At 43.3% G+C, this 71,590-nt stretch overlaps 1 protein-coding gene across 5 annotated transcripts; it reads left to right on the forward strand.

Annotated features, from left to right (window-relative positions):
* Positions 1–24,183: 24,183 nt before the first annotated feature.
* Positions 24,184–54,364, forward strand: Herpud2 (HERPUD family member 2). 5 transcript variants are annotated; one of them, XM_090332644.1, is made up of 9 exons: positions 24,184–24,483; positions 24,632–25,052; positions 39,951–40,028; positions 42,748–42,861; positions 46,994–47,169; positions 49,577–49,699; positions 51,670–51,993; positions 52,603–52,717; positions 53,489–54,364. In XM_090332644.1, the coding sequence occupies exons 2-9, from the start codon at positions 24,867–24,869 to the stop codon at positions 53,648–53,650; spliced, it is 1,278 nt and encodes a 425-aa protein (XP_090188770.1). In that variant the 5' UTR covers positions 24,184–24,483; positions 24,632–24,866; the 3' UTR covers positions 53,651–54,364. The 5 variants fall into 5 exon arrangements, with proteins under 5 accessions (XP_090188770.1, XP_090188773.1, XP_090188771.1 ...); XM_090332645.1 differs by lacking the exon at positions 24,184–24,483 and having other exon boundaries at positions 24,567–25,052; positions 52,630–52,717; XM_090332646.1 differs by lacking the exon at positions 24,184–24,483 and having other exon boundaries at positions 24,569–25,013.
* Positions 54,365–71,590: the final 17,226 nt, after the last annotated feature.

The raw sequence follows: 71,590 nt of genomic DNA on the forward strand, positions 1-71,590 counted from the left end.
TAGTGGGGACAATTTTGAAGTAACAGAAGATTTGCAATCTGTAGGTCTGTTGAGACAGGCTTACCTGTTTTATGTGTGAATATTAATAATCTTAATTAAACTGACAAATTAGTTCATTTCATAAAGGAATTCCACTTATGAACTTGGCAATTTTTAGTCAAAGATGTTAATCTATGTTTCTTTTTAAACCTTGACACAGAAATGTACATGTACATGCACACACATTTTTAAAATTTTTATTGAGTGAAGAAAATATCAAAATGGTAGTTATTCATGCCAATATCAGTTTGTTCTTCACTAGAAAACAAAACTAGAATAGTTAGAAATAAGTTATTTCTGGAAAGTGAGTTCTCAATATAATTATCTAAAAATCTCAGTATTATTACTTAAATCTCCTTAAGACTTTCTAGATCTTATCTATCTATCTATCTATCTATCTATCTATCTATCTATCTATCTATCTATCTATCTGTCTATCTTATAAAAAAAGTTCATCTAGGCACCAATGGCTCATACTTGTAATTCTAGATATTCAGGAGACTGAGATCTGAAGATTCTGGTTCAAAGCCAACTTGAGAAGGAAAGTCTGAGACATTTATCTCCAGTTAAACACCAAAAAGCCCTGAAGTGGAGCTGTGGTTCAAGTGATAGAACGCTTGTCTTGAGCAAGAAAGCTCAGGAACAGTGCCCAGGCCCTAAGTTCAAGCACTAGGACTGGTGCATGCACGGGCACACACACACACACACACACACACACACACACACAAACACACACACACACACACACACACATACACAGAAAGAGAGAGGGGTGGGGAGGGAGGTTCCGTGGCTTTGCCTTGAGTATTCAGCACTAAAATTCAGTATACAATGATCCCTATTCTAAAAGGATCTAAAGACAATGCTAATAAAATTATGATCTGTAAGTGTAACCCTCTGTATACCACCTTTATAATAACAATAAAAAACCCACAAAGAAGTGTTTAAGTCAGGTAATAGAAGAGTGTTAACATAGAAAAAAATATGACTCTTTATTACCAGCAAAACACAGAATTAAAATTGACTTTGGCTTATGCTGACTTACATTTTCATTTGGTTATCTGATTGCTGACACAGCCATGTTGGCTTGTGCTGTGTCTCTTTATGTGGGCTTGGCCCATTCACAACCTCTCTTCTCCTTTCTCTCTCATATTCACCAGTCCCATCCTGAGTCTGCTGTGGTTCTGGCTGATCTGATCTGCCAGATCTGGCAGATCTGGCTTATGGCCAGCCTTCCTGGTCATTGGTGGTGCCTGGAAAAGCACAGTAGCATCTGCCATTTCTGCCATCTCCTTCTTAACAGACACCTCCACTCTTGTGGCATCTTCTGAGATCAGAGTTTTAGCTCTATCAGGTTCTAAATTTCCCATTCTCTGTGATTCTCTCTCCTGACAGCACTCAGCTTGTCTGTGGGTTCTGCCACGCACTCATGTAAGGATGAAGCCAAGCCTCTAGGGAATCTCTTGGCCCCATTCCATGGCCGTTGTCCTTCCTCTGACTTTCTGGACTTGGTGCTGACACTTAATCTTGCTGCAGTTCCCATCTTGGCTTCCTCCTCTGTACTCTTCCTTGGAAAATGCTTTCCTCTTTGTTGCCCAGAGGTGAGAGCACCTCAGCCCCTTCTCGCCATGGGATCTCATAATAATAATGAAAACTTTTGTGTGGTGTTTTCCTCCATCTTACTATGGCCTTGGAGCCAGGCCCTGCTCTCTCGGCCTCCAGCCTGGCCCAGATTTGCTTGGATGCATTTGTTACCACCTGCTTACCTCCAGTCTATCATGGCAGCAACGTCAGGATGGGTGGACAGAATTGCTTCAGCTAATGGATCAGAATTGATGAGACTAAGTATAAAAGTGAGACTGAGGCAGAGCCATGGGAAGGAGGTGGGAGGAGAGAATCCAAGTGGATTACCAGTAGAGGGAGATAAGAGCTGCAGAGGTGAAAAAGAGTTTGGGGCCCAGGTGCTGATGGCTCATACCTGTAATCCTAGCTACAGCTGAGATCTGAAGACAATGGTTCAAAACTAGCCCAGGCAGGAAAGTGTGTGAGAATCTTATCTCCTTAACCACCAGAAAACTAGAAGTGGAGCTGTACCTCAAAATGTTAGAGCACTAACCTTTGAGCAAAAGAGCTCAGAGACTGTGCCCAGGACCTGAGTCCAAGCCCCATGACCAAACAACAACAACAAAAACAAACAAACACACAAAAAACCCACACAGCAACAGCAAAAAGCATTTGGGGGAATAATGCACGAATGCAATGTGAGTATTAAGACACTGTATTTGGCCATGAATCTTGCCTATCAGAGACTTGACATTTGACAAGTAACACACCTTCCACATGTATCAGATAAGTTCAATGTTCAGTTCTATTTAATGAACAAATCCTCCAGAATAATTACTGAGAGTAAACTTAAGAAGAGAAACTTTTTCTTTTCTTTATTAAAGAATTTATTAACATTGATTTTTTACATCATATTTTAAATGACAAGTTTAACATACAAGTGTTCAAGGAGGGAATCTCTATTTACAATCACTGGGACTTAGTATTTAGAACTTAATCGAAATTAGGCTAAGGGTTTGTATGTCATAGAAACATATTAATTTATGAAATAAAACATTATATCTATAGACTCATAGGTTTTTATGTCTATATAGTTATGTTTATATTTCCATTACCATGTCAATAGCTTTGGGTATGCAGTTACTGAGTCCTCGCTCTTGTACTCTTTGGATTTAATAGCCACATATTAAGGATACCATGTGCCTTTTGATCCTTAGGTCTTGACTTGTCTCACTCAACATGATTTGCTCAAGATTCATCCACTTCCCTGCGAATGCCATTATTTTATCTTGTCTGTTGGCTATGTAGAATTCCATTGTGTATATATACCACATTTTCTGTATCCATTCATCTGCAGTAGGGCATCTGGATTGTTTCCATCACCTGGCTATTGTGAATAGTGCAGAGATGAACATAGTTGAGCAAGTGTCCTTATAATATATTGGGTCATGATGTTTAGGATAGATGCCAGAAGTGGTATGGTGGGATCGTAGGGAAGGTCTATTTTCAGTTCTTTAAGAAACCTCCACACTGCTTTCCAGAGCGGCTGAACTAATCTACATTCCCACCAGCAGTGTAGTAGGGTTCCTTTTTCTCCACAACCCCGCCAGCAACTGTCATTGTCTGAGTTCAAAATCTTGGCCATTCTTATTGGGGTAAGGTGGTATCTTAGGGTTGCTTTATTTGCATTTCCTTTATGACCATAGATGATGAACATTTTCTCATATGCTTTTCTGCCATTTTAATCTCTTCTTCTGATAAGTGTCTCTTTAGTTCCCTTGCCCATTTAGTGAATGGTTTACTGGGTTTGGGGGGATTAATTTGTTGAGTTCCCTGTAGATACTGGATATTAAGCATTTGTCAGATGTATTGTTGGTGAATATCTTTTCCCAGTTGGTTGGCTGTCTCTCTACTTTTGCAACTCTGTTTTTATCTGTACAGAAACTTTTTTTTTTTTGCCAGTCCTGGGCTTGAGCTCAGGGCCTGAGCACTGTCCTTGGACTTTCTCAAGGCTAGAGCTCTACCACTTGAGCCTCAGCACCACTTCCAGCTTTTTTGTATGTATGTGGTACCAAGGAATCGAACCCGGGTCTTTGTGCATGCTAGGCAAGCACTTTAACCACTAGGCCAAACTCCCAGCCCCAGAAACTTTTTATTTTTAGGTAGTCCCATTTAGCGAGTCTCTCTCCAATCTGTTGTGACCCTGGGATTCTGTTTAGGAATCTTTTGCCTGTGCCTATGAGTTCCAGTGTCTCTCCTACTTTATCATGTAGCAGTTTCACGGTTTCTGGTCTGACGTTGAGGTGTTTGATCCACTTTGAGTTAATGCTTGTGCATGGTGAAAGGCTAGGGTCAATTTTTAGTTTTCTGCATGTGGCTGCCCAGTTTTGCCAGCACCAATAATTGAATAGACTGTGTTTGTTCCACTGTATGTCTTTGGCTCCTTTGTCAAATACAAGTTGACTATAGGTATGTGGTTCTATTTCTGGGTCTTCTATTCTGTTCCACTGATCTTCTGGTCTGTTTTTGTGCCAATACCAAGCAGTTTTTGTTTTTATGGCTCTATAGTAGAGTTTGAAGTCTGGTATTGTAATACCACCAGCATTGCTCTTTTTGCCTAGAATTGTTTTGGCTATTCTAGGTCTTTTCTTGTTCCATATGAATCTTTGGATTATATCTTCTATTTCTGTAAAGAATGTCTTTGGGATTTTGATGGGGATTGCATTGAATTCGTTTATCAATTTTGGCAGTGTAGCCATTTTCACTATGTTGGTTCTCCCTAGCCATGAGCATGGGATGTCTTTCCATTTCCTAGTGTCCTCTTTAATTTCTTTCATTAGGCTTTTATAGTTTTCATTGAATAATTGCTTTACATCTTTGGTTAAGTATATTCCTAAGTATTTTATTCTTTTGGGGGCTATTATGAATGGGATCATTTTCTTGATTTGGCCTTCTGTTTGTGTATTGTTGGTGTACCTCTTTCTTTTCTTAAATATAATTAGCAAGTTCTATGGAGACAAGTCTGATTACACAGAACAGGGCTGGAACCTGTAACTTTAATGAGAGTTTTTAACCCTAATTTCATCATATTCCTCATCAGATGATGTAATTGATTTCTATGAGTCTAAAATCATCAGAAGCAATATGCTGCTAAAAGGTTCCCGACTAAGGATGGTTTTCTATAAAAGCAGTGCTTCTTTGTGAAATGAGACTAGGTAGGACAGCTCTCTAAGTAACAAAATTTGGGTTCGTCCTCCATGAAAAAAAAAAGAGGTAAACAGAAAGTTTGTCCAAAGGTCACAATAATAATCTTTTTGATGTTAGTTTGTATTTTTTGCACCTAGTATTGGTGAATGGTCTGAGCACTTGCTTGGTTTTTTCATTTATTTATGCTCTACCACTTGAACCACACCTCTACTTCAGACTTTTTGCTGACTAGCTGGATTCTCTTGGTTGTATCTGCCTTGGTCCTCAGAGCTGAGCCTCTTGAGTAAGTACATTACAGGTGTAAGCCACTGGTGCCAGCAATCAGAATGATTTCTTGCATCATTAGCATGTGTCTCTATCCTTGCTCATACTGTTGAATTTACTTTAAGGTTAATGAGGGTTTAAGAAGGATTTTTCTATAGTATCTTGACATTATGGACAGCAGTCAGGACTTTTGAGGATGGGGAAAGGAGTGGCATCTCTTGTATTACTCTAAAGCTTCCAATATTACAGGGAAAACTGGGGTTTTAATCATGCTCAACTATTTTTTAGACTGTTGGTAATTTACAGTGGTGATTAGAATGTCAGGACTCCTCTGAAAGAAGTCATCTGTGTTTTCTGAGAAGGGATTGAAGGAGGATTTCAAATTCAACTATTGGAAAGTCTGGATGGGTATGATAATGAACTGCAGGAGGAAGCCATGCTGAAATGTGTGTCATTTCCTACTTCCTGCAATGCTAGAAGGGGCTGCCATTTCCTACTTCCTCTCAAGATGAATGCCAACACCCAACCAGGGCCAAGGACTAAAGACTCAGATTATAGCCATGGGCCTACCTACTCACTTGAAGCATTAAATAACAGCCCATTGGAACAGCACACAAACCACTCCCCACTCACCTAGAAGACCCTGGAGAATCCCAGACTGCTCTACCCGACTCTGCTCCCTCTCTGCAGGAAGTAGCCTAGAGTTAGGGTCTGTTCCCTAAGGGCAGTTGAGGAGTTCCACAGGAAATCTCACAGGGAATGAGAGAGAAAAGTAAACGGCCGAGTAGATGGGGATAAAAGGTGGCAGATTCAACATGTAGCAGATTAAATGTGTCCCATCATGGCTCTTCTTTTTCCCATAGTGTGTCTTAGACTCCTGCATCAAACACTCTTACACCCTGGGTGTCCACCCAACCTTTTACTTTCAAATAAATTTACTCTTTACTTTTAAATAAATAGCTAAAAAAAAAAACAAACTCTGTCCTTGGGAATGAATATTCATATACTACCCACTCTTCACCAAATATTACTATAAAACATGTCTTCTACAAAGAAGATGAGATTTCATTAAAGCATATGACTGAAGAGACAATTTCAGCCTTTAAGTTGTTGATTTGTTTCACTGATCATTGCACACAAGGACAGAAGGCATCTGGTCCAAATGACTCATCTTCTAAGAGATGAGAGATGGAAAGATCAGTTTAGTTAAATAAATTAGCAAAGACCAGAATGCAGGAGTGCATGCACAAAGAATGTGCTCATTCTTTGCCACATAGAACAGAGCTTTGGTGGAATTATTTCAGTAGCTCGCATCATCTTTAAAACCTGTGTTAGAAAATGTAAAGCTACACCTTTCTCCTCCATCTGTTTCTTTATAGAAAACAGAGTAAAATCATGGCTTTCAAATAAAAAAAAATGTGAGTAATCTTTTTGTTCTCTATCTGAAAGGGTACATTTTTTTATGGGGCCAGACTGCTCAGTGAATAATCAAAAGCAGGGAAAACTGGACTGTAAATTAGAACAAATGGAAATGGATGATAATACTGTATAAGTTGAAAAATATAGCATTAAAGCAAATTGAAGAAGGCTGAATGGAGTATGGTGGTATTTTTGCAGAAGGTTAAAATAATGGTTGGAAAAGTAGCTCAGTAGCAAAGAGTGTGCTCAGAGAGGATGAGAACACCACCCAAAGTGAAAACATTTGTGTGTGTGTGTGTGTGTGTGTGTGTGTGTATTGCATGTGTGTGTGTATGTAGGTGTGAATTGTTTAGGGTTATGTAATATGTAGGGAAGGCTATTTAGGAGTGATGCTAATAGAGGAGAGACAGATTTCATCTGAATCTAACATATTTTTAAAGGTTCAAAAAGGTTTGGAAAACATTGACTTCATGTAGCTGGATGATGAACTCATGGAAATTCCCATATACATATATATATGCTTTTATATACATATACACTTATATATGTGTGTATATATACTTACATATATATTTATATACACTTTTTAGTATTCTGGGAGTAGCACTGTATGATGGTGAGGAGGAAGGAAAGAAAGAAGGATCAAATTTCGGGGCCGGGAGTTTGACCTAGTGGTTAAAGTGCTTGCCTAGCATGCATGAAGACCCAGGTTCGATTCCTCGGTACCACATACATAGAAAAAAGTCAGAAGTGGTGCTGAGGCTCAAGTGGCAGAGCTCTAGCCTTGAGAAAGTCCAAGGACAGTGCCCTGAGCTCAAGCCCAGGACTGGCAAAAAAAAAAAAAAAAAAGAAGGATCAAGTTTCAATAGGAGGAAACAACTGAAAATTTGCAAACATAGAATTAAGATACTTTATAATTATTTAAGTTACTTTCCCCATTTTGGGGGTGGGGAGATACGAGTGACAGCCTGAGCCTTGAACTCAAGGCCTGGGCACTGTGCCTGAATTATTATTATTTTGCTCAAAGCAATTGCTCTGTCATTTGAATCACAGCTCTATTTTTGTGGGGTTTTTGGTAGTTATTGGGCTGGCTTTGAGCCACATTTCTTAGACCTCAGCCTCCTGAGGCACTGCAATTACAGTTGTGAGCTATTCTCGTATTTATTCATTTATTTTAAAATAGTTGTACAAAGGAGTTTTATTTCAACAAGTGAGATTATACAGTGTATCTTGAACAATGTTGCCTCTCCTGCCATTCTTCTCCATCTTTCCCAATCCTATCCCTCAAGTTACATAGTTCCATGTTGTTTTGCATGTGTTTATTGAATATAATGAAGGTATTTGCCCACTCTTCCTCTCTATTCATCTGCTCCTCCTTACCTTGTCTGATATAATTCGGTTTATGGATGAAGAATATTATGTGATTTAACCTTACTCAAGACTTACATAACCCAGATGCAAGTGTTGGCCAATGGAGCTGCCATTATATAGAACCTCATTCATAAAAAGATGTCTAATCTGGAAGTTCATTCATAAAATCATGTCTGATCTCAGAAGCCTCAGAAGATAATGAAGCCTCTGAGGCTGAGATGGTTACTGTTATTTGTCTCCCACGCTCTGACCTGGGCTTGTTTTTGATAGGGGAGATGATAATATTGTGTTTATGACTGCCAGAAAAGGAATTTGATCTGCTGTTGGGGCAATATGACATGACTGCAACTTCAGGATTATGTCTAGATTTATCTTCTCTAGTTCGCTTATCAGATTCCTTCACTCTCTTCCCTTCTGAAGAGAGTTTTGTGAATTATAAAATATTAAATTATTCTAAAACAGTACCAGAGATTCAATATTAGCCTTTCCTTCTTTTCTATTTGAATGTATTTAAAACTCAATTTTCCAACTTGCAGATATATATGTCATGTCCAAATTCTCTACGTAGCTATGGTATTTATAGTTTGTAGAAGGAAAAAATATGTTCTCTAACTTCAAATTCATTTCATTGGATTCCACCATTCACTAGTTTCCCTGAGCTAATAACTAAGTCAGTTCCCCAGCCAACATTAAATTACACTGAATACTAGCTCCAAGTATTCAATTGTATTTATATTTAGGGGCTCTTCAAATTCTACACAATTGATATTAATTTCTGGAATTCCTTTTCTCTGATGGAATAGTTTGGGACTAAAGTAGGATTATTTTAAACAATGATTTTCATTCAAAAATCCCAACCTAGCAAATGAAAGAGGTCAACAAAGAAAAGATAAAAATAGGGGTGGAAGATGAGGGGAAATCCAAGAACATGGAAGAAAATGAAAGATTAAGAGTAGAAAGAAATCAAACCAGGCCGGGAGTTTGGCCTAGTGGTAGAGTGCTTGTCTAGCATGCACGAAGACCTGGGTTTGATTCCTCAGTACCACATACATAGAAAAAAGCCATAAGTGGTGCTGAGGCTCAAGTGGTAGAGCTCTAGCCTTGAGAAAGTCCAAGGACAGTGCTCAGACCCTGAGTTCAAGCCCCAGGACTGGCAAAAAAAAAAAATCAAACTAAAGTCAGGCACTGGTACCTCATGCCTTTTATTCTAACTACTCAGGCAGCTGAGATCTAAGGGTCATGGTTCAAAGCCAGCCCAGGCAGGAAAATCTGTGAGACTCGTCTGCAATTAAGCATCAAAAAGCCAGAAGTGGAGCTGTGGTTTAAGTAGTATAGAGCATCAATCTTTAGCAAGTAAGCTCAGACCCAGGACTGGCACACACACACACACACACACACACACACACACACACACACACACACACACACATCAAACTAAAAAAGTTAGGATGGATTTTATGAACAATTATTATTATTAGCAATTTAAGGGTATAAATTGGGTCCAAGTTTCTAAATTCTGGCAATGATGGTTGGTTCCAAGGTTTAGGCATATGGTCTCTGAGAGAGATAGCTCCCTTACCTACAGGCCAGCCCCACACCTATGTAGGTGATGCTTTTGCTTTCTATAACTGGCTTTTACCAGACACAGTGATGTTTCTTTCTGATTTCCTTTCCTTTTCTGCTTCCTTGCTTTAAAGATGGACATCATTATCAATATTTTGCTTTTAATTTTTATTATAAATACGATGCACAGAGGGCTTATGGTGACATAAGTCAGATAAAGAGTACATTTCTTTTTGCACAATGTCACCCCTTCCCTTACTGTCTCCCAGTTTTGTTCCATCCCCACCCATAAGTTAGTTTATTTTCAACCTAGTGTCCAGTGAGTTCTTTCTTCCTTTTTTTATATTTTAATTTTTATTAGCATACATTAATTGTACAAGAAGGGCTTCATTGTGACCTTTCCATAGATGCATAAATGTATCAGGGCGAAACTCATCACTTCCTCTTATCCCCTCCCTTCTTAAAACATGGTGAACAGGTTTCATTGTTCTATGTTCACACCTGTGAACAAACATCTGCGATGACATTTCTTTCCAGAAGCAATGTAGTTTTCTAGTTTTCCAAAAGGAGAACGTGCTATAGTTCTGCCTAGTAGAGACTGTACTTTTTTGTTGTTGTTATTGCTGTTGTTTTTATGTTATTAAAAGACTGAAAATGGTGGCTGCATGTCACAAGGGACCTAACTTCCCTCCAGGGAAAATCAAATGCCAGATATCACATAAACCAAGAGCATAACAAGTTCATAGGCCGAGCTGTTTCTGAGTAAACTATCTGGTGCGTAAATGGAGCCCTGGGTTCCGGGTTCCTCCTAAATTTATCGTTCTTCGAATAAAGCTTTGCTGCTGGCCTGCAAACTTTCCCATCACGGGTTTGTGATGTGGTGGAGCCGTCCAGTGGCCCCTATGGGGAACTGCAGCCTAGCGCGCCTGCCAAGGTGGGCTTCTGCTTCCTGTTTTGTCTCCTAGCTGCGGCTCCTCTCAGAAACAGGACACAGAATATCTCAACCTAGAAATTCTGTAATATAACAATAAGAACGCCATCCAGGATTTCAATATCACTTGCAAATTAAGTCTTACTCTAACAGATGGAAGAATTTAAATAGGCAACAGTTTCAAGATAAGAAAAAAAATCAGACCCTGTTTAATTTGTTTCAGAATTATTGCTTTAAAAAAAATGCATTGTCATATGTTCTATGACAATGATTAAGTTCTAAAAACTAAGTCCCAGTGATTGTATATAGAGATTCCCTTCTTGAACACTTGGTTGTTAAACATGTCTTTTGAAATATGATGTAAAAATCAATGATAATAAATTCTGTAATTAAAAAAATGCATTGTCCAAAAAGAAATATACTCTTTTCTTGGCTCAGGTAACTATAGCTCCTCTGTACATGACCTCTATAATAACAATTTAAAATTTTTTAAAAAGTAGAAGATAGCTTCCCTTTATACTTTTTTTTTAGGATTTAGAACAAAATTCTTTATAGAGAGTAACACTTGAAATTCACTATTAAAACCTGAAAATGGTCACTACCTTACTGAAATTGTCAGCAAATAATATGTTAATTTTTCAATATATGTGAGGTTGTAAGAAAATTGACTTGTGGATGTAGGTTTTATTTAAAAGTGAAGAGGGCTGGAGATGGTAGTTACTGGTATAGCTGGGTTTGCAGCAGGGTGGAAAGAGGATATGCGGGAAGAGAGGGGATGGTAGGAAACTGAGGAAGAGAAGGAGAGAGGAGAGGCTGAGAAACAATCTCAAGACTTGCTGTTAAGTGAAGAAATCAATAATCTTTATTTTTTAAAAAAAAATTTTTGCCAGTCCTGGGCCTTAAACTCAGGGCTTGGGCATTGTCCTTGGATTTTCTCAAGGCTAGAGCTCTACCACTTGAGCCACAGCACCATTTCTGGCTTTTTTCTATGTATGTGGTACTGAGGAATGGAACCTGGGTCTTTGTGCATACTAGGCAAGCACTAGGCCAAATTCCCAGCCTAAATACTTTTTTTATTTCTCTTGCCAAAACAGTAGAAATAAGTTCAGCTGTAAGAATCAAAAAACAATTTTTAAAAAGAAGTAAAATGCCAATTACTATTCTATTTCTCTTTTCTTTCTTTCTTCTTTTGGTTGGCCATGGAGCTTGAAATCAAGGCCTGGCACTATTCCTGAGTTTTTCTGGTGATTCATTAGAGATAAGAGCTCTCATGGACTTTCCTGCCTGGGCAGACTTTGAACAGAGATCCTTAGATCTCTGCCACCTGAGGAGCTAGGAATCCGTGGAACATTCCTCAATGAAATAAAGGCTGTGTATGAGAAACCTACTGCCAGTATTACACTTAATGGTGAAAATCTAAAGCCATTCCCTCTAAAATCAGGCACCTTGCTTTTCAATACTTTAATGTTTCTAGAAATTTTTCCTTTTTTAGAGTTGTTGGGATAATGTGCAGAAGGGTAACAGTTTCATTCGTCAGGTAGCAGGTGCATTACTTCTCATACATTGATATCTCTTCTCACATTTTTGTCCCGTTTCCCTCCTCTTACCCCCTCCAGTCATCCTGTTTTCCCTTCCCTATTTCAAATAAACAAATAAATGTGTATACAATATACCAGGTAAGGGCCGGGAGTTTGGCCTAGTGGTTAAAGTGCTTGCCTAGCATGCATGAAGACCCGGGTTCGATTCCTCGGTACCACATACATAGAAAAAAGCCGGAAGTGGTGCTGAGGCTCAAGTAGTAGAGCTCTAACCTTGAGAAAGTCCAAGGACAGTGCTCAGGCCCTGAGCTCAAGCCCAGGACTGGCAAAAAAAACCCCAAAAAACAATATACCAGGTAACAAAGTCAGATACAGTAACAACATGAAATTAACCATAAGGGCAAAAAAAGAGATGAGAAATAACATAGTACATTAAAGAACAACAAACACAAGATAATCCTTTCGTTTCAATATCCTAGAGTTCCTTTCATTTAGTCTCATCCTGTATGACCTTATGGACATAGGTGTTGAGCAATTGTAATCCTCTGCTAGGAGAGTCCTACTAGAAATTTTTCTTATGTACAAGTACTTTTTCAAGAAAGGCCTGCACTGAATGAATGCTTTGCTTTGGGCCATGTGTCCCCCGAAGACCCATGGAATTTGTGGCTTGGTCTCCAGCTTGGAGCTGTAGAAAGGTGGTGGAACATATAACAGGAAGGGTCTCTGAAGGGAAGTTTTAGATGTGAGAAAATGCAAGTGGAAAAATGACCTTCCATAAGATCTGACATAGTTACTCCACACGTCTTAGGTAAGGCATATTTTGAGGATAGTAGTGGCCAGTTTTCTTACAATGAAGAAGTTGCTCAAGGAAAAATCTCAGCCAGTCACCGTAACACAGAGGAAGTTGGAGAGAGAGAACCTGAATCCCAGGCCTTTGAAATTGTGGGGCTTAGCATCTCTTAGGATAAAATGAACTCGGAAGATTCTCAGATTGTGGATGACTATATATTTTAAGCTAACAGCTTGACTAAAGCTAGCTACAATAAACAATATCAGATTCTTATTTTCATTTCAAGCTCATTTTTGATTGCTTTAAAATGTAACAGTTAGAGCCAGGCACAATGGCTCATGCTGTAATCCCAGCTATTCAGCAAGCTGAGATCTGAGTATCAAGGTTCAAAGCCTAGGCACAAAAAGACCTGAGACTCTTATCTCCAATTAACCTCTAGAAAACTGGAAGTGGAGCTTGGCTCAAGGGTAGAGCAGTAGCCTTGAGCTGTAGAGCTCAGGGACAATGCCCAGGCCCAGAGGTAGAGCCGTAGCCTTGAGCTAAAGAGCTCTGGGACAGTGCCCTGGCTGAGTTCAAGCCCCATGACCACCCCCCTCTACACACAAAATGTAACAGTTACAGCTGAGTGCTGGTGGTTTCCTGCTTATACTCTAGCTTCTGAGGAGAGGCTGGGGAGTCACAGAGCAAAGCCCGTCTGAACAGCAAAGTCTGCAAGACTCCATCTCCAAAATAATGAGCACAAAGTCTCAAGTGGTGGAATACAAATCCATTGGAACAAGTGTGAAGCCACTGAGTTCATATATATATATATATATATATATATATATTAGTATGTAATGGTTTATACCCAACTTAAGCAGCAGCAATGTGGTTCAGCAGTAGAGCACTTGCCTAGCAAGTGTGAGGCCCTACGTTCAAATCACAGCATTTCTCAAAAAATGTAATTGTCAACAGATAGGTGACAAAATGTTTGCATACTTTTCTGTGTGCCAGTCCTGGGATTTGAACTCAGGGCATGGATATTGTCCCTGAGATTCTTTTACTCAAGGCTAGTGCTCAAGATTTTGAGCCACAGTATCAATTCTGTTTTTCTGGTGGTTAATTGGAGATAGGAGTCTCACTGACTTTCCTGCCTGGGCTTTGAACCACAATCTCAGCCTCCTGAGTAGCTAGAATTACAGGCATGAGTCACTGGTGCCCTGCTCAAGGCTCTTGAATTAACCATTAAAAAGCCAGAAACAGTGCTCAAGTGATAAAGCACTAGCAAAAAAATTCTCAGGGACAGTCCCTACATCCTGAGTTCAAGCCCTAGGGCTGACACACACAAGCAAACAAATACCAGTTTCTATCCATGAGTCAACATGAGACCAGAGCTCCAAAATGAAAGCTTCCAAGGGAAAGAGACGATCACTTCTTGCTTGTACCTAAGAAAAAGACCCATTTAAACTGAATTTCTCTTTTCTTTCTGAAAGCTTATTTGCTGCTATTGTTTCCTTAGCATCTTTATCAATCAGAACTGCTCCACCCGTGACTTAGAAGTTATTCAGGGAGCTTCACGCAGGGCAAGAGAGACTAAAACATGATTATGGTAAGCAAAGAATGACCTTCATGAACAGACAAAAAGGCACACACTTAGAAGAACAGAAGACACCAGTCAGACAAGCAGCAATAGCCTGAACAACTGAGTTTCATAGAGAAAGAGGTGGCAGGAAAAGAGTCAGGGCAGTGGCTGATCAGGAAATGAGAACATGTATGCCATCCAGGTTGTCGTCATACCTTGTAGTGTGGTCATACCTTGTGGCTGTTGCTCCTCAGTTTGCTGATTGGATAACAAGTGGTTCGTTAGGGATGCTCGTGGCTGCCTGAGTTCCTGGCCCATGGCTAAAGAAGGAGGCCTCCCGATAGCTTCCCAACTGTGATCTTGTGTTCTTCTTGCTTAACTGTTTTTGCTAGGTCTCCTGATTTTTCCTGCTCAGACTCCTCTTCCTTTACTCATTCTATTGATCCTTCCCTCCTCCCTTCCCTTCCACTTTCCATTTTTCTTTACTTTTCTTTCTTTCATTTTTGGTGGTACTGGGCTTTGAACTCAGAGCTGTGTGCTTACTCTTCAGGTGCTCTATCCCTTGAATCATACACACACACACACACACACACACACACAATGGTTACTCAAAACTCCTCCAAAACTGCAGCTAGAAGTGATATTAAATAGAAATAAATGATTTTTTAAAAAAGTACCACAGAATGGTGATAACATTTTGTCCATAGGTTTATTGATTACTAACTGGGTGTCCTTGGGAGAATGATTCATTTGTCTGTAGCTTCTTTTCCTTTCTGTGAAACGAGTATTGTTATGTATGTGACAGTATTGATTGCTTTTTTTCTTGCATGAAGGATTGTGTCGGGTAATAATGATATCCTGTGCTCAGGGCATCATACCCAGTCTTGGAGGCCAGAGGCAAGGCTGTCTTTTACTTGATAGTGACATGAAGCCTCTATGGATGGCAGGATAAGTTTGAGAGCAGACTTCAGGTTTTACCAAAGGTTTTCAAAGAGATCACCATAGACCACCACCTCGCAAAGGCCCCACTTAAAATGAACATTCCACGAGCATTGCATTGCTTTGTATCATCTTCCAGATACATTTTGGGGGAACTCAGGCCCTCAAATGCTCTGTCACTTAGGTCATGTCTCGGGCCTTTTGCTTTATTGTTCACATAGAACCTCAGGCACACGTGCTTCTACCTCTACATCTCGCGTAGCTGGGATGACAGGCACATGTCATCATACCCAACTTGTTTTTTGAGATAGGATCTTGCTAACTTTTCCTCCTGGCTTTGGCCAGGATTCTTCCATCTCTAACTCCCTCCTTATTGGAATTACAGGCATGGACAACCACACCCAGTGCTCTTAGGTATACTTTCTTGCAACAGAGCTGAGCAATTTTGCACCAAGGAACGTCAAAGTTGTGAAATAGAAATCTCCTCAGGGAGATAAACTGCATTTTGGGGGAAAGGAATGTCACAAGGGCTTATGCTCTAGAAGCTCTTCCAGCCTCTCTAATGTCTCTCTAACGTCTGGAATTTGCCCAGTTTTCTTAAAGTGAACTTGCTCATTTGAAAAACTTAACCTAGTTTTCAAACCCCAGGAAATCTTGTGAAGCAACACGGAAAGAACGGAATTGTCAGAGCTGCGAACTCAGCCAAGATTTTCTTCTAAGATCTTTGGCCTGCTCCTTTGACCGGATATGTTAACTATTAAAGAACTATTTATGCATGCTTTTTTAAACAGTTTTGTTTTTGAGAACATGAGTTTTAAGTTTATTTTTACAAATTTAGAAAAAGTTTATAAACATTGAGTTTTACTGTAAAGGTTATATACAGAGCAGTTAAAATTACATAAATCAGGTAATGAGCCCATTTTTTTCTGAACAGCGTCACCTCTTCCCTCATTTTTCTCCCAGGTTTTTCCCTCCCGGCTCCCCTTCCTCCCTCCCCCATAAGTTGTATAGGTCATTTTCAGCACGGATAGTTTTTCTTTAAGACAAGATTAAAAAGTATAAAACCTGGACATCTGGCTTCCTGAACAGTTCCAATAAAATGAAGCATGTTTCTGGTGGCCAGTATTTGGGATACTAACCTATCATTTCCCTCAGTCAAATGATTCTGTTCTTCTGCTGATCCTAGAGCAATGAGCACAATTAATTAGGAGGCCACTGTCCTTGAGAATGGCGCAGTGAGGGCACCAGTGCGAGTACAGGCTCCATCCTGGCTGTGACTTCATGGCCGAGGGTCTCAGAAGCAGTGATGGGTGTTGTGGAATGCAGGATCCAGGAAGGCGTGAGCCTGAGGGGGACATGGCTGTCAGAAGGCAGGACTGCAAGAAGTAATTCCTGCATTTCACACGTGTCTCCTGTTCTCTTGCAGATGTATCTCACTACTTCATCCTTTCCCTCGCTCCCTTTCTTCTGCTACTGGCTGAGACAGAAGGTAGCTGGCATACCTGTCTTGTGAGGCTCCTTTCCTCTCTGTACACTTGCCTCATTTTCTCCTAGTAGACAAATACAAGTATATTTCCTATTCTTTGTATCCTCTGTACTACTGGCTGGCACAAATACTTATGTAAATTAGAATCCACATGTCACCCTAGCGACTCAAGAGGCTGAAATCCTAGGATGGTGGTTTGAAGCAAGCTTGGGCAGCAAAGTCTCCTTATCTCTAATTAACTAGCAAAAATGGGAAGTGGAGCTATGGCTCAAGTGGTAGAGCACTAGCCTTGAGTGCAAACATTTAAAGACAGTTCCTGAGTTCAAGCTCCTGTAATAGCCCCCCCAAACCAACAACAACAACAAAAATAAAGCAAAACAAAAGCCCAACATGCCTTTCTGAATGTAATGGTCTCTGACAAAAAGCACCTACCACATCCTGTGAAGCAGATCTCCATCTTTGAAGGGTGCTGCCTTGCAACTCTACCCACAATTAGATGATTATCCAGCATCTGTTAGTGGCAGAATCCCTGCAGCTTTGATTAGTCTGTAAAGGAAGCAATCCAGGAGCTTTGCTGGGATACAGGGGCCTGTGCCACCATTGCCCCTGCAATGCCTGAGAGCAGGGATCGGCTGAGCATTTCACCGAACCTTGGAGAATGTGGCCGCTGAGCAGGTGACATGTGATATAGGCTAACATTCTGATTTCCTTAAGTCCTTGGATTCATTTCTCTACAACATACCAAGAGAGGTGTACTAAATGTGGGTCACCTTTGATCTGTGTCTCAGATAATGAAATTATGAGGCTACCTTCAGCTGCAGGGGCTAATACAAGATATCTGATGGCTTGGGGCTGGGAGTTTGGCCTAGTGGCAGAGTGTTTGCCTAGCATGCACAAAGACCCAGGTTCGATTCCTTAGTACCACATACACAGAAAAAAGCTAGAAATGGTGCTGTGGCTCAAGTGGTAGAGCTCTAGCCTTGAGAAACCCCAAGGACAGTGCTCAGGCCTGGAGCTCAAGCCCAGGACTGGCAAAAAAAAAAAAAAAAGATATCTGATGGCTTTAGAAAGTGGATCCACAAACCCAGTTGTATGTCACCCCTCCATCTAATAGTCTTAGAGAAGATGCTACACACATTCCTTGGATCTCCACAGACACAGTGCAAAGTCTGGGTAAAGGTCTGTTCTTCCTGGACCGGGCTGCCTCCCAGAACACACTGAAGTGTAACCGCAGTCATAGATGCAGGGGTCTGGTGGGTCTGGAGGAGGAGAGTCCTCAGTGGAAGAACTGGCTCCAAGGGAGGCTGTCTGAATTTTTAAGAAATGGGAAGCTAGGCTCTGGAAGGCCAATTACTTCTGTTAATAGGAAAAGCCTAGTGATGTGAACACTCAAGGTAGTGTTCACATCTAAGCAGGTGCTCCTGCTCTCATTTCCAAGATCCCATTATTTCTTTTCCCCTTCCCTTCCCTTCCTTTTCCTTCCCTTTCCTTCCTTTCCCTTCTCCTCCCCTCCCCTCCCTCTCCCCTCCCCTCCCCTCCCATCCCCTTCCCTTCCTTTCTCCCCCCCACTCCCATCCCCTCCCCTCTCCTCTCCTTTTCTTTTCTTTCCTGGAGCCAGTCCTGGGACTTGAACTTAGAACTTGAGCACTGTCCCTGAGCTTTTGTGCTCAAAGCTAATGCTCTACCTCACGAGTCACAGTTCTACTTCCAGCTTTTTGGTGGCTAATTGGAGATAAGAGCCTCATAGTCTTTCCTGTCTCAGCTGACTTCGAACTGTGATCCTCAGATCTCAGCCTTCTGAGCAGCTAAGATTACAGGCATGAGCCACCAGTGCCCGGCTTGCTTACTGACTTACATGCTTGCTTGCTTGCTTCCTTCCTTCCTTCCTCCCTCCCTGCCTCTCTTTCTTCCTTCCTTTTTTTTGGGGGGGGGGGATCAGTTGTGGGGTTTGAACTCAGAGCCTGGGTGCTGACCCTGAGTTTTTCTGCTCAAGGTTAGTGCTCATCACTTTTGAGCCACAGCTCCACTTCCAGTTTTTGCGTGGTAAGCTGGAGATAAAGAGTCTCACAGGGGCTTTTCTGCCTGGGCTGCCTTGAAACCATGACCCTCAGATTTCAACATTCTGAATAACTAGGATTAGCCACCAGTGCCCAGCACTCATTTTTTTTTTCAATCAGGTCATTTCTCATAATGAATTTGATGGAATTGTGAATTCAATTATTACCATAATTCAACAATCCTTTAAATTAAATTTGAAACCAGTGCGGTGGTTCATGTCTATAGTCCCAGCACTCTAGAGGCTGAAGTGCAAGGATCATTTGGCCTCAGGAGTTTCAGACCTCCATGAGAACAAAAAAAATTTTTTTAAATGAACCATAGGGCTGGGAGTTTGGCCTAGTAGTAGTGTTTGCCTAGCATGCACAAAGACCCGGGTTCGATTCCTTGATACCACATATATAGAAAAAAGCCGGAAGTGGTGCTGAGGTTCAAGTGGTAGCCTTGAGAAAGTCCAAGGACAGTGCTGAGGCTCTGAGCCCAAGCCCAGGACTAGCCAAAAAAACCCAAAACCAAAACCAAAAAACCATAGACAAACTGATCAACTCTGTCTTTGTCTCTGTCTCTGTCTCTGTCACACGCACACACACATAAATTGTGTGCTTGGTGTTCAATAACTTCTTGCTTCCATTGTCATAGCATCATGACCAGAAGACAGTTTGATGGTCAGACCCTGCTGCATTGTTAACTGGGAGGGAGCTCAGGCATGACCACCCGAAGGTGATGTGAGGACACGTGGAGACCAAACGAGCTCCATGGGAGTTTGCATGCCCATCTCCTGGATATCGATTCTGTATCTCTCCAGGTGTAATCAAGAGACAAACCAAGCAAAACTTTAAACAGAAAAGGTCAGTATAAAGATTATGACAGGGAATTTGATTGATACATGGATTGTTAAAGGAATAAAGAGAAACGTTAAAAAAAATGTCAGGAATAACAGATACAAGGATTGTCCCTGGCCTTTAGGGTTGAAGTAGACTAGCACTGAAGAGGTCGGGTTGGTACCACACACACTGGATGTTGCAAGATCTTTGAGGTTGTAAAGCCATGGAAATGGCACTGAGGGGTGTCTCATGGAGGGCCTGTTCTCATACTGGGCTATGAAACACTTTGAGTGGGTTCAGGGAAAGCTGCTCCTAGGATTATTTGTGAGTTCTAAGAGGGCTCCTGGGTGCTGCAAAACAAGGAACACAGCTGGAGTTCAGTGAAATCCCCTCCCCTGGTGTCCCTCCATCGCCCTCTACTGGCAACTTCATTTCATCACAGATAAGTGTTTACACTCCTCTTATCACAAAGCAAGCAAAAGAAACATGGACTTGGAACCTGCAAGTAATAATCTATTTAATAATTGGCTCAGTGGCCATTTCTGTTGAGAAGAAAATCTCACCGGCAGGCTTGGATTTAATTGAGCCTCTAGAAGGTTCATTTCCCAGGGGCTGTGGACTCTCCCTTGAGGTAAATGCCATGTGCACACCAGCATGCCTGCACACAGCCTTGTAGACAATTCACAAGTCCACATGCTTTTGGATTTCTTCCCCAAAGCCAGATTAAGAACCTTCTACTCTCAAGTTAGTCCAATAGCGGGTCGCAAATGTGATTAAATGTAGTTTGAATGTAGGGCAGTAGATGTATTATCTCTAAACTCCATTAAATTGTATTTGCTTGGCAGCCACAAAGGTAACATTTAGACATATATCCAGTAGTTGTAAATTCGGGGGTAAAAATCATGAAAAACATTTTTGTGTGCAAAGAGAGGCTGAATATGCATGGAAGTGTGATTATGAAACAATTGTGATACTGTGACTGGAGTTTGGGCTTGGGTGGTTGTATATAGCAGTATCCAATAAGATCTGCTGGGCTTTAGTTGGGCATGCTGGCTTATCTCCAGGGGGATAGCAGGGGTCTAAATCATACTATCAGGTATTCCTGCACAACAGATGCCATCCACTCACCCACCTTGACTCAGGGCTAGACCATGTGACCAAACAGATCACGTTCTACCTGACAGTTTGCCATTGGAGGTATATTTCTGTGGCTTCCACCCTGATGGAAGGATGCTTAGGTCATCCTGTGAAGATGCCCATGTGGGAGGAATGGAGATGTCACACGAACAGTGGGTGCCAGTGTGTTAGCCTGAGTGTGCCCCCAGGAGTCAGTCCTCCAGGCCCGATTGAGTCTTCACATGATGAAATGTCAGCTGAAATTCTGACTGCGTTACCAGCAGAGACGCAAAGCAGAATGGCCCCAAACCATACCGTACCTGCAGTTAGAGTGAGTCATCAGAGAAATTTGAGACTCTGTCTTAATCCCAAGGTCACTTTTCAAATGCTGTCTAGAAACGGCAGTCACTGAAAAGCAGGAAATGCAACTTCTGACACAGCCCGTGCAAGCATCTGTCAATAAAGAAATGGATGGGACTTTGGATGGATGCTGGCTAGGCTCAGGAACTCACACCTTGTCTGCGCTATGCTCCCAGTGAATATCAAAATGTACGAGGCATTGCAAGCTAGGGTGTCTACTCTTAAGATGATTCTTATGTAGGATGTTGAAGTATCTTCGCCTGTGTAGCCTGGAAAAGACCGAGGAAACATTTAATGGTTGTCAATTTGAAGGGCTGGCCTGTGGAAGAAAAAAGATACTTAGGTCAATGGTAGAGGGCTAGCCTTACATTCACAAGGTCCTGGGTTCGATCTTGGATACTGCATCCCCCCCCCCCCCGCCCCTCTGGATTGATCAAGAGCTGAAGAGCAGGCCTCACGAGAAATGACAGTGATATAGGCTTCAACTCACTCAGAACAACCAAGGCTGCAATGAAAGCTAAGTTTGCCCCACCTTGGTGCAAAGATTTAAGCCAAAGGTGACGAGGCATTTGGAAGCTTGATCTAGGTGATTTCTACAATATTGTTTCTGGAATGCTTTTTCTCTGAAATGTGTCTTGTTATCCATGCCTATCTTCAAACAAGAAGGTCAGTACAATGGGAAGAATACATGTAAGGCTGGAATCAGAAGTTTTATTTGAAACTCAGTGGGAGACTTTGTACAGGTATTTACCATTATGGAGCTTCTATATCCCCACTAAAAGGCTATTCTAATAATTCATTAGAGGACACACTACTTAAAACATATACTTGGCATTTAGTGTGTGTTTTTCTTCTATTTTTGAGATGGGGGTCCTGCTATGTTGTCTATTCTGCTCTCAAACCTCAGAACTCAAGGGAGCCTCCTATAGTGTTCTAAGTAGCTGGACCTACAGGCATGCACTATTGCGTCATTTCTTCCTTCCATTTTCTACAACATGCTTCATAATCAAACATCTGGGACCAATTAAGATTTTAAAAGAAGAGTGTTAAAATGAACTGATCTTCAGCTCCCGGAGGCTTTTTTTTCCCCATTAAGAACAATACACTTGATTAAAATTTGATTAGCTGCCTTGTGACAGAATCTTTAAAACTTGACAAGAGTAGCCAAAGTGGAAATGGAAGCAATCAGAAGCCAGGTGGCCAACATCACCTCTGAAATCTGCAACTGCAAGATCATCACTTAAAGTCTTTCATCACAAGGCAGCAACTAAGTGAATAAATTCAAGTATGCCAACCAACAGCATAAAAGATATTTTGGTTTCTTGGAAAGCACTCCAAATTTTGTGTAAAAATAATTCTGCAAAAAAAATCTGTAGCAAGAAGTTGATTTTTTTTGAACTGCAATCTTACTATATGAATGCCTTTTTTTGTGCCAGTCTTAGGGCTTGACCTACAGGCCTTGGTACTATTCCTGAGCTTTTTTCTTTTTCTGATACGAATCATTCCTTTATAAATGGGAATGTAAATACTTGATATACCAAAGATAACTTTTGGGGAAAATAAATTATAATTATTCAAGGTGATTTTAAATTATTAAAAAACATATTATAAAGATAATATACAGAGAGTTTTAGCTTTTATTTTTGCTTAAGGCTAGTGTTCTACCACTTGAGCCACAGCTCCATTTCTGGTGTCCATCTTTTTTTTCATATATTTTTTATTGTAATTAATAGAAAGGTTACATGATATTTGCCAGATAGATGGTGCATTAATTCCCATACATTGATATCCTTTCACATGTCTTGGTCCCCATTTCCCTCCCCCTCCCCCCACTCCCCATCTTGTTCCCCCCCTTCCCTATCCAATTTCAAATAACCAAATACAAATATACAAATATATCTGATATATCAGGTAACAAAGTGAGATACTGTAACAATATGAGATAACCAAGGGACAGCAAAAGAGATGAGAGATAACATAGTACCTTAAGAACAACATTCATTATATGGCTTATGTTTCTATATCCTAGAGGTGCTTTCATTTAGCGTCATACTATCTGGCCTTTTGTATCAAGGTTTTGCTCTATTGTAAACCTCTGTTAGGAGAGCCCAAGGTTTCTACCGATTATGACAAATGAGGGAAACCATTGAGCCTAAGTTCCTTTGAGTCTGGGTTACTTCACTTAATATGATCTTTTCTAAGTCTTTCCATTTCCTAACAAATGGGGCAATGTCATTCTTTCTGGCAGCAGCATAGAATTCCATTGTGTACAAATAATCTGGTGTCCATCTTATTTCAATTGTTTTCATGGAAATTAAAAAGTTTTGCATTTGCCCATGTTAATGAACCTTTGATGGCCTCTACTGGAAATAATGCTTAACATTGAAATACATGTCTTAATAACTATTAATATACCTTTCAGTAACAATACACACTTCATAGTGTCATTAGGTGTATGCACAACTTATGTGTGATTCCATAGAGGATTCTCAGAAGCCCGAGTCAAAAGTCTAAGTGATGGTTGTGGGAAGGACTGAGAGGTAGTGGCTGTGAAAACTTCCTGGCCTAAACCGGAATTTGACCTAAGACAAGCCTCAGGTAAGACAGCACAGGGTTTGTGGAGTGACACAAACAGTAATCCAGTGGTTCTGAAGCTGGGAGGGGAAGAGACCAGCTTTCCCCCTTCCTTCCCTTCTCCTGAAGCAGAAGTCTGCGGCTCTCCGCGCACATCGGACAAACCACCCGGACTCCTAACCCCATAGAACCTAACTGCCCAGGTGCGGAGTAGGCACAGTTCCCACCGTCGGCCGGTGTTCTCACGAAAGCACTAGCCCACTTCTGTGACGATGACAGGGAGCCACCAGCTCCTCCCCGTGGCACTGGAGGGCTTCAAATCAAATGCATTTAGCTTTGCGTGAACCGGGGTGCAGGAGATGTGCCCCAGGCCCTCCCCCCGCCCCCCCTGATTGCGCCCGGCCGCGCCCGCAACGGCAGTGAGGAAACACCGACGCAGACCAGCCTTTCCCCACCGCCGGCCGCGCCGACCGACCCGGGTCTGCGATGCCGGAAGCAGGAAGCAGGCCGAGCCCCCCCCCGAGGGGCGGGGCCTACGTGACGCACGTCCGCCAGCGCCACCCTGCCTTAAAGGGGCGGCGCCCCTCCCCGCCGCCGCCACCCCAAAATCAGGGTTCTGGTAAAGGGCGTCGCGGTCCCGGTCCCCGCCCTCTGACACCTGCCTCCGCTCGGGTCACCAGGCCCGGCGCCGCCCCGCGGAGGGCACCGGCGGAGACGAGGCCGCGCCCTCCGGCCGTCGGCGCCGCCTCGCGAGACCCGGGGCGGCCAGCCACCGTCGCCGCCCCGTCGCCGGACTACGGAGAGCGCGAGCTGGGCGGAGCCGCCGCCGCCGCCGCCGCCGCCGCTCCGGGGCCTCTTCCCCAGGGCCTCCTCCTGGCCTCGGGTACCGGCACCGCCCCGCCGCGTCGGGGCCTTGTTGCGTGTCCACCGCGGGTTGCGGGAGGGTCGGGGAGGCGGGGCGGGGCCGTGCCCGCCCTCCCTCCCGCCTCACCGTCCTCCCTCCTTCCCGCCCTTCCTCCCTCCCTCCGCAGTCGGAGCCCGGCCGAGCCCGGACCCGGCGGGCACCGCCGCCCCTCCACCCGCCGCCGCGGACCTGCCATGGCCTGCGCGCGGGCGCGCGCCCCTGTGACTGGTTTGCACGCGGAATCCTGAGGACTCGAGCGCCCCGCCGCGGCCGGCCCCACGCTCCAGCGCCCCCCGGCCACCGACCGGCCCCTTCCCCGAGGCGTCGCCGCGGCCGTCCCGCGGCCGGCTCACCCGAGGGCCATGGACCCCAGCGGGATGGAGATTCCGGTGACCCTCGTCATCAAAGCCCCGAACCAGAAGTACCGCGACCAGACCGTCAGCTGCTTCCTCAACTGGACCGTGGGGAAACTGAAGTCGCATCTCTCCAGTGTGTACCCCAGTAAGCCCGTAAGTGCTGCGGGCCTCAGCGTGAACCCCAGTAAGCCCGTGAGTGCGGTGGGCTTGGCATGTACCCCAGTCAGCAGTTTGCAGGTGCTGCGGTCCGCCCCACTCTGCCTCCCGTGACCACCAGTGCTCTCAGCTCCGAGCTTGCATGTATATTCGCCCCAGGAGGTTCCGTTTGTTAGTGGGAGCGTGCAGAATTTGCACGTATGGAGACAGGCAATTTAGAGTCATCACCTTAACACGACAGTGCCATCGCGTGTGTGTGTGCGCGCGCGCGCGTGTGTGTGCGCGTGCACATGCATGTGCACCCTGGTTCTGGGGCTTGAACTCGGTTGGGCACTGTCCTTGAACCCTTTTGCTCAAGATAGTGCTCTATCCCTTGGGTCACAGCTCTACTTCTGGCTTTTCGTGGTGGTTAATTGGCGACCTTAGTCTCACAGACTTTCCTGCTCTCACTGGCTTAGAACCGCGATCTTTAGATCTCAGCCTCCTGAAGAACAAGGATTACAAGTGTGAGCCACTGGTGGCCAGGCATAGATGCATTCTTTTTATTCCTTTTAAGAACAAAGCACAACAACCCCCATTAGAGCTTTGACTGTGTACTAGATTCAAATTCTGATGTCACATTCAACACCCAAGCCCAGGAATTTGTTAACTGTGGAGAGAAAAATTGTTTTCTCTTGGAACAAGTGTATACTCCCAGACAAACTACACTTTCACAATGGCTATATATTTCAAGGAGCAGTATTGTCAGTTGTAGATTCTTCTTCCATGGCACTACCCTTTTCCCTCAAAGATGTCACAGAAAAAAAATACTGGACCATCCTCCCACTCTCACCCCAATCACTTGGTGAATCTTTTATTCTTTGTCATCCATATCAGTGTGGCTGTGTGCCGTTCTGAACCACCATGTTGGGATTATTGGAAAGAAAAATAAAATGCACAGACTACTAGCTTTGTTTGTTCCCAAAGTGCCATTAGAAGGGACCAGGCTGGTAATTAAAAAGTTCTGGAGTAGTTTGGACAAGTAATGGCACTTGGGGGGTATACTTAAGTGAAATCTTCACATTCTATATTGTGTAAAGTTATCTCCCCTCTCCCCACTCTGGTTGTGGTGTTTGAACTCTGGGCCTGGGCACTTCAGCTCAAAGCTAGTGTGCTCTACCACTTTGAACTTAGCACCACTTCCAGTTTTTTGGAGATGAGTCTCATAGACTTTCCTGCCCAGGTTGGCTTTGAACTGGGATCCTCAGATCTCAGCCCTCTGAGTAGGATTACAAGTGTAAGCCACTGGCACCTGGCAAAGTTCTCATTCTTGAAGAATGATTGTCCAGTTGTTAATATGTTTATATATGGAAGAGGTGTGGATTTCCAGGTGGGAAGTAACCTTTGGTGTCAGACCATTTGAAGCTTGGGCCCTTTGGAAGCACCTGTGTGCTCAGGTCTGTTCTGTGTCTAAAAGGACTATATCTCTGAAGGTATTTATGAGTTAGGACTTCAGTACTGCGGTATTAAATTTAGGCTCTTAAAACTTCTACAACAACCAGAGAATTACTGTGGTTTTTGCAGAGACAGGAGGTTTAGAAAAAACAGCTCTGTTGGCACTAATGATGTTTATCTGTACTTTGTGATATCAGTATTTTTATTAGAGAGGAATGGGGGCCCTGGGGTTATTGGTTATTTGTTATTCATCACTTATGTTTGAGAGTTAAGATTTACACAGTGAACACTAGGGAAAATTTTATCAAAGGTCATTATATGCACATATGGAAACATCACTATGGAACCCTTTGTATAATTCATATTCACTAACAATAGCAGTAAATTATTGATTTCTAGTATGCCATTCATAATATAGCCCAAATACCATTTGTATATACATTATTGAGCAGATGCCATTTACATATGTACTGAAGCATGTACATACGTGAAATCTTCATGTTATGCTATTTAGCCAGAAGGCTCTTGTTCAGCTAGATGATAGATGAAGAGCATGACTTTCTAAAAGTGAAGTCTGTGTGCCTTATCTGCTCTGTGGTGACCCTGTTGGGGTAGAAGCTGCTCCTGGCAGGGCCAGGCACTGGTGGAGGATAAAGTACTCCTGTGTGTTAGTTGCTGGAGTTGGAGATCAGTTGCGAAACTTCTCCTTTCCAACCCATCTGTCTCTTTGGAGGCTGTACAAAATAGTATGCGTCCTATTCAATGTCCAGTTTTCTCTGTGTGGCATGGAATGACAGGGAATTTCCTTTTTAGTTTAATACGAGTAGGCCAGGATTTATTGTAGAATTTCATTGAGAACTATAATAGATCCCACTGGTTTACATTCTGGACTTATAACTTGAAATTAATTTGAAATGTTGCAGTGGTGCAACTGTTCAGCGGTACTCCATAGCCCCAGTTGTCACAGCATAGGAATGGAACCATAGAAGTTTACTTAGTAAAGTTATTTGGAATTCAGAACATTTTGTAACTAAGCAATATTATAATAAATTCAGGTTCCTTATGACCTCTTACAGTGATGACTTAACGTGGACGGTGTGTAAATGTGTCATGTTTTTGTTTTCGTTTTTTTTACATAGGGTCTTGCTATATTGCTCAGGATGGTTTTTTTTAGGCCCATATGATCCTCCTACCTCAGCTCCCAGGTACTGGGACTGAAATTGTGACAACTACACATTTGACCTTTTTCTCCCTCCACCCTCCTTTTAATCAACTTTTTCAGAGCTGAAGTTACACTGTTGACTACATGCCTCATACTGCTATATTACTTAGTAATGCAGTAATAATAAAAAGACAAGAGATTGTCAATGGGCTATGGATGGAAAGGTATTTCTGGTTAAGAATTTAGACAGTCATATGCAATTATTTACATATTATTAATAGCTTGAGTTGTGGAGCTGAGCTGCTTTGGAGTTTACTTGGAATAGTACTGACAGTTATTGTAGAATTTGGTATAGGAACTGGGAACTACACCAGTTCATATCGATGGTGTATACAAATAGTTGTGAATCAGATTTGAATTCCATGTTTGCCATTACTTGGTTAGTTTTTCAGGTCTGGAAATTGGCCTGTAGAATGAAATAATTATTCTGAAATGTTGGTAATTGTTACCAGATGATGAAAGTACCAGGCCACTTTTGCTTGGGATTTGGACTTTAGATTTAGTATCAGTGATGTAAATACTAAAATGGTTGTGTTTATTGCGTAGTATAATGTTCCATCCACAATATGACCCACAATTCTTTTTTGGGGGGAAGGGGTTGGTCGTGGGGATTGAACTCTGAGCTCTTCAGCTCAAGGTTGCCACCCTCCTGCTTGAGCCACAGCGCCATTTCTAGTTTTCTAGTGGTTAATTGGAGATAAGAGTCTCATGGTCTTTAGTGCCTGGGCTGACTTTGAACAGCAATCCTCAGATGTCAGCCTTTTGAGTAGCTAGGATTATAGGCATGAGCTGCCACCCCCCTCCACCCCTGCGCCATGACCTACAGTGCCTTCTAGTTTGTTCTTACCTGCGGGATGTAGCTTAGGTAAGTATAACTCAAGCAAACATTTGGGTGTCTCCATGCCTTGTTCCCCTATTTGCCATTCCTGGGGTCCAAAGCCTCTTCTTGGGGGGCCCCTCAGTTCTGGATATCATCTTTGTGTCCATTGGGTTAAACTAAGGCAATTGCTTTCAACTCTTCTTCTTGCTTTCCTGATGAGCCAGACAAGTTCATGCTGCCATTCTAGTTTTCTGAACATTCATTAGAATTAAAGAAGCAAGAGTAGAACCCACCCTGTAATGCCCTAGAATGTAGTATTTCTGTAACTTAATTGTTATTAGTGGAAATCATTTGTGTGATATCATTGGAAGTTTGTATCTGTTAACCTTTGTAACTTCTAGGTCACTTTTAAAACCTGCTAGTTTTAACCACTATGGGATTTTTCATTTGAGGACTCTATAATCCCAACTCATACGTGGTTTTGCAAGACTACTGTCTTCTAAAATTTTTTCTAAATTTAAGAGGATTTCAGGTCACTAGCAGTATAGTTCAGATTCTTAAAACTCTTTGTGAACAAAAGATATTATCAAATTGAAACTTGACAAAGATAGATTTAAGGTATTTTTATGACTGCCCACTAACTTTTCTCTTGTTACTTCAAGTCTTGATAGCTATATCATTACTGTTTTTTTGAAAAGTAGTACTATGAAGGTGATTTTTAATTTAATCATTAATGCCTTTCTCCCTTCTTTTTTTGGTGTTACTGGCGTTTGAACTCAAGAGCTTTACTCTTGTTAGGCAGGTACAGAAATACTTGAGCCACATGTCTAGCCCCCTTTTTGCATCAGTTATTTTTGAAGTAAGTCTTTGTTTATGCCAGCCTGGGCTGTGATCCTCTTCCTGTGCTTGATTTCTCCTGTCACAGGATGGCAGGTGCATACCACTTTGCCCAGCCATGGGTTCAGGTGGAGTGTTCAAATGTTTATACCTGAGTTATCCTTGAATGGTGATTCTCCCATCTCTGCCTTCCAAGTATCTATAGTTACATGCTTGAGCCACCCCTCTGACTAATGCTTTTTTTTGTTGTTTGGTTGTTTTTGGTGCCTGTCCAAGGGGCTTGAACCCGAGACCTGGATACTGTCTCTTAGCTTTTTTTGTTCAAGGCTGGCACTTTGTCACTTGAGCCACAGCTTCACTTCCAGCTTTCTAGTAACTTATTGGAAGAACTTTCATGCTTGAATTGATTTCTGCCACCATCCTCAGATCTCAGCTTCCTGAATAGCTAGGACTACAGTTGTGAATCACTGGCACCAGCCAAATGCTTTTTAAAATAGAATATTTTTTTCTAAAATTTTTTCTCTAATTTACATACTAGATTTGATTGATATGCTTTTCTTTAGCTGCTTTAAGTTTTAAACTACCATTTGCTAAGTTGTAGCCATATGAGCGAAGCACTCCACTGAGCACTTGGTATGTTTTCTCCATTTATTCCTTGTTGATATCCTATAAGATTTATTATCAGCTCTGTCTTATTGATGAGGAAACTGAAGAGTGTTGATTTTATTGCCTAAACTCAATTCTCCAATTGAGTTAGAATCCAGGTTGGTCTGACTTGAAAGCGCAGGCTCTAAATGTTTGCTGTTATCTTATATATGATGGCTACATACATACATATACAGTAATGGAGGTAGGCAAGAGACTTGCACATATCAGTTCCATTCTTTTAGGTAGAATATGTCTGTGTATGTATGTTTTGATAGTCTCTGTAGATGAATTTGTGACATACCCTTTTTGTGTGCCAGCACTTACAGGCTTGGTATATGGTTATTTCTGTTTACCCTGATAAACCATAAGGAAGAACTGGCTGGCACCATATTAATTCAAGACTGCTGAGAATGTAGCTTTCGTTTGTCTTTTCAGTCTTCTAGTTCCTATGCATTGGCATTCTTTATTATACATACTACCTCTTCCCTGGGTTTGGCCTGGGAGTAGAAACCACCAAGTACAGAATTGTGTTTGAAGTACCAGAGAAGGTTGCTCCTAGGTTCTGTCTACTGCTCTTGCTTCTGGGAGAGAGTCTGGAGGCTGTTTGGGGATTTCTGACTTAGCTGGGGCTTTAGGCTGGATGAATTGAATTGCAAATGGAAGGCAACTGCCTGCCAGTACAATTTACAGAATTCATTTTCCGTGGAGTTGATATTTGTGTACCTCCTGGTACCAACTCTTTGTTTTGTTTTGTTTTCCTCAAGGCTAGAGCTCTTTACCACTTAAGTCACAGCTCTACTTCTGGCTTTTTTCTATGTATGTGATACCAAGGAATTGAACCCAAGCCTTTGTGCATGCTAAGCAAACACTTTACCATTAGGCCAAATCCCCGGCTCTTGTAAAGTGATTTGACACTCGAGCATGAACTCAATTTAAGTACTGAATTGTACTTTCAAAATGACTACTTTCAAAGGATTTGTGTTGTAGTTCTGGTTGAGGATTGCTTTTACTTAGCCATTAGCATGTTAGGCATTCCAAAGTTTAAAATTAGCATGTGATACTTGGTTATGTTTAAGTTGGTTATAGTAAGAACATGAGTTTTTAAGCTTATACAGTTTTGAGAGACCCTTTGAGTCCTTGACTTAAAAGGTATGCTTTTAATGTTAACTACATAAAAGTTTTGAAATAGTTAATTGGTTTTATAATATTTTGTGAATGATGCATAGTATTCTGTTTTTAATATCTGGCTAAACATGAATATTTTAGCCATCTTAGAAAAGGGTGTATATCAACATATGAACACATACTCTTTTTTGGGGGTACTGAGGTTTGAACTTAGGGCCTGTACTTGGTAGGCAAATGCTTTTAATGTTTGAGATGCTCTGCCAGCTAGATAAGGCACATAAGTAAACTTTTTAGGAAGAGAACCATTTTTTCCAGATTAGGATTTAGTTTTGGGTATCAGGCCAGGAGGTCTGTTCCTTGCCTGTTTAGTGAGTCGCAGCATGCTTGGGGCTTACTGGTGGAGTGACTGACTTACTGGAGTCCCTCTGCCTCCAGCTGAGGAGTGTTTCCAGCTTGTTCTTCACCTTATACTCTGCTGCCTCTGCTCTGCCATGTATGGCCAGGCACTGTCCAGCCAAAGCAGGAAGGGAGCTTACTTGATGGGGTTCACAAGGTATGGTTGTGGGCCTCCAGGAAGAGTAGTGCTGGGGCAATAGAAGTAGTTTTATTTATCTAAGTCTAGCATCTAAAGCTGGACAACTCTTGCACAACAATTAGTGTAAATGAGTACTTCCTGTTTTGGTAGTTCTGAATCTTCTGGATTTTTACATTTAAAGGGTGCCATGTAATGTCTTTTCTTTGGAGAAAAATGATCTCTTATGGTGTTAATTTACTGAGATCTTCAGGCTGTTTCAGCAGCTAGCATGATTTATTCTAATTAATAAGGGAATGGTTGTTTAATCTGGCAAAACTGTACCCTGGAGAGATTATTTTGTAAGTTAAAATATCTACTTTTTACAGTACTGTAGTCTATAATACCAAAATAACTAGCTGAAGATTCAGTTGATTGTTAACATTTGTTGCAGCAAACAACTGGTTTGCTGCACATTTAGATTCACACAAACACATACACACTTTTTTGTGTATGTGTGTGCCACTACCAAGACTTGAACTTGGGGTCTGTTGCTCCCTTTAGGTTTTTTTGTTCAAGTCTAATATTCTGCCTTTTGAGCTACACCTCTGGGCTGGCTTTGAACCTCAATCTTCAGATTTCTGTTTCCTGAGTGGATACGATTATAGGTGTGAGCCACCAGTGCCCCGTCAATTTGATATTTGAATTGAGGAAATAATAACTTTTTAGTGATAGAAAGGACTTCAAGTCTCATTATTCCTACCTAACATATGAGGCATATGAAAGACTTAGTTTTCTGTTTTCAGTGACAGATTAAAGACTTCCTTTTCGTTTTTAGAACTTCAGATTACTGGAAGACATTTGAATATTAATTTCGGGGAGCCACTGTCTTATTAGTTACAATTCACACATTATAAAATTTTCCCTATTGTTGTGTAGCTTAATCCTTTTGGTGTTTCATGGTGGCACAGTGTCATCATTTCAGGGTAGTGCAGGTGTGCAGTTGTCATTTCATAGTTGTGCAGTGTTATTTCACAGCTGTGCATTTGTCATTGTTTCATGGTTGTACACTTATCATTGCTTCACAGCTGTGCAGACTTTGTTTCATTGTTGCGGTTATCATCCCTGTCTAGTTGTCCTTTCATGGTTGTGCAGTGTTGTTGTTCCACAGTTGTTTCATGGTTGTGCAGTTGTACAGTGTGTCTCACTGTCCAGTTGCAGACCATCTTTGTCGCTCTCCCAAGTAGACCCTGACTCCAGTGACGTGTGCTCACTTCCCCTTCTCTGTTCCTGCCCTAGGTAACTCTGGAATTGCCTGCTGGGGCATTGTGTGTGAATGAAAGCATAGTTATATAGACTTTGTGGCAGGTGTCTGTCACTTAAGCTAATGTTCGCAAGATTTGTGTTATGATTTATTAATACTTCATTTCTTTTTACAGTAGAGTAATATTGCGTTGTATGTATATACCCTATTTTAACCATGTGCCATTAATGGGCATTTGCTTGTTTTTACTTATTGGCTGTTGTCAGTAATGATGTTGTAAACATTACTGCACAACTTTAGTGTGGGTATTACTTTTTTTTTTTTTTGACTTCAGATTTCCTAGGAATGTGTGGGGTGTGGAATATGCTGTGTGGGGCGTGCACCGTGTGGGGCATATGACATGGGGTATGCACTGTGTTGAAGGGCAGCTCTCTCTGTGCTTCGCTTCCTGGGGGAACTGTCTGCCTGTCTTCTTAGAGACGTTTTTGGGAGCAGTGCAGAGATCCAGGTTCTCCATGTCCTGTCATACCTGTGCATGCATTTGTTCATGTATTTGGAAGCTACTGCATCATGCGATTTTCTTTTTTTCTTTAGTATTCTACTTTTCTAGAAATAGATCTTCCTTGCTGTGGAAAGAAAACAGCTTACTTAAAGTTGACTGCTAAGTTGCATAGTTGTGAAAATGTTAACATGTGATGATTGCTTGTTCCTTCATAGTAATCTGAAAGGAACCAGATGAATTTGGTGTCAGCAAGGGATTCAGAGTGGTTTTGTGATTCATGGACTAAATATTTCCATTCCTAACAATCATGTGTAATATAACACTGTAGGGGAATTTCAGAGGAGTTTTGTCCTCCAAATCTATGAAAGCAATTTTGGGCTCAAAATAATAGTTCATTTAGCAAACTGACATTTAGCCGGTGTTCTGTTTGGCCTTATGCTGGGCTCTGGGAGTCTAGAAATCAAGGAGAGGGTCCAAGATCTTTTGTTCTTAATGTTCTTGCCCCAGGCAGAGATTAAAGATGTGAGTGGTCTGTGAAGGAAATAGATGGGTATGTGAAAAGGAATATTGTACTAAGTTTGTAAGTGAGAGAAGATTGAGAAAGGTCATTTTAAAGGTAAGATCTGAAAAGTAAGAGTGAGCTTCAGCCACCCAGGAGTTGGAAGAGAAACACTGCAGGTCCATGTCTGGGCTGAGATAGAATTTGGAGAATCTAAGTGAATGCCAGTTTGGATAGAGAGGGAAGAGAGATGGTTGGAGAGACATAGCAGACAGTCTGTCTATGGCTGAGGAGTTAGAACTAAATCCAGTGTAGTAGATAGTTGTGAATGTAATAATCTTCTTCCTCTTCCTCTGTGGTTTGGAAGCTAAAACTCAGGGCTTCAAGCTTGCCAGGCAGATACGTTATCATTGAGCCACACTTTCAGCCCTTTTTTGTGCTTGTCATAATTGAGATAGCTTCTCATTTCTCAGCAGGGTACATGTTTGAACTGTGACCCTCTTACTCCTCCTCCTCCTCCTCCTCCTCCTCCTGCTTCTCCTTCTTTCTTAAATCACCTTCCTCCATAACTGGAATGATAGATGTGTACCACCATGCCCAACCTCCTCATCAAGATGGAGTCTCCCTGATTTCTTTCCAAGCCCTTTTGGAGCTGTGCCCTCCTAATCTCAACTTCCCACACAACTAGGATGGCAGCACACCTGCGCTTGGCTGAGAAGGGGATCTCGTAAACTTTTCTGCCCAGCATGGCCTCCAACCAGAATTCTCTCAATCTCAGTCTCTCAGGTAGTTAGGATTATGAGTGTAAACCACTGGCACCTGGCTGGCTTGTGCTTTTACTAACTTTAGAATGGAAGCAAGAGAACCAGTTAAGAGGCTGTTGTAGAATAGATTTAACGCTGATTTAGTACAAAGGCAGTGAAGATGGAAACACTGCTGAATCTGAAGCACTGTGGATTTGCTACCAGTTACACATGGAGGCAGGTGAGAGAGCTGGCACAGTGCTCAGGGTTTTCAATTCAGCAGTCAGTGGTGGTGTTTTATGTTAGGGAAGGAGAGGAGAGAGCTGTGGAATTGGCATCTGAGACCTGTTGTGGATTCTTGGCTTGGAGACATCTGAAGGAGTCACACATCATAGCAGTTGTCTATGTGGGTCTTGTTCTGAGAGAGACAGATTTGTAATTCACATCAAGAAGCCTACCTTTTGGAACTGGCTGGAAAATTTAGCCAAGGAGCAGTAAGGGTAGAGACAGTGACAGGCGTGAACCCTTGCCTCCTGTGTTCCCACGCCTCACCCCTCACAGAGGTGTGCACAGCAGCTCTGCCGTATGGCTTTCTTGCAGATGGCAGCCATCTTGCTGGAGCTCTTGGCTCTGTCCTGAGCCTGTGTAGGCCTTAAGAAGGATTTGGGGATAAGAAGTTGGTGGTTTTCTGGGCTACGGGTAATGCTAACACTGTCAGCTGCAGCTGTAGTTAAATAGGAACTGTTCAGGTTCATAGATTTAATAACAAGTGTTTTTCAACTGGGACCCACAGTTTTGAAACTAGAAGTTCTCAGCATCTTCAGTTTCACATTTTTATTTTGATATAAAAATCACTATAGCAGTTTAATATAAAAATCATTATAGCTTTTGGAGGTGTGTCGCAGTTGATAGAACACCAGCCAATGAGCAGAACCATCAGGTACCAACTTTGAGTCCCAGTCTTGGACCCAAAAAACAAAAGCACTATTAGGCAGTCTGACTGCTCACTTTGTAACTGCCATGGGATTTCAGAACCTGTGTTTTCGATTGAATAGCCTTCCTAGGTATATCAGGATGAAGTTTTAAAGCTAGGGCTTGCCGACAGGTAGTGTTTCTGGGAAACATTGCATTTTAAACCTTTCTAATGAATTATGAGAGCAACTTCTCAAGTTGAATTCCCAGTATACTTTATATATATAATTTATATATAGATATAATTATATATATAGAATTTATTTTAATTACTATTGGATGTTAATTGTACCCATTGGTAGGATTCACTGTGAAAGTCTATATAATGATACATTGTGTAGTGCCTATACATGTTTTGATCAGTGGTCCTAAATGCTGATTTTTTTTTTTCTTTTTGTGGGTCATGGGGATTGAACTTGGCCTGGGCCTTGTCCCTGAGCTCTTCCGCTCAAGGCTACCCTTGAGCCCAGCCCCTCTTCCCATTTTCTAGAGGTTAATTGGAGATAAAAGTCTCAGGTCCTTTTGTGCCCGGGCTGGCTTTGAACCTTGATCCTCAGATCTCAGCCTCCTGAGTAGGTAGGATTACAGGTGTGAGCCACTGTGTTGGCCTAAATGCTACATTTTCTAACTTGGTTTTATTTCTTAGTTTGTGTGAATGTGATACATAAGATAAAGTGTCTGATTAATCCCAATACTGTTATATAGCTTAGTAAGAAAATGGAGATTTATCCATGTAGAAAGCAGATAAATAGTTGGCATTCTTTCACTGAAAACCTGGAGTTAAGTCACTTGTGTTTTGGACCTGGTCCATTTACAAATATCAAAATATATTTATATCTGTGTAGAGAAAGTAAAGTACCAGCTTTCCTTTTGTTATTATTAACTGGGACTTGAAAGTTGTTCTGCAGACTGGGCTCTCCAGTTTTAGGCCTTGGGAAGAGCCATTTCTACTTTATGCACACCCATAGGCAGTATCCCCATCCTGTTCATCTTCAGGAGCATGTGCCATTTGCTATAGAGAGATAACTTCCCCCTCTTTGTCCTGTAGTCCTGAAGCTACAGTCATCCAGCCAGAGATTAGCACCTACCCCTTTCTCTTGGTCACCGCTTTCTCTTGGTCACATGATCACATGCATGTGCGATTGGTGTGTGTTTCTGTTGCCATCACGGTTCAGCTTGGTAAATTAGATACTGTTATAAATGTAGTTCGTCACGGTGAAAGGTGAGCCAGTGTGGGAGTGTGGGGCCCAGTAAGATTTCCGAGTGCCTCTTCTTCTATCCATGCTATCTGTAAGCCCAGCTCCTCGAAAGGTTCAGCCCTTGTTGGTGACTCAGGATGCAGTTCTTGACATCTGTGTTTTTCTGTGGCACCCTTACCACTGGTTATTCTGTTGGCAAGCAAATACTCATTTTCTCTTAAAAATTCAGAAGCCACTAGAAAAACACCAGATCACTTCCTCTGGAGATATTATCTTCTTTCTTTTCTTCAGTGCAAAGTTCGTTTCAAGTTGTAAATATTTACTTTCTCTTTCTCTCCCTCTTTCTCTCCTTTCTCCTCTTCCTCCTTCCTTTCCTCCCTCTCCCCCTTCAGTATTGGAGATCAAATCCAAGGTCTTGGGGGTGCTACACAAGTTTTTTTTTAGCATTGAGATACATCTTCATTTATATTTACTATTTGAGACCATACTCCTGTTGTTTTCTCTGGAGCCCATAAAGTTAGTATTTTTCCTTGTCACACCACAACGATTGCTATTATGAGTACTGCTAGCAGTTTTTCTGTTGCAGCACACATTCTGGGGATGCAGAAATAAATAGGGACTCTTAACAGCAAAAGCCTTGGAAAATATTCAGATACCCATAAATAAACTATGTTCCTCTCATAGGTTAGATTATTAGGTACTTGTCCAAAAAGAATAAGGTGTAATCTTCAGGGTATATTGAAAACAAAGGCAAGAAAAGAATTAAATTATGATCTGTTATCTTTTATGTAAGAAAATTTTATTGTTACAAGGACAGAGATTAAACCCTTTATACCTTGCTTGAAAATTTTTTAATTTAGTGCCATGCATACTATATATAATTTTAAGAACCCAACAATTGAATAGAAAAAATCCTGAGGATTTCAACAAGGATTTAACAATATCAGTATTGTGACATGGGTGTGAGAGTTATTTCAAGTTACTTTGAAACCTACTGTTTTGACCATGTGTCCCTAAGAGGTATAGCCTAACAACTGAAAAAAAATGATATAAGAAATCTTGAATTTCATTCAGTAAATTGCAATCTTGCTATTGGTAGATTGTCTCTTGTAGTATAAAGCAGGTAATTTGTTAATGGTATATATATATGTATATATATATATATATTAAGGTCACTAGCAAGGAAGATTTTTCAGGGTAAGGGGAAATGCAAACAAGTGAAAACTTTTTAGCTAGGAAATACCAGTGTGAACTCAGGATTTAGTTTTCTCCTTGTAAAAAAAGACATGTCTGCCTTTGCTTGCTGGAATATTGGAGATGTAAAGGCAGGTATACATCAACGTGCTCAAGTTCAGTTTTGTGTTTCACAATTATCTCCACCAGAGGGAGCCATGGTGGACCCCAGGGTTGAGAGGCAGGAGCTGAGCCTGGGCAGTTTCTGTCTGACAGCAAGGAGGCTGCTAGAGCACATCTGGAGCCTCTTGGAAGGGACTCCTTCCTGCTGGCACAGGTGTGCAGTTTGAGGATTCAGTGGAAGCATGGGGATAGTAAAAACCTTCAGAGACTGTTTGGCAACAGATCCACCTAGAATCTGAAATAGATACTCTTTCGAGAATTCCAGTAGTTCTCTATATGAACGTATGATGGAGTGTATATGTACAGACATGACAATGGAATCTCTATACTTGTGTTGTTATTTCTTCCTCTTTTTTTTTTTTAAATTCCTTAAACTCACGGCCCGGGCTCTGTCTGTCTGTCTTTTTTTTTTTTCCTAATTTCCTTCCTTCCTCTCCTTCCTTCCTCTCCTTCCTCTCCTTCCTCTCCTTCCTTCCTTCCTTCCTTCCTTCCTTCCTTCCTTCCTTCCTTCCTTCCTCCTCCCTCCCTCCCTCCCTCCTCCCTCTCCCTCTCTCCTCTCCTCTCTCTCTCTCTCTCTCTCTCTCTCTTCTCTCTCTCTCTCTCTCTCTCATCTCTCTCTCTTCTCTTCTCTCTTCTCTCTTTCTCTCTTTCTCTCTTTCTATCTTTCTCTTTCTTTCTTTTTCTTCTTTCTTTCTTTCTTTCTTTCTTCTTTCTCTCTTCTCTTCTCTTCTCTCTCTCTCTCTCTCTCTCTCTCTTTCTCTCTTTCTCTTCTTCTCTCTTTCTCTCTTTCTCTTCTCTTTCTTTCTTCTTTCTTTCTTCCTTCTTCCTTCTTCTTCTCTTCTTCTTCTTTCTTTCTTTCTTTCTTTCTTTCTTTCTTTCTTCTTTCTTTCTTTCTTTCTTTCTTTCTTTCTTTCTTTCTTTCTTTCTTTCTTTCTTGTTGTCAGGGGCTTGAACTCTGGGCCTGGTCCCTGCCCCTGTCAAGGTTACCGCCCTATGCCTGGGCTGGCTTTGAACTGTGATCCTCAGATCTCAGGTTCCTGAGTAGCTAGGATTACAGGTGTGAGCCACCGTACCCAACATGTTCTTTTTTACTCAAGGCTGGCACTCTAGGACTTTAGCCACACTTCCACTTCTGGGTTTTTGGTGGTTAATTGGAAATAAGGGTCTCATAACTTTTCTGCCCGGGAAGGCTTTGAATTACAATGTTCCTATCTCACCTCCTAAGTGAGCCACCAGTGCCAGCTGATTTTTCTTTAGTCTTATATGTTTTGAAATGCCAGGTATTTTTGAGAGTGGTAGGGCTTATTAAAAGTAAAATAACTATGTAGAGTTGTAATTAAACCCTAAATAGCTCTTGAATTCAAATTAATAAGTTCTCTGAATTTTAGGAAAGAAGAAATTTTACCATCTTACAGATTTTAGATTAAAAATGCTGACCAGAAACAATGTAAAAATAGCCAGTCATCTGAGAATTTTATCTTACTGTTGATATTGACTATCATATCATTCTTAATGTATTTTTGTGTTGATAACTGAAAACACAAACTTCCAGCTTAGCTTTTTATCATGTTTTTAGTATGGTGATTATCTCTATTTTATTCTTTTATTATCTATAGGTTTCCAGTTTCTGAGCTCTGAAATACCTTCAGTGAAGCTTGGAAGAACAAAAAAATTTAAATTATGTCAGTTTTCTGATAGTCCTGAAAGAACATTTTATTTTACCCATATTTGGTCGTGTTTTCCTCAACCCTATATTTGCATGGTTATAAAAGTTGAGTTCTTGTCTTTATTCCATTTCTCAGTTGACGAAGGATCAGAGGTTGGTGTATTCCGGCAGGCTGCTTCCTGACCACCTACAGCTGAAGGACATTCTCAGAAAAGTAAGCATCCTGCCACCTTATGAAACCAGACACATGGAAGAGCATGAGAAGCTGTTTCTGAAGCGTTATCTAAACACTTCAAGTTTTACTTAAAATCAGCCCTTTGGGTAATACCACCAGCAAAATAATGTTATAAAGTAGCCACTGTGGTAGACTCTCCTGAGTTGGGTAATAGTTCTGTATTTAACTAAGAGGGGAGTGTGAAGGAGAATTGTGTTTGTATTCAGGTATTTGGCTTATCTATCAGTGGAGCAGAGGCAGAGTGCCGAGTAGTGATGAAACATTGAGACAGCATTACCAAATGGCAGTACATTTGAGCACAAATTATTTGTGTTATGAGCTTGATTTGGGGAACAAGAGATAGAATGAATTTATCTAATTCTGAATGTGGATATCACAGTAGCATTTTCACAGTTTTTGTATCTTATTTTATTAACAGCATGTAGCTAATGGTCCTTCAAGAAATTTATACTTTTAAGGCTTTTCAGCATGCAGATGGATATAACTTTGTATTTTGTTATTCAATATTGGATTTCTTTCTACTTTTTTTAGCATCAGTTAGTTGTACAAGGGTGTTTGATATGTCCATGTCTACACATAATTTACCTTAATATACTTAATTTTTAATGGTGTTCTAGATATCCTGATCTGATTTAGAAGGTCTGTTTTATTTTGTACCACCTGTGAGAAGCTTTCAAAAGAACTTGAATGTCAGTGTGTCTCTTCTGCTTTCATAGTTGGCAGCTTAGCTCTGTCCGTGTGGCTTACACTGTCATCTTACTTGCTGGTCAAGTCGCTCTCCCAGTACACTTCATTTGGTAGAGATGTTTGAAGTTTATAGCAAAACTGAATGTAAGTTGTAGAAATGCCTCTACAGGCTCAGGTTGATATCATAAACATTCACTGCCGTTCCTCAACCCACGTGGATACAATGTCACTCTTGAATCTAAAGCTCTCCTTAGGCTCTCTCTGTTCTCTGGGCTTGGGCAATGTGCAGTGAATTACAGTGTCATCCAGAGAAGTCTCAAACATCTCTGTCTTCTACCTACTCACTTTTCCCTGTTTTGTGTTTAAAACTCTTGTGCCATCTACTGTTTGATATACACATGTATTTGTTTTTCCATCTTAAGGATAGAGTAGTTGAAATGAATACTCTCTAAAGGACTTGTTTCCAGAAATGGTTTCAGACAAAAACAACTTGAAAAACCTCCATGAAAGAACTCTTATGTTTCTTATTTGGGGGCATTTTGAGCAGTATGTGCATACCCTGAATAACTATGGACTGTTTTGTCAAAGCCTGTCTACCCCTTTTTCTCCTGAAACGCTGCCATTGGCTTTATCTAGTCTGTTACAGTCTGTTACAAAATGTTTGCAGAAACCTTCCCAAAGGGAGTGGGTCTGTCAGAGAATTATGAATGTAGAACTAGATATCTAAGGATAAGTGGGGCCTTTGTCTTTCAGGAGCCCCGCCCCCCTGGCCCATCACAGGTCTGTTAGGTTCTCTCTGTGGAGCCTTGCACAGTGTTTTTTGTTTTGTTTTTTGGCCAGTTCTGGGGCTTGAACTCAGGGCCTGAGCACTGTTCTTGGGCATTCTCAAGGCTAGTACTCTACCACTTGAGCCACAGCACCATTTCTGGCTTTGTGTGTGTGTGTGTGTGTGTGTGTGTGTGTGTGTGTGGTACCACAGAATCGACTCAGGGCTTTGTGCATGCTAGGTGAGCACTCTTACCACTAAGCCATACTCCCAGCCCCACAGTGCTCTTTTATAGCATGTGAACTGCTGTGTCTCTCAGTTTATGCCAAAGACAGTATTGTATGTTGCTTTCTTAGTCTGGTCTCTTAGCAAGATCACCACCACTAGAATTAAGCACCACTCAGTTTGTGGGAGGCAGTGATAATCAACCCAGCTTTCTCAGTAGTTTTCTGCTCCTCTTCAGGTCAGAGTGACTTTCCTTGCTTCCTTATTCTAATGGTGTCATCCTCTTCTCCTTATAGAAGTGCTGTCTTCTTGTCCTACACTGCTTGTTTTTTGCTTTCTCCATCTTAGGAGCTTTAGGTCTAAGCACAGATGTATGATCTTGTTAAACTAAAATGTCAGCCTTAATCATTCTTAGCACATTTTCCTTCAGTCATGGTTGTAGGTTTGTTGAGACAGTGTTTACAGAATACATTTCACATATATGCTTCATGTTTGTGTATAGATGTAGATAAAAAGGTTTTACTTAAGAGAATTTAAAAAAAAACAAAATTAACTACCACCTTGCTAAAATTAAGGCAAATTAGATATTTTTTTTTAAAGCAGAGCTTGCTGTTAAGTAATAAACGTATTTTTACTATTCAGAGTTCATGGACCTAAACTTAAAGCTGACTCTTGGCCTTCTGGTCTTAAATTGCTCAGTGTTTAAAAAAACAGGTTGTATTACAGCACTGTAATATTACAGCATTGTTTGCTTCAAGATTGTTTGATAGGCAAAGACATAATTTCAGTATGATAGTTACTGAGTATTTAGATCATTTTCTAGATAGAGAGAAAAAGTTGTGAATTTGAAAGGCTCTCAAGTGTTTAAGTAGCAAACTTGTCTTCAACTGGTAACTATTTAAACTGGCTAGGCTATAAAGGAACTTGAGTTTTGAGTTATGTGTTTCAGCTTAGCTACTGACTTTTGTGACTTGTAAAATTCCCAGCGCTGCCCTTTGATGCGATTTTCTTTAATTGCAGCAAGATGAATATCACATGGTTCATCTAGTGTGCACCTCTCGGACTCCTCCCACTTCTCCAAAACCCAGCCCCAACCAAGAAAGTCCGGAAACACTGGCATCCAGCAGCAGTTCTGTGAGTTGTTTCTGGAGGAAGTTTTGATTTCAAAAGTAAATAGAGGCTGGGGTGAACTCCATGGCTCTACTCTACTGCCTAGCATGGGAGAAGCCAGTTTGATTCTGCCAGAGGCAACCAGGCAGAGCTAGATGGACAGTGGAACTGGTGGAACAGGGGAAGTTGAGTTTGCATTTTGCACAACTAGAGTAAAGCAGTAAAAAAGTTTTGTTTTGTTTTGTTTTGTTTTTGGTCCTGGGGCTTGAACTCAGGGGTATTCTTTGCTCAAGGCTTGAGCCATATCTCCGTTCTTTTTTTTGTTTTTTTGGTAGTTTAATGGAGATAAAAGTCTCGCAGACTTCAATAAGGTTTCAGACTCCTGAGTATCTAGGATTACAGGTGTAAGCCATTAATGCCTGGCTAAAGTTTTGTTTTTAAATGTCTAATGTACAAGGCTATTTTGTGGTTATTTTTTTGGCTGCTTTTATTTTGTTTTGGTTTTTTTTTGCATATGTGTGTGTGTGGGTGCCAGTCTGTGGCTTGAACTTAGGGACTGGGCACTGTCCCTGAGCTTTTGTGCTTGAGGCTAGCTCTCTACTTCTTGATCCTCAGTTCCACTTCCACACAAGGCTATCTTGAAGTCTGTTTACCTTGAGTTATAATTTATGGAGTTGCAGGTTAGCAATACTGACAGTTTCCCAGGTTTTGTTACTAAAATACTCAGAAGACAGGATTATGATATACATGTTTAATATAATGTAGACTTTCAGACCATTGAAATGTGTTTTATTTATATAGTATGTTCTAACAAGCACTTTCTATTGATACAGAGAATGTTTTATGTAGTGTGGTGTATGTAGTGTATATATAGTAGTAGCATATGTGTAAAGTATGTTAAACATGTAGTGTGTTGTATCCACAGCAAATGCTGTTTTTCAAGTGTTCTTGAGGTAGATTATTTGCCCAAAGGCTTCTTTTGTGTAATCATTGCAGTTAGGCAAGAGGAAGTATTAAATATTCAGTGCACTCATCTCCTCAAAGCTTAAGTGTTCATCTTTTCCTTACTTTTCTATCTGTCTAAAATTGTTTTGGACATTTTTTGGTAATGCCTGAACTTTATTTATTTTGGTTGGTCATGGGGCTTGAACTTGGGGCATGGGGGCTGTCCCTGAGATCTTTTTTTTTTTTTTTGCTCACGGTTAGTTCTTTATCACTTTGAGCCACAGCTCCTCTTCTGGTTTTCTGGTGATTAATAGGAGATAAGAGTCTCATGGATTTTCATGCTCACACTGGCTTTGAATTGTAGTCCTCACATCTCTGCCTCCTGAATAGATAGATTACAGGCGTGTGCCACCAGTGCCTGGCTCAGTTTCCCCCCCCCCCCCCCCTCTCTCTCTCTCTCTCTCTCTCGCCCCACCCCTCTCTTTTTAAAGACGTCAACCCTATTTTTTTTTTTTTTTCAGTCCTGGGGCTTGAACTCAGCACCTGGACACTGTCCTACGGCTTCCTCTCTCACTTGAGCCACACAGCACACTTCCGGCTTTTTCTGTGTATGTGGTACTGAGGACTCGAACCTGGGTTTTCATGCATGCATGCACTCTACCACTAGGCAACACTCCCCACCACAACCCTAATCCTTTTATGTTATATTATTTTTATTTACCATTAAGGTTTTACATGACAAATTTTTGGAGGTAGTGGGAACTTGTTTTAGATTTCTTGGAGACACAGGGAAGTTTCATTTTAAGTATGCTTTTCTTCTTGCTCAGAACCTAATCAAAATTAAGGAAGGACAAGAGGCAGGGATGACAACTGGTTGTTCCTTCAAGAAGCATAATTCTCATGTCTTCCTAGCTATTTGGGAGGCAAAGATCTGAAGACTGGTGTTCAAAACTAGGGAGTAGATTCCTATCTTCAGTTAACCAGCAAAAAGCCAGAAGTGAACTTTGACTCAGGTGATAGAGAACCAGCCTTGAGGAAAAGAGCTCAGAGACAGAGCCCAGGCACTGAGTTCTCCAGTGCACATACACACACACACACACACTCATGGGAATCCTAATCCTCCCGTTACTGTATTTACTCAGCATGACCTACATGATAAGTATTTAGAAGCAGCTACAAGACTTTAGCTCTGTCAAGTGAAACATGTTTTGTGTATTTCCTACCTTGACATGAGTATGTTCAGAGACTGGACTAGCAACAAGTTTTGTGTGTTGCATTTGAATCTTGACCTGATGGATTTGTCCCTCAGCTATGACTTGTATCATTAGCACATGTACTACTTTGTTCAGTGTTGTAAAAATCTGAACAGTATCAAAGGAAGGTTAAGTTCCATTACAACTACAGTGGCTCAGGAATTTAAGAGGGATTTGAACTTGCTGTCTAATAAGTTATCTAACACGTAAGCTTCCTAAGAAGTCCAGAAATCATTAATTAAAGGGCCCAGGCTGTGCTGACAAGTGACCAGCTTTCCTTCTGTGAATCATATCACGTGTTCTGCACTATGATGCTCTGTGTCCTGTGATAGCCTGCCCTAGGCCAGCCTTTCCCAGCTAATGTTCTGAAGATTTAGACTCCTTAGCAAGATGTCTGTTTTGTATAAAGTCACATCTTACAGAAAGCTTTTGTTAGTTTTTTCAAGAGCCTCTATGGGCTTTTTTTTTTTTTTTTTTTTTTGCCAGTCCTTGGACTTTCTCAAGGTTAGAGCTCTACCACTTGAGCCTCAGCACAACTTCCAGCTTTTTTTTTTCCCCTATGTATGTGGTACCAAGGAATCGAACCCGGGTCTTCGTGCATGCTAGGCAAGCACTCTATCCTCTATGGGCTTTTTCATGTAGCTGGACTTAGTAAGGTAGTCATGCAAAGAGATGTCCTGTTATTCAGAAAACAGAAAGCAGTGTAGGTACAGTCTACATGAAATTATAGGGATGTTAAAATAATATCACACCCAGCTTTTGAAAGAGGGAATTAAAATGTCTAATAAATATAATCATGTTTTGCATTTACACAGAACACTTGATAATTATTCTTAATATTAATTTTTTTGTAAGCCAAAGTTCATTTTACTCAAAGCTTGAGTTAGCACCCAGCAACCTTCAAAGCAGATTTCTGCCAGAAAACCAATCCCAACATCCTCATTGCTTAGGTTTAAGGCTTCTCTGTGGATGTGATGGCCAGTAGATAAACATCCAACAGCAGCGCTTTGGTCTTCCAGGAGTTAAGTGGTTTGCTAGTGAATCCTGAGTTGTTGATGTCCTTGGAGTAGAATTTAAAAAAATCCTGATTGATAACCTTGTTCACTTCGTAAAAAGTTTGTCGGTGACATCTGTCTACTAAAATTTAGTGCCGAAAGGAATCTTGAGACTTAGTTCCATCTCCTTTTCTCCAGGAAAGCAGCTGGGAGGTAGACAGTCTTCTTCCCATTTACATTCTTGGTACTATCTGGACTCTAGATTTCCCGACTCCTGTCATGTCCCTCAGTGTGTTCACTCACTCAGGGTTACTTGGAGCATGTCACATAGTACCTGGCCCACAGTCACTGTTTAAATGACTCCATCATGAGTAATACTTACCACTTTTTAGGATCGGCATCATGAAAGGTGTAATTTAATAGTACAACTTAGCCTGCAGCTTCTGCATGATGCTCTTGTTACCTTTGTCTAGTACATAAATGAAGCATCAATTAGTTTTGATTCCCCTCCCCCATATTGGGGATTGAATTCAGGGCTTGACATTTTAGGTTAAATGCTCCGTTTATTTTTTATTTTTTATTGAGGTGGGTTTTATGTTTTGGCCCAGATGGTCTTGGACTGTGATCCTCCAATCCTTATATTCTGATTAGCTGGGATTATATCACTGCCATGCCTACCTTTTTTTGAATCTTGTTTTGCGGGGGGCGACAAATAGACTGTCATTAACTTTTGTCCAAGGTGGCTTCAAATTGCCATTCTTCTATCTCCATTTCCTGAATAGCTGACATTATAGGTACAGGCTACCATACCTAGCCTAATATTCTAATCTTCTCAGTCTTCTTGAAATTAAAGTACCTATTATATTGAACATGAGATTCAAATAAGTTTCTAAAATGCATGCCAGTGATGATACGATGGTGAGTAATTTCATCTTCAAAAGGTAATGATGTTTGTTTTTGTAGAGTTCAGATCATTCTGGATCAACAACGCCATCATCGTCCAGTCAGGAAACATTGTCTCTTGCTGCTGCTGCCACCACCACTGCCAGCTCATCCCCAGATGGACTGAGGCAGCGAATCCTTGCACAAGCACAGACTGACCCCAGGCAGAATCCTCAGTTTCCCTATATGGTGCAAGGGTGGGTGGATCTGGGCTTCCTCAGGGTGGGGGGGCAGGGTTGGGGGGGTGGGGGGGGACTGAAAGTTAACTGCCTTGGATTTCACCACAGGACCTTTAAGTTCACTGACTTTGAAATTTACCTTTGCAGTTTGAGAACTAGTGTGCTGAGAGGGTACCCCTTCCTATAGCAGGTCATGCCTCTGAGGCATCTAGGAATGCTTGCCAGTTTAAGGCTCAGAGCTGTGCTCTGGGATCCTGGTCATGCACTAGGGCCCATGGCCCCAACATTCTGCATCTCACAGACAGGTGCCCTGCTAGGCTGATGTTGGACCACACTTGGAATCACATGCACCTAAGTAACTAATGGTTTTCTACAACTCTGTCTCACTGTTGAGTCTGCTGGAAAGCAGGGGATAGGGATGAACCCCAAGACTACACAGGGGTCTCTGATGAGCGGGCCTGGTGGGGACTTGTATGGGGCGTGTGGTGATCAGGACAGGTAGGGCCCAGGTCCTCTGTGCCGACCTTGAGCTCTGCAGCCAAGGTGTCTTGCAATGTTGTAGCTGCCTGTGCTTCATTTTACATTGGTGTCCAAATTATTGTTTCTGTTTTTGCATGTTCCCTCTGTAGAAAATAAAACTTACTACTATTTATTACAAACATTTTTTCTAAATGCTATCTCTGAATTTTGATACCAAATATGTTGATTGCTTTTTGTTATTTTCATTTATTATGTTAGGAAAGTATTTTTCTATCCACAGGTTTGTTAAATAATTCTAGATTGTAAGATTTATTTGAATATATGGAATAAGGTGCAGCTTTTACTTTCCCCACCAATTTGGAGATTATCTTTCGTGGCACCAAATCCCCCTCCCTATTGTTAGTGATTCATCCTTCAGAATACATTGTGTTGTAATTTGATATATTCCCCTGACTTGTCTATTCCTGCGTATTCAATAATTACTTTGTAATTCAGTATCTAACAAATCGTTTCTAGTTTCTGGAGAGAGCTCAGTGCAGAGCACTCTGTCTGAAGGACAGCTGAGACTTGGAGCATGTCAGCAGGGTACTTTATTCATGACTTGGCCCAATGGTTTTTCACTGCTGGGAGGAAAGGGGCCAAAGTGGATGGACCAGAACCATCTGGGGCAGTTCTTTTATGTTATTGACATTTGGTCAATGGTTGACTTGTGTTCTGGACTAGAGTAGCTTGAGGTGGGAAGCCATAGAAAGTTTCAATGTGATTGTGGCTTTTCTTCCTTTGACTTCTCTGCCTTTCCCCTTTGAGAGTGATGTGGCAGACTGTGTGAGGTTGTATTTTTTGTGGAGGGTGGCTCCATTTTAAGTGGAAGAGTATTTTTCTTAGTCAAGAATACTAATAAAATTTAAAATATACTCCTGGAGGGCCGGGAGTTGGCCTGGTGGTTGAGTGCTTGCCTAGCATGCATGAAGACCCGGGTTCAATTCCTCAATACCACATACATAGAAAAAAAGCCAGAAGTGGTGCTGAAGCTCAAGTGGTAGAGCTCTAGCCTTGAGAAAGTTCAAGGACAGTGCTCGGGACCTGAGCTCAAGCCCAAGACTGGCAAAATAAATAAATAAATAAATAAAACACACACACACACACATTCTCTCTCTCTCTCTCTCTCTCTCTCTCTCTCTCTCTCTCTCTCTCTCTCTCTCTCTCTCGGATTCCTCTCATCTTCTTCATATTTCTTGAAAGGTGCATTAGCAGCTCTTGCAGTCCTTTGTGGAGTATGTGTGTGAGAGAGCTTGGGGTAGGCAGAGTGACACTCAGAAGAAAGAAGGGCTTGAAGCCCCTGCCTGGCAGAAACAGGTGATGCTGGTACCTTGTGGGGAGTGTTGGAAGCACCTGTTATTACCTTACTATAGCAGTACCACATCTTCTAAGGCAGATAGGATTAAGTTCGGGCCTTTGGAGCTGTCCCAACCAAATAGAATTGTTGTCTACTTTCAGAGGTGTGCATGACATGTCCTTGCTACTCTTTCTGTGATATTTTTATTTTACTACTATTTAGCTATTAAACTTTTTATAGTAGTTGATTACTAATATAAACTGTCATTTAACTAGCTCAGAATACTTGGTCATGAAGTTTGTCTTGTCTTGAGACTTTAAGGAGAATGTAGTTGAAATGCAATGTCTGGGGTTTTCTGCGAAATAGATGGGCAGGAGAGGGGGAGAGGGAGGGAGAGGACTTCCTAGGCTACCCTGTTGGTGCACACCTTGTCCTTCTCATAACTTAGCCAAGAAACACTGTCTTATGCCAAGAAGCTTGAAAGTCAGCATCATTCCTTCCAGTAAGTTAAAAACACTCTGTTAGAGGTGAGCTAGTTCAAAAATAAAAATGCTGGGTAAAGCTCTCCTGTTGGGAGGCACTGAATGTCCTTTTTCTTTCTCCCTGCAGGAACGTGGACAACCAGCTTCCTGGGCAAGCTGCCCCCGCGGGGCTCCCGGCCTACCCTGCCTTCAGCCCCTTGCACATGCTGTGGTGGCACCAGCTGTATGCACGCCACTATTATCTGCACTAGTGAGTTCTGGGGGCCCAAGGAGGCTATGAGGGGTCTACGGGAGCCTGCTGGACCTGAGCATGCTCTGACGGGCTCCTCTGCTGTGGTCATGTGGCCTGCTGCCTCCCCCTCCTTGGCTTTATCCTGGGCCTCTGCTTAGTTCTTGGAAATGACCCTTCCCACAGATTCACTGCACCAAATGTGGCTTTTTCCATCCACCAAGCACCTCTCTGCTCCACTTTTGCCAGTGACAGCCTTCCCTCAACTGTTGGGTCAGCTGTTGACTTTGTCAGGTTGGGTTCTGGCTCCTGATAACTGAACGCAGGAGCTTCCAAAGATCAGACCACAGAGGCACCATTCATCCTGTGTCCCTCTAGAAGTTTCCCTGGGTCTTTCTCACTTTCAGACCATGCTGCTTCAGTAATGCTTTCTCACTACTAACCAGTGAACCATGCATACTCCTGGGCCAAACACTCTCCCTCCCTCCCTCCCTGCTAAACACACATACATACTCTTTGCCAGCTTACCACACACACTGCTAGCTTTACCACAAACACTCCTGGCTCACCAAACACACTTTGCCAGGTTCACCTTGTTTGAAATTGTTAGTGATTCTTCTCTCAGAGCATCACCGCTGTGAAGGCTGAGTCCTTCCTTCCCTGTCCTCATGAAGCTAGCCTGCTTGGGAACTGCATGTGTTTATGTGTTTACTCTCTGCTAAAGAAGTTCTTCTGTTGCCTTATCTGTCACCATGGCAATGCACATGTTTTCCATCATTTGAGTGACTACTTTGTGTTTAGACTTCTGTATGCTCTCTACCTTTTGTTAAGTCATACCATTGTGAAGCCACTTAAAGAGCTTATGATTTCCTGCTAAGTCTTGCAGTCTTATGTGGACTGAGCCTCACAGTCTTGTGAATTTCAGTTAACTTCTGAGCCTCAGGCTCTCCCCTAGGTTTCAGAGTAGCCAGGAGACACCTACTGTTTGGGAGGCTAGAAGCCCTGTGTGGACATGAGGCTTAGTGTAGACTTGGTATACACTGTGTCGCTTCTTAGGCTATTTTGATGAAAAAAGAAAAGTTTATACATACAGCAGAGTATCAGTAACACTAATCCCTGGCTCTGTCATGTGCCTGTTCATAAAGTCATATCCTTACTCCACAGCTGCCCCTCCCACTGGGGAATTTAAAGCAAATCCCAGCTAGATTATTAGTGTTTTGCTGAGAACTTTTTTTTTTTTTTTACCAGTCCTGGGCTTGGGCTCAGGGCCGGAACATTGTCCTTGGGTTTTCTCAAGGCTAGCGCTCTACCACTTGAGCCACAGCACCACTTCTGGTTTCTTTTCTTTTCTATGTATGTGGTACCAAGGAATTGAACCTGAGTCTTTGTGCATGCTAGGCAAGCACTCTACCACTAGGCCAAACTCCTGGCTCTGCTGGGAAGTACTTAAAGGATAATTTATTCTGACTTTTAAAAGTGATCACATTTATAAGCATCCTTCAGGGCCACAGTTTTTCCTGAGTTGACAAGGGCCAGTGGTTCCCAAATGGAGTTCTCAAAAACCCCATTCAGGGTTGCAGTTGAGAGGTGTCTGAGATAGGTCATTTGTTACTGACGCTAGGTATGGAATTAAGACACATTTTCAGACCTGTCTTTAGAACCTTGAAGGAGAGAAAAGTGTGTGCACGTGGCAGTTCTTGTTCCCTTTTTGCCCCATTGTCCTGAACACACACTTGGGAACTCTCTTTGCCAAGCCAGCCCATGGCTTTTGTCCCTCTGTCCTCCCCTCCATCCAGGCAGGGGACACCTGAGCTGTTCTCCCCTCAACTGTGACTCCACTTTTCCACTGGAATTCTTGCTTGCCTAAGATATGCAGGCAGGAGTCAAAGATATCCCATATTACTTAAAAAATACTCCACTCCCCAGGAGGTCTTTTAAAAACACGTCATGGTAAATAAAACATTTAATGCTCTTTTTGATAACCCTTGCAGTCAAGCTGCAATTTCTGCTCAGGCCACATCTAATGCCAGCCCAGGCCAGCCCATTGCATCACAGCCTCTCAACCTGGCCCACGGTCCTGGAGAAGAGCCCCCGCCGGCTGCAAACCTGGGGGCCCAGGAAGATCGCCCCATAAACGAGAATGTGCAGATGAATGCTCAGGGCGGCCCCGTGCTGAATGAGGATGACTTCAACCGGGACTGGCTGGACTGGGTGTACACATTCTCCCGAGCCGCCATCCTGCTCAGCGTTGTATACTTCTATTCTTCCTTTAGCCGGTTCATCGTGGTGATGGGCGCCATGCTGCTCGTTTATTTGTGAGTGGTGCTCATGAACTCTTTCTGCTCCCCTTAATTGCCTTCTGCAAGTGAAAGTCAAGGTGAAGACTTGTAAATAGTGGCATTTATTTCTGACACTTCAGACAGGCAGGTTATCTTCTGTATGTGTTGAGAAACTGACTTGTTTTGGTCAGTTGTGGGGCTCTTAACTCAGGGCTTGGGTGCTGTCTCTGAGCTTCTATGCTCAAGGCTAGTGCTTTACCCCTTGAGTTACAGCATCACTTATAGCAGATCTCAGCCTCCTGAGTAGCTAGGATTATAAGTGTGAGCAACTGGTGCAAATCAGATCATTAATTCAGTGAGCAGTGGGGTTGTGATTCAGAACTTGAAGTCTATGCCGGGTTCTCCTTCAGGTCTCTTTGGTGGAAAGTTCTGTAGATGCACCTTATGCTTTTTCCTAGTTTCTTGATTCCCCCTGCCTCCTTCTCTCCAGGGGGCAAGCCAATAGCAACTTGTCTTTGGGTTTTGGATTTGTTTTGTTCATTTCTAGTAGTTTAGTCATTTTTCTCCTGTAGTATGATGATTTTCAAGTATTATAAAGAAAACCAGTTATGGCTTCTTTTTTCTTGTCTTTCTTTTACTGAGCAGACACCAAGCTGGATGGTTTCCTTTCAGGCAAGAAGGAGGTCAGCAGCAGGCTCCCAATGACGTCAGAGCAAACCACCAGAGGCAGAACGCCAACAATCCAGAGCTGGAGGAGATGGTATGGGCAGCATTGTGGCTTTATGGTAGTGTTACACCTTTAATCCCTGCTACTCCTGAGGCAGAGATCGGAGGTTCAAAGCCATTCTGGGCAGGAAAGTCAAACTCTTATCTCCAGTTAACCAACAAAAAGTCAGATGTGCAGTTGGGGCCCAAGTAGTAGAGCACCTTGAGCAAAAAAGTTCAAGTATAAGGCCCAGAGTTTAACCCCCACCTCCCCCTCCCCACATGCACATGCACATACTCACAAGTGTATATCTACGTCCATGTCTGTGTCTGTCCTGATGCCATTAGCCCTAAGTGGGGCTGGGGCTGGGCAATATGATGAGGGGGCTGGATTGCTGTGTGGTCTGGGAAGGGCACGTGGAGAGGAGCTGAGTTGCACTTGTGCTTTCAGCTGGGAGAAGTCTTGTACAGGCTTGATCACACCCCAAGTGTGAGGGGTAAAGGAAGAGGAATCGATCACACCCTGGGTGTGAGGGTGAAGAAGGAGGGATTGGCAGTGTGCATGGTGGTGTTTAGAAGGAGCATGCACATGGCGAGGCCTTTATATGGGCATGCCACTGGCATGCAGAGTGCCGAAGTCAGATTCATGCCCTTTGTCACTGACAGGGAGAGTATGTCCATCACATTGGCAGTAGACACTCTCCATCTGTAAGGGCTGTGTGTCTGCGGTGTCTTCATCTCCCTGCTTCCTCCCTAGAGAATGGGGTGTATGGCTGAGGGATGCAGCTGGCAGGGGTCTGTGAGCACGTTTCTGGTCTATTTATAGGAGCGCCTCATGGATGATGGGCAGGAGGATGAGAGCGGAGAAGATGCGGGCGATGACACCAACGTGGGGCCTCGGCCTGGGCTTGTGGCCTCAGCCTGGTCATTCATCACCACCTTCTTTACCTCACTGATCCCAGAGGGGCCGCCCCAGGTTGCCAATTAAACGTGAAAATGGTGTCAGCCACAAAGGAGGGTCTGAGTTTAGGAAAGCTGTTTAAATAAGAGTGCAATTTCAAAACTGGAAACCTTTCTTTCGACCATCATGTATACAGGCATTCTTTTCTTTGAGCTTCTCAAGCATATGAATATTTTAAGCACAAATGGACTAGTTAGTGTGTGATTTTTTTTTTTTTTAAGATCCTAACAGAACAAGCATAACAGCGTTGGTCTTCCAGGGTGTGTTCCTTTTGTAATGGGTGGTGTGCCCATGTAAAACTCTGTGTCTCCTTCTTTAAAGAGCTGCTTCATCTCTAAATGTCCACAGCTAGGAGCCCAGCCCTGCAATGTGTAATTTGAATAAATATATCTATTTTCTGTGAATTACTCCTGAAAGTTTTAAACAGAATGACCTCATAGTTTTTAATAAAGAATATTATTTACCTAAAACGTGCTAGTAGCATCTTGCCCAGCCATAAAGCAATAAACTTCTCAATGATCTTAATTTTTGACATTTGAATAAAAGACGGAAACTTGCTATTTTACAGACATGTATCCCATCAGTTGGAATTCATACCTTGAAAGACTAAATGGCAGCTCTTCAGTGGAATTAACAGTGATACAAAAAAAAGTTTGATACAGGCAGCACTTTTATAAAAATATGCTGGAAATCACTCCCTGTAATTTTTTAAATAAAAAGTCACTTATGAATTATGGTAAACGGTTTTATGGGTTATTTGTTCAAAGATCTTCACAACATCCCAGTTTATGTGTGAGAGTCTCCAAGCCTTGCAGAGTTCCCGTGGCCTCCTGTGCATGGGGACCCCTCCTGGTTCTTGGGGGTGCCCTGTGCTGGCCATCACTGGGCATGGGTGAGATGAGGGCGTGGACGGGGTAAGGCAGGGCAGCCATGTGACTGTCACTCACTTCTGTTGATGCCGAGGAATTCTTGGGTTCCTGCACAGGCCATCTCAGCTCCTGAGTTGCTTGGATGGCGATGTCCTTGGCTAGCTTACCTTGTCTGTGTCACCTGACAGTGGCAAGTGGCATGTAGAAACATGTGAAGTCACAACACTGCTTCTTGACTGCATCTACTATCTAGCAAATCAAGCTCATCCTAAGATTGTGGGTGTGGGATGACCCCACAGGGTGTGTCCCTGAGCTCCTGCAGGGTTCCGGGGCTGCCTTGGTGGCTTGGACTTGATCTGGGAAGTTTTTCTCCAGCCCACTGAGGCTTTGGCCTTATTCTCTTCCAGGACAAACCTCAGTGGCCGCATCTGCCCCTGCTTTACTCATGGGGGTCTTACCCTGAGGTCTTGAGGACCAGTCACAGCCACATTGGAGCTATTTTCTGAGCCCAGCGCCAGTGGCTCACTCCTGTAATCCTAGCAACTCATGAGGCTGAGATCTCATGGTTCAAAGCCATCCTGGGCAGTAAAGTCTCTATGAGACTCTTATTCCCCACTTCAAAACAAGAAGTGACGCTGTGGCTTGAGTGATAGAGTACTAGCCTTGAGCACAAAGAGGTACCCAGCCCTGAGTATGCCCCACAACCCCCAAAAAGCTATCTTCTGATCATGCCTCCACTGTCTTGACTGCTCAACTAGTCTGCTTTCCAAAACATGCTCACTGGGGCATGTGCCTTAAAGCTGCTGGAGAAGCAGAGGTAGGGGGTCTCGTGTCTCAGTGCTCCCATGGGGGCACAGGAAAGGTTGTTGTCCACTACCCTGTCCAGTTATGTGCCAGTACTCAGCTAGATGCTTTCCGACTACTACTGTTGCTCAGCTGTAGACTGTTCTCCCACTTCAGGCCAAGCATGTGCCTTTAATAGATATTAAGCACATTTTAAGTGAGAAAATGTGTTGGGCGTGTCTGCTGACAGAGCAAGGGCCGTGAATAATGAGGAATTAACTGATGTGAACTGGTCATCAGGAAATGAACTAGCTGTACTATGTGGTTGCACTTCCTACTTCTAGCACGAGATGGTGCAGTGATACCACATCTGCAGCAAGCCCTGGGCCGAAGTTACTTCTGAGCTAGATGCTAGTGGAGGGAGGTATCGCCTTACCTTATCCCAGAGGCTGCTGTACATGAGCTGGGATTTAGGTGGATGGGACACAGGAGAAGCATAAAAGTCAGGGCTGTACCACTGAATCTGTCTGTAATGTGCAAGGGAGAAGTTCTGCCTCCACATAGCACCTCCCCATCCTCGCCTGGCTGCTTCTGGAGGTGGCGGGAACCCAGCTCCCAGCATGAGAACCCAGGTCTGGCTCTTTTCTCACAGCCCAGTGGTCACTGTAGGTAAATAAATCTTCAAGGAAGAAGCCCTGGAGATACTGTCATTATCCATGATTTAACTTCAAAAGGGTCATGGTCATAAAAGGCAGACGCAGAAACTGCTGCCTCTGTTTCCCTTCTTGAGGTGGGGAGGTGGAGGGAGACAAGGAGACCAGGAACTAAATGAAGATGTCAATTGTAAGCAGCTCTATCAATAAGTGTCAGTGAATAAAGGAGCTGTGGGGTGCCGGAGGCAGGAGATGGAAGAGTACACGGGGAGGAGAGGAAAGGAGCCGGCAGTGTGGTGATAGTGGTGTCTATGCCAAGATCCCTGCTTCCTCCCAAGCCAGCATGAAAGGTCTGCAGGAGCCTGGCCCTGGCTCTCAGTGCTTGCCTTGGATCCATGCCATTCAATACTTGCTCCCTGCTGGGTGCTTGGATTGACGAAGAAGCTCTTAGGGCTGCCAGAAGATGCCTGTGGATTAAATACACAGCAGCCTACTCCTGAATCTGTGCCTGGTGGGCACTCAGTGGCTTGTCCACATAACAGTGCAGTCAGGGGTCCTGACATGGGTACTCTATATCTTTTAGCACTCCTCTATGACCGTGCTTCATGCACACAGAGAGGGCTCTTCTAGCTCCCAGGGAAGCCAAAGCCAGATAGGACTCAGTTTGCCACTTTTAAAAACAAAAACCTTTTGAGGGCTCAGAGTGTGGCCTAGTGGTAGAGTGCTTGCCTAGCAAGCATGAAGCCCTGGGTTCAATTCCTCAGTACCATATACACAGAAAAAGCCTGAACTGATGCTGTGGCTCAAGTGGTAGAGTGCTAGCCTTGATAAAACTCAAGGACAGAGCCCAGGCCCCGAGTTCAAGTCCCAGGACTGGGGAAAAAAAAAAGCCTTTATAACAGGTCGTCATTATTTTTCACTTACACAGATTTATGCTTCTTAGCCCTTTTTACCTCTAAAGAGTGAGGGAGTGAGAGCCAGGTGCCAGTGCCTCACACCTGTAAGCCTCAGGAGGCTGAGATCTGAGGATCACAGTTCAAAACCAGCCTGGGCATGAAAGACCATGAGACTCCTATATCCAATTAACCACCAAAATAACCTGGAAGTGGTGCTGTGGCTCAAGTGGTAGAGCACTAGCCTTGAGCTGAAGAGCTCAGGGACAGCACCCAGACCCAGAGATCTAGCCCTATAAATGACAAAAATAAATTAAAAAAAAAAGAAGAATGAAGTTACCATGGAGATGAGAGGCAGGAAGGGGGAACAGGACATCATGTAAGTAGAAAATCCTGTTAAAGGATTCTGCGAAAGGCCACATCTGCCAGTCTCCTTTACCATAAAGATGAAGCCGATGGAGTCCTCACCAAAGCAGTGGGGATGAGAAAGGTAGCTAAAAAACAAAAACCTTGTATGTCTTTAAAAATATTTATTATTATAAAGGTGATGTACAAAGGCTTAACAGTTACATGAGTCAGGTAATGAGTACATTTCTTCTTCCCTCGCTCGCTCTCTTCTGGTTTTCCTTTCCCATCTGTACCCACAATTGTATAGTTTCTTTCTTCCTTTCTTCCTTTCTTCCTTTCTTCCTTCCTTCCTTCCTTCCTTCCTTCCTTCCTTCCTTCCTTCCTTCCTTCCTTCTCTCTCTCTCTCTCTCTCTCTCTCTCTCTCTCTCTCTCTCTCTCTTTCTCTCTCTCTCTCTCTCTTTCTCTCACTTTCTTTCTTTCTTTTTTCTTTTTTAAATTTTTGCCAGTCCTGGGCTTGAGCGCAGGGCCTGAGCACTGTCCTTGGACTTTCTCAAGGCTAGAGCTCTACCACTTGAACTACAGCATCACTTCCGGCTTTTTTCTATGTATTTGGTCCCAAGGAATCTGGTGTCTCGTGAATACCACTGCTGCATTTGTTCACCCTTTGTGCAGGCCTTCTTGTCTAGAAGCGAAAAAATCATGGTAATGATGTCAAGAGAAGGAAGTGATGGAGAGTCTCAAATGACTATTACAGGGGCCAAGGAGAGCCCCTTACACTGCCCGGCCTGGAGCATGCCATCCACATTTTCACTTACTCTGATTCCTGTTACTATAGTCTGAAAATATTCAATGGAAAACTCCAAAATCAAAAGCATGTGTGTTCTTCGACTGTGAGGCTGCCCTGAGTAGGGGATGCAGTGCCTACTCCCTTTCCAGGCTTGTGTTCAAGTCTTCAAGTAGCCCATGGGTTTCGGTCTGGGCCACACCACACCTGTTATCATGCCCTGCTGCAGGTTAGCACATGGACGTGCCATCTCACACCACCACAAGGACAGGCTGCAGCCATCTTCAGTGACAACTATTCCATTTCTCCTGCACAATTTTCTAGCAAACCCCAAATAGACGAAAAACAAACAAACACAAGGGTTGGTTTTTTTGTTTTTTGTTTTTTTTTTTTTGCCAGTTGTGGGGTTTGAACTCAGGGCCTGAGCACTGTCCTTGGACTTTTCTCAAAGCTAGAGCTCCACCACTTGAGCCTCAGCACCACTTCCAGCTTTTTCCTTTGTATGTGGTGCTGAGGAATCGAATCTGGGCCTTTGTGCATGGTAGGCAAGCACTCTATCACTCGGCCAAACTCTCGGCCCACAATGGGTTTTTGAGATCTACAGGACTGCAGTTCAAAGCTAACTCTTGTGCGACTCCATCTCCAAATAACCAGCAAAAAGTTGGACTGAAGACATGGCTCAAGTGATCAAGTACCAGGCTTCACACTGTAGGGGAAAAACAGGAGCTAATAAACAGTACAAACAAAACAAGACATAAATGATCAAGATAGAAAAGATCCTTGCTATCAACATAAAGGTATGCAGACCACGATTTTATTTACAAAAAAAAAAATCTGCTTTGATGTTTGTCAGAAAACTACCCATGGAAGAAATGAAGTAGTTCTTTCCCTCGACATATCTCCAGGTAGAAAATTGCGGGGGAGGTCACTGCTTCACTAATAATATTATGAGGTTAAAAGAGGCATAGCTTTCGTACAATGGTAGTTTCAATTTTTGGCAGCATGGAGGCTCTCCTAGCATCCCCACCTCTCTGGTGTTCTGTGCAGGAAGGAGGTGGAAAGCTGTTCCTTAATTTTAACCTGCCATGCAGCACACTAGGAGTTCTGGGGCAAGGTTTGTTAGTCATGCAGCTAAGCGTTCAGGCTTGGAGCCCTGGCCCTCTTCTCTTGAAATCAAGTACTTGGCTTTCAACATGGCTTGCTTTGGATGCCTGGTCCCTGAGTAGGTCCCAGTTTAGGGACCAGACCAAAGCCAAGAGCTTAGCTTGAGGCCACCCGGAGAGACTCTGTTTCCATGTGGATGGGAATAGGATGCCGGGATGTACTCATAGGCCCAGGAATGCACAGTTCTCTGGTGGTGGATCTTGGGATATTTCTAGCCCCATCTGGTTTCTTTTAGCCTATTTGAAAACCTTGGCTTTTGCTTTCTTAACTCAGGTACAGCATGACAGTGTACAATTAAGATTCAGGTCTTGTTTTCTTGTTCTTTCTGAGATGTCCTCTTCTTTGACCTTCTTCAGCTCTCCCTTCCCTGTTCTCAAATAGGAGCCGCTGTCTCCCAGCAAGGCTCCCTGGCTGCCCCTTAGCTGTTCCTGCTCTGTCCTTAGGGCAGGACAAGCCCTGCAGGGATAGGAATGGAGTTAGCTAATTTGCAGCGGTCTTCTGGGCCAAAATAAGTACTTTGGTTTCCTGCTCTGGTGAATTAGATCTGCTTGGGAGAGATAAGGACTCTGTGTAGCCGGAAAGAGTCTGCTCCCATCAGCTCTGCCCCCACACCAGACTGCAGCATATTTTCAGCCAGATACTGATTGGAACTTGGCACTCTTCCTGCCCGAGACACTGTGTGTGTGTGTGTGTGTGTGTGTGTGTGTGTGTGTGTGTGTGTGTGTGCCCATATTAGGTCTTGAACCCAGGTACTTGTGCTTTAGCTTGGGCTTATTTTGCTCAAGGCTGGCACTGTACCATCTGAGCCACAAATACACTTTTGGCTTTTTTGCTGGTTACTTGGAGGTACAATATTCAGGCCTCAACCCAGCCTCCTGAGTAGCTAGGATGACAGGCGTGAGCCCCAGGAAGAAGCCTGGCTTTAGTTTTTAGAGGGGTTTGAGACCTTTGTGGTCTCTTCCTATAATTTCTCCATTTGAAGGTGGGGGTGGGAGAGCCAACTAAAGTCTCCCTTGAATAGGTCTACTTAGAATTTTATTTCCTAAGGCCGTGGCAGCCCTGTGTGGTGGCCACTTCAGCCCCATTTTCCAAATGAGGAGATGGAGGCTCAGAAGTAAAACAGCTGCCTTCTGCCCCTCAGTGAAGAAGTAGCAGAGCTAGAATTTTAATAGAGGCCTGGCTCCCCCACAGCCTGAACATGTCAGGGAATTGTAGGCCAGAAACAGCGCTAGATAGGCTCCCGATGAATCTGAGGAATGTTCTGGGCCCCCACTAGAAACTCAAACACAGCTTCCACCAAGGGCTAGAACTGTAAACACACGGGACAACATGGGAAACAAATCATTTGGTGGTTGGCAATTCAGCTTATCAAGAAGACCAGGAATCCGGGATTACTGAGCTGGTGATTAGACCTTCCAGCTGTGTGATCACTGATGGGCGCCTGACCTCTCTGTGTGTGCTCACTGCCAGATGGAGTGCTTGCAAAGATGAAGAGATCGTCTTGTGACAGTGACACTTGGGGCTAGCACACAGGAAAGCACAAGTCCTCAAGTTCTAGTCTTCTCCTCCCTTCCTTACCCTTCTCTCCGATCATCTGATTCTCACTCTGTGTGTGTGTGTGTGTGTGTGTGTGTGTGTGTGTGTGTGTGTGTGTGTGTGTGTGTGTGTTAGTATCTTCAGGGCAAAACCAGCATGGCTGACACACCAGAGGACACAAGTTATTGTAGCATGTAGGCTTCTTTTTGTAGAGCCCACCCAGTCCAGGTCGGTTTCCTGATTCTCCCTCAGCAATCCATGGGAAACTCAGAAGTAAAATAATGCTTTACTCAGACAGGTGTTCAAATCCAGCTTAGCCTAGTTTGCCCTTCCCTTGGGTTTGGGGGAGGGAGGCAAGAGTCAATGGCCAGTGTTCTTCCAGCGGAAGCAAGAAGTTTAGGATCTGAGACCTCCACCCAGGAAGCCTTCCCTGAGCTTGACTCATCTTCACATGCTCAGTAGCAGGCACAGACTTGGCTTACAGATCACGTCAAAGCCCTGCCTCAGGTATCCACTCCTGGGCCCAGTGCTGGTCAGAGATCATCCTGCACTCTAGCTTTGTTACCCACTGACACCTATTGTACCTCTTTCCAGGTGACATGTAGGACCTTGTGTTAGCTCATTTCTCCTTTGCTCTTTTGATGGGGGGCATGGAATAAAAGGTGAAGAGTCAGGATACCCAAATGGTAATAGATGCTTAGGGCTGGCCAGGAGAAGTCCAGCACAGTCAAGGTGAAGTGAAGGTCATTGTGGCTGGTGGATGACTCTTATTTCTCTTAATAATGTTTTCCCTACTATAGTCGTGGCAGTTAAGGGTTGAGAGAGAGAGAGCTGACAGTGAGTTTGTGTCATGTTGACCTTTTGGTGGGATGGGAGTTTGTTCTTCACTGATTTAAGTCTTGCTCAGAATGTCCAGAGTTTGGACATTTCAACAAAGCTTTGTCTCACCTTCCATGGTGAGTTACTCTAATGTAGGTCTTATATTAAAGCAGTCAGGAAATTCCAATGGGATAAGCCTCCTCCATCTTTAGACACAAAAAAGGCCAATACCTACATCAGGATTTTTTTTTGCCAGTCTTGGGGATTGAACTCATGGCCTGGACACTGTCCTTGGACTTTCTCTAGACTAGAGCTCCGTCACTCGAGCCACAGCACTGCTTCCAGCTTTTTCTATCTATGTGGTACCAAGCAATTGAATCTGGGTCTTCATGCAAGCACTCTACCACTAGGCCAAACCCCCAGCTTTGATCAGAATATTTTGCTCCTTAGTTTTGAAAAATGAGTCCATGGACACAGAGGGAAAAATAAAATGGCAAAGATTCATGTAAGAAAAAGATTAGCAGAGCTCCTGCCAGACAGGAGGGTCTCCAGGGAGGGCACCACCTGGGATGCGTTGTGGCGGGAGTGAATACGGTACAGTTAGGAGATAGCTATGTGACTCTTGAGGTCATTGGACAGCCTGTGGGCCACTCAGCCCCCAGACCCAATCAGAGGCTCCTACATGAACTTTCCCTGCATCCGAGTGGGTACCTGGTCCAGGACACCCCTGAGGTCAGTCAGCTGTTCATGTGTGAGGCTTCTAGGACAGTGAGCCAACATGTGATGCCTTGTGGCCTGAATGGGTGACTGCTCGGAGCCATGGTGCTGTGCGGCTCAGGGGCCTGCACACAGGACCCCTGGGGGCCATGGTGAGTGTGACAGAACCTCTATGGGAAGGGCCTACTCTCTGACTGCCCCATCAGGCTCTTTTCTATTCTTGCTTTGATGGCTCTGTTCTTGTCACTAGTGTGGCCTTCCAGGCAGGGGTTCCTCCACACTTCTTCAGGAGATTGACAGCTTCCTTGACTAGTCTCACCCACTGCAAAGGAATCTCCCCAGACTTGGGGCACCCACTCACCAGGAATTTCCAGAACTATGCTTTGGAATTTTCTGGTTAGCTTGCTACTTCTGCGCTGGTCTGTTCTTCCTCTGTGGCCTTCATCTCCATTTCTGCTTATACCCCTCCCCCTGTTTTCCTCCTTTCCCCACAAAGTAAGAGGGCTTTACTTGAGATCTTAAGAATTTCAAGAATTGTCCGGAGATTGCAATACATACAGCTCTGAATCTGTGTGTCCATAAGGCACGGGTAGTGCAATTTATGAATCAAGAAGGAACAGGGGCTCCAGGACTCAGAATGTGTTTTGTTAAAATTTGAGACAAGGACTGTGGTAGAGTGCATTCCAAGCATGCATGAAGCCCTGAGTTTGGTTCCTCAATACCACACTATACAAAAAAAGCTAGAAATGGAGCTGTGGCTCAAGAGGTAGAGTGCTAGCCTTGAGTAAAAAAAAGCTCAGGGACAGCACCCAGACCCTGAGTTCAAGCCCCAGGAAGGGGGGAAAAATTATTTTGAGACAAGATCTGACTATGTAGCCCAGGCTAGTCTCAAACTCTTGATCCTCCTGTCTCTGTCCCCCAATTGCTGATATTACAGGTATGAGCCTCTGTGCGTGGCAGTATTTTTGTTCTTTCTTTCTTTCTTTCTTTCTTTCTTTCTTTATTTATTTATTTATTTTTGCCAGTCCTAGGGCTTGAAATCAAGGCCTGAGCACTGTCCTTGGAATTTTTTTTCCTCAAGGCTAGAACCCTGTCTTTTGAGCCACAGGACCACTTCTGGCTTTTTCTATGTGTGTGGTACTGAGGAATTGAACCAGCGTAGAGTCTTTGAAAAGATGTTTGTACAGATGGTACATTTCTCATGGTGTTCTCCTGTATAGCGCAGCAGAGTTGGGTGGTAAAGTTGACTCCCTGAGTTGGGTTACATGGGATGCAGTTCTCAGGCTCCTGTCCACTGCATGCAGCAATCTTCAGCCCGAGGTGTTCTCCCCAGCCCCCTACCCCAGAAAGGACCCCCGGGCCTCATTCTCCAGTTGTCACACTTTAGACTCTTGGTAAATTGGTGTTGAATGACTGAGCCTCTTAGAGCCTCGGAGAGGAAAGGGAGGGGAAGAGGCGAGGTCACCTCTGAGCTTGGGACTCTGATTTAATTACAGTTACAGATCACCAAGAAAGGGATGGAGGAACTGTCATTAGGAAACTGCCTCTGTTCACAGAGAGGGTTTATGTCTTATTTGTTTATTTGAAATAGGAAAGAGGGAGAAAACAAGATGATTGGGGGGGGAAGGGAATGGGGACAAAAACATGAAAAGGGGTAGAGTACCTACCTGGCGAATGTAACTGTAAACCCCTCTATACATTACTCCGACAATAAAAAATAATACAAAAATGTTAGTATTAATGTTTTCCACCTACAAATGTAACCCATGGTCATAAGCTCCCCTTCATAGTTTGGTGTATAGTTTTTTGGATGCTTCCTGGGTATATACCGATGCACAATTAATTTATATTTTTCCCAAATGCATGTGTATGCAAACTTCATATTTTGTGGGCATTTATCAGACATAATTTTCTCTGTAGAGAAAGCCAGTGAAATCCTTTGATGGTTGGTTTCCATGTCTTTAGTTAACAACACAAATGGTATTTACTTCCTTTGATACAGCTTTGGATCTAGTTCTCTGAGAAAGGCAGTTTGCTTGGCTTTCTTGCTCACAGGTGGTGCTCTACCGCTTGAGCCACACCTCTGGCTCTGCCTTTTACTGGCTATTTGGAGATATCATCTTGCAGATGTTTCTGCTTGGGCTGGCTTCAAACGTCTATCCTCCCATCTCACCCTCCTGAGTAGCTAGGGTTACAGGTGAGAGACATCAGCAGTTGGCTTTAACCTAGATTTTTCATGCCTCTTACTATTCCTGGCAGTGTCTTGGGGGCTTTGTTTCCACTGGACGTGGGAATGCCTTTGTTGTTGTCTTTCAGCTGTTGCTACATGGAACTGAAGAACTGAGCTTTCGGTTCCCACAGGAAAAGTCAGGAGTGAGCACCAAGACTTGCCCATCAGCTAATCAGGAACAGGAACGTCTATGGGCCAGCCTCTGAGGCTGTGGCTCTTCCTGGGCCAGCCAAGCCCAGGAGCCAGCCTGCCCCCCCTCCCCCACACCCCCTGCCTCTTGGGGCCTCCCCTTCCCCAGCCTCACTCTGGGGGCTCCTTGATATGCAGCCAGCATCCACTCAACATAATCTGCTCTACCTGCCAATGTGCTTCCAGGGATATTGTTAGCATTAACTTTGCCATTTACATTTTCATGTCTGACATAATTGAGGAATGAATGCTCTTATGAAAATTAAACTTGTGGCTCTCCTGGGCTGCTGTAACCCTGTTAAAATGTAATGTGATTTTTGATGCTTCTTTTTGAGGTTTTTATTAAATAGAATATCAGGATGACTAATTCTCTGGGCCTAAATGCAGGCTGGGAAAGCAGCATTATTGATAGGGCTGTGTCTAAATGGCTCTTGGTGCTCAGCCTCTAATGGCCTAATAATGCATTAGACTTGAGTCAGAAGTACGGGGGGTTCGAGTGCTTATTGCCATTAGTGGAAACACCTGGTCGCTCCATTTATCAAGGTTACATCCAGCGGGGCCCATTTGTTTATTAGGCTGTCAGTAAACATCTTTATTTGGTCTGGGTTCAGCTACACTTGGATCAGAAGCTCAGATCCAGCCAGGGGATCTCCTGTGGTTTCTGTTGATTAGTTTGCTCATTAAAAAAAATAAAAAACGGCAAGCTAATGAAAAGTTGGAGGTAGCTTCATAAAGAACACATTTTTACTCATATCATCAGCCAAGATGGGAGCAAAGATCAGGGGGGCAGTTCCTGGGGGCGCTTCTCCCAGCAACTGTCCCAGAATCATTGCCTGATCCCAGCCAGGGGATTCCAGTCTGAGCCCACTAGCCCAGGCCCTCAAAGAACATGGGTCACAGCCACGCCCCCTGCGAACAAGTCTCCCCCCACAGTCTGTCCATCACCCTATCTGCTTCCTAAATCTCTTGTTGAGTCCAGAAAGCTTGACATAGCTCACTCTCCTCTTCCCCCAGACATAGGATGAAAGGAACCTTTTATTTTTTGGTGATACTGGGATTTGAACCCAGGGCTTCCTATTTGCTAAACAGATGTTGTACTACTTGAGTCACCCCTCAGACCTTTTTGCTTTAGTTCTTGTTCAAATATCTCATGATTTTTATTTTTTTGTCAGTTACAGGGCTTGAACTCCAGACCTGGGTGTTGTCCCTGAGCTCTTCGGCTCAAGGCTACCACCCTACCCCTTGAGCCATAGTACCACTTCCGGTTTTCTGGTGGTTAATTGGAAATAAGAGTCCCAGGGACTGGCCTGGCTTTGAACCATGATCCTCAGATCTCAGCTTCCTGAATAGCTAAGATTACAGGTGTGAGCCACTGCGCCTGGCCAATCTCAAGTTTTTGTCCAGGGCTGAACTGTGATCCTCCTACCTGTGACTCCTGTGTGGCTGAGAGTAGAGGCAGACACAACCATAGCTATCTTGTTTGTTGAGAAGAGTCTTGCTAACATTTTGCCCAGGCTGGCTTTGAACAATGATCTTTTATTTATTGTCAGGATAATGTATAGAGGGGTTACAGTTACATTCGTCAGGTAGTAGGTACATTACTTCTCACACATTGATATCCCTTCTCACGTTTTTGTCCCCATTTCCCTCCTCTCACCCCATCCCAATCATCTTGTTTTCTTCCCTTCTCTTTCTTATTTCAAATAAACAAATAAATGTATACACAATATACCAGGTAACAAAGTCAGATATAGTAACAATATGAGATTAACCATAAATGCAAAAAAAAAGAAGAGAAATAACATAGTACATTAAGAACAACAATCACACAAGAAAAAGATCTTGTTTCCATATCCTAGAGTTCATTTAGTCTCATCCTATATGATCTTAGGTACCTAGGTTTTGAGTGAACCACGATCATTTATCTCCTTTTGAGTGGGGATTATAAAGGTGTGCTGCCACACTTGGCTAAAGCCATGTTTTAGGTTCCTCCTCTCCCCCTACTGGGGGTGGGAATGTGGTTTAGTACGAGAGTACTTGCCTGGCTAGCGTGCATGAAACCTGAGTTCGATTCCTTCGTACCACATAAGTGTAACAGCCAGAAGTGGCACTGTGGCTCAAGTGGTAGAGCGCTCGCCTTGAGTGAAAGAAGCTCAGGGACAGTGCCCGGGGCCATGATTTCAAGCTCCAGGACTGGCAGGAAAACAACAACAACAACAACAACAACAACAACAACTAAAAACCCACTATGAAACGCAACAAATATCCTTTGTAAATATAGAATGTAAAATGTAAATATCCTTTAAGGAAATGCAAACTTCTCTAGATTCATGGAATTATCACTCCACATCCCACAAATATCAGAATTATTGTGACAGTCAAAACAATTCTTATTGGGGCCAGGAGTGTGGCCTAGTGGTAGAGTGCTTGCCTCCCATGCACAAGCCCTGGGTTCAATTCCCTGGTACCACATATACAGAAAAAGCGGAAGGCAGGCTGTGGCTCAAGTGGTAGAGCATTAGCCTTGAGAAAGCCCAAGCCCCAGGACTGGCAAAAAAAAAAAAAAAGTCCTATTAAAGAAACCCACGCAGACTAGTGTAATGGAAGGGAAGGATGGAAAGCTCCAGAAGTACCTAGCCGTTCTCCCCTAGCATTTATCTGGACCTTTTCTGCGGCTGGCAGCCCCATTGCCCAATTCTTGGGAATCTGCCTTGAGATTTGAATCTGGAGACCACCCAGGACGAGCCACAACCAGATCCACCTCTCAAAAATGCCTTGCTTTCCAAGCCTGAATGGAACGCGTGAAGCAGCCTCCCTGGTGGCTGCTGTCTTTGGGGTGTGGGGGTGTGGTCTCCCTTCAGTCACTGGGTTGTGCAAATATTTCTGCACTGCTCCCAACCCTGAAATTACACTCTGTGTCTCATGGGGAGTTTCTGTAGAAAAGGCAAAATGTACATCAATGAAAAGGACTCCAGGATTATTCTAAAAATGGCTGCCCCAGGATTCTGGCTCATGTTACGTGGTGGCAGACAAATGACCATTGTCCATGGAATTTGTTTTCCAGACTCTGGGACTGGTTAGAAGAATCTGGAATCTGCTAAGCAAGGACTTCTCTTCCCAGAAGCAGGAGTGAGCTGAGCGTCCTTCTCATTCAGAACCTCAGCAGCTCCGAGCCCCACCCCACACTCCCAGGCGCCAGAAAACACCCATCCTGCACAGAATCTGGACCCTCCTCTGTCCCTCTTCTACATTCATGACTTAAGAATTCTGCCTTCATTGGGCTGGGAATTTGGTTTAGTGGTAAGAGTGCTTGCCTAGCATGCACAAAGACCAAGGTTCAATTCCATGGTACATATACATAGAAAAGGCCAGAAGTGGTGCTGTGGCTCAAGTGGTAGAGCTCAAGCCTTGAGAAAGCCCAAGGACAGTGCTCAGACCCTGAGTTCAAGCCCCAGGACTGGAAAAAAATTCCACCTTCATTTCCTGCTTCAAACTTGCCTAGGTGAGCCCAAGTGAGTGAAGGTCAGAGGGGACCTAGAAGAGGTGCTTAAAAACTAGGTCCCCGACCCTAACCTCCCTTCACTGTTTTCTAACTTTCCCCTCGGCCAACCCATCTATCATGGGACTGAAAGGGACAGTGCTTAGCATGCAGTCAGCATGTCACTCGTCTCTGCACCCTCACCACTTCCTCCACTCAAGGCAAGATGCTTGCTTAAGAAAAGGGGAATACAAGATGATTGGGAGGGGGTAAGGGTGGGGGAAACAGGGACAAAAACATGAGAACGGGTATCAATGTGTGAGAAGTAATGCACCTACTACCTGACTAATGTAACTGTAACCCCTCTATACATTACTCTGACAATAAAATACAATTTAAAAAGAAAGGAAGAAAAAGAAAATGCTCTATGGGAGAGAACAATGGAAGGGGCCAGTGACATAGCCCAACAAGAAACGTACTCTTTACCCTACTTAAGTAACTGGAACTCTTCTGTATACTACCTTTATAATAACAGTAAAATCATTTAGAAAAAAAGAATGCTTTCTGTTATCACACTGCCTTAGTAGGAACAGGAGTTCTGAGAGGAGGCATTTTGAACTGTGCCCCAAATCAGATATTCTGGGGTACCCTCTGAAGCTGTTTAGGAAAGGAGGGGTCCTAGAGCAGAATGAGGACCCCTCGGTGGCCTTAACTGCTCAGAAGGCTGCAGATTCTCGGTCAAAGGAGTTGTAACTGTGTCCCAGCCACTGTGCCTTCACTGTGCCACCCCTTTGTGCCCCAGGCTCCACTCAGCCTTCCCTCTGTGGGTTGTACCACTTGCCCTGAATCCTACTTAGCCAGACCCCTGGTGGGTCTTCCCCACACTCCTTATCAGTCTTCCTGCCTGTCTACTCTTGAACTCCTCCAGTGTTGGGGTTCTGGGAGGGCTGGGGGGCCTGGCTCTTTGCTCACAAGAACATCACCCTACCTGAGGTCTTGCCATCGGTGAGCCCGATGGATGCTGCTCCCTGCGTTCCCATAGCTGGCCCATCACCCTGGAAATCTGTAACCCAGATTATCCTGGAGCCCAGAATTAGGTGGAGTAGCCTGAATTACAGGGGAGGGACAAAAAGAGGGAAGGTGGGGAGAAGAGAATTAGGAGAATGAAAGTCTAAGACATTTTGGGACTTCACAAAACGGGCTCAGAGAACAATACTAGGGACCCAAGGTGACCCATGTCCCCTTTTCGACAGGGGACCTAGAAACACCAAAAGTCTCAAACCATCTCATCCCCTGCAGGTGGTCAGGGTAGCAGGTGAACCAGTCTTCTGCAGGATCCCCGCCCTCTATCCCCCCGCCCCGCCACTCCCAGCACTGACCCTAGGGCAGACCATAGACAGGGAGAGATGACCGTGTTGAGTCAGCAGCTCAGGCCTTGGACATCTGAGGTGGACATCCAGGCAGGCATCTGAGAGTCAACTGGAAATGGGGGCCTCTGAGTACCTGCACCAGATGCAGGTCTTAAGTGGGGTGTACACCTACCAAGTTCCCCACTGTAGCCCTTGGCCCAGGTCACACCCCAAGAACCACTCATATAAAAGTATAGATGTGGACAAAATGGGCGCCCAGATATCCTAAATCAGACACACGCAATACAATAGAACATCTTAAAGACTTCAGGAGGCCACGTCTAAAGCCACATCCGGGAGACAAATACACAGTGAGCGCTCTGTAAGAGAAAATACAAGTTTATGAGAGGAGGGCTGACAGGATTGATTGGAAATGAAGCCATCTTCAAAGAAATCCATTTATTTAGGAAATAAATGAAAGGAAGAGCCTATGAAATGCATCGACTGTAAAGGGCTGTAAGCGTTCATCCTGCTTCTAGCCTTTGCCGGGGAGGAAGCCAGGTCTGCCTAATGGCCCAGGCTCCAGGGGAGATGGACAGGCCGCCACTTCCCGTCTCTTCTCATCCTGACCTCTCAGCTTCTAGAGAGTAGGCCACGGACATGGAGGGTCTAGGCTGGGGACAGCCAGTGGCCAGGCCAAGGAGAGTCAGAAGCCTACAGGAGCCCTGCAGTCCACACAAGGCATGTCCTTGGCCTTCTTCAGACGGCCCTTCTCTGGCCACAGTATGGGGACACTGAGCAGGGCAAACTGAATCCGTTGCCCGGGGTATGGGGGAATAGGCAAATATGGGGTGCTGCCAAGTCCCACCTTTTGTCAAGCTCTGAAAGTGGAGGCTTGCTTGTTTTCATTCTGTTCTATGCTGGACATGCAGGGCTGAGATCTTCTGGGCATGGGGGTGGGGTGGTCCCTGGCTGTGAAGCACAGCTGGTAATGTGCTTAGGCTAGAAAGTTCTACCCTGTGTCCTTCTCTACTGCCAGCTACAGCATAGGGCATAACCCTGGCATGGCTTGCAGTAAGCAAGCCTGGGGGTTGTGTTCAAAGCCAGCCAGGGGATTCTAGGTAAAGGTTGCATAGGCCAATAGAGTCCCCCATATGAGGTACTGTGTTGATCTGGACATGGGCTAACCTGGGTTGACTGTTCGCCTGGCTCTGAAGGCTTAGGCTTTTGTCATGTCCCTGTGTCTTTGTGTTTTCCTACAGAATTCCCCTTAGCATCTGAGACCTGAAGTTCTTTCTGCTATGTTCCTGATAGCATAAGAACTCTCTCATGCAGAAGTGAGGGGGTGGAGAAAGGTTCTGTCATTGGGTTTCAGTGTTTTCCTAGCCTGTGTCCCTCAAAAATGCTTCTTACTTGTTTTGAGGCAGGAAGTCGGGGTGGGGAAGTCGGAATGTTTTCCTCTCCTTGGCCAGCCGGGGCTGTGGGCAGCCCAGTCAGTTAACCTCTGGGATCATAGCTTCTTTTATTAGACCTTGTCAATAAAAGGGTTCTAGCAACTCATGCCTGTAATCCCAGCTACTCAGGAGGCTGAGTTCTGGGGCAACTCAAAGTTAGTCTGGGCCAGAAAGTCCAAAGGCCTCTTATCTCTAGTTAACGACCAGAAGAAAACTCTGGGAGGGACACTGTGGCTCAAAGTGGTAGAGCACTAGCCTTGAGCCAAAGAGCTCAGGGCCCAGGCCCTGAGTTCAAGCCCCATGCTTGATCAAAAATAATAACAATAATGATGCTCTGGTGCATTCAAAATATTTTCCCCTGTAGTAGAAGCAAGAGGAAGGAAGAATATGGGTGATTGTGTCGCTCAGTTTCTGTGGTGTGGACTCGTTGTGGGTTTTGATCATTTCCTTCTAGCTGCATTGACCTAGCTTTGATTGCATTCTTCTGGTCCTTTCTTTACCTATCTTCTGCTGAGTTGTTTTGTTGGGCCACTCTGATAGGTCAAGTTTGAAGTCGTGTTGCAACAGCAGAAATGGGGTCTAGAGGAAGTTACTCTATCAGTCCACTTCCCAGCTTCAGCTCCAGAAAATGACATATCCCGTGGCTCGCTCATGAGACTTGATGCGGTGCTGAGTGGGAAAATGAGTGGTTAAAAACACAG

Source organism: Megascapheus bottae, chromosome 5, assembly GCF_031878675.1.
Source record: "Megascapheus bottae isolate mThoBot1 chromosome 5, mThoBot2.hap1, whole genome shotgun sequence".
Classification (NCBI taxonomy): Eukaryota; Metazoa; Chordata; class Mammalia; order Rodentia; family Geomyidae; genus Megascapheus; species Megascapheus bottae.

Excerpts from the sequence above, each read along its gene's own strand:
- Herpud2 (XM_090332644.1), top strand. The coding sequence starts at position 24,867 with ATGGACCCCAGCGGGATGGAGATTCCGGTGACCCTCGTCATCAAAGCC. Across the intron at positions 42,862-46,993 it reads TGGCATCCAGCAGCAGTTCT|AGTTCAGATCATTCTGGATC; the intron begins GTGAGTTGTTTC and ends TTGTTTTTGTAG. Across the intron at positions 49,700-51,669 it reads CGCCACTATTATCTGCACTA|TCAAGCTGCAATTTCTGCTC; the intron begins GTGAGTTCTGGG and ends TAACCCTTGCAG.